Genomic DNA, 60,308 nt, shown 5'->3' on the forward strand with positions numbered 1-60,308 from the left:
TAATGGCGTTATTTATCAAGTAAGATTGAGTGGATAACGGTATCAAATGCTTTCGCCAGGTCCAAAAAAATTCCGATCTTGTTATTTGCACTATTATTCATTATCATTTCCTAAAGCCTAGCTATTGCTAGTTCATTAGAATAACATTAGAATCTCTAAAACCAAACTGGGACAGACTCAAAGCACCTGTTTTTTCAAAAAAAACACTTTGATCTGATTTTACAAAATATTCTCATATATTTTCGCAACTTGCGACAATAAAGAAATAAGCCTATGGATCATATTTTAGACCCTTTGTTATGAAGTGGCACCATCTTCGCTATTTTTATAACCTCGTGGTACACGCTATCATGGAAACTTTGTTTAAAAATTTGAGACAAAATAGGTGTATCATCATTACCAACAGCTTTACGCGCATCCAATTTATCAATTTGTTGTCCAATTTCCGCTGGAGTAGTATCATGAAGGAAGAAAGACTCTTTGGTGCTTTGTATGTGATCTATAGCAACTGAACTTATTCACGAGGCAAGCTTCGGACCAACTTCTAAGAAATGTTGGTTTAGAGCGCCACAAATTGCATTTTACATGCAATATAAATTTACTGTATATATATCTAAAATGGTAAGCATTACACTCCAAATTTTCAATGACCCATTATCAAAGTAACATGAACCAACGAGTTGTCAACCCAGATTGCTACCTTTGTTGATGCACGAACCTGAGACAAATAATACAGGAGATCAATGATCGAATAAACAAGAGAGCTATGCTCAAATATATGGACACGTAGCGCCACCCAGTGGCAATAATTTGATGACGTCATAGCGAAAAAAAAGTAATAGCCTTCTGGAGAAAAATTTTATCTTTAACCACTGAAATTATCAAAGCTATTGGTCCAGTATTCGAAGAGAAAAGCGATTTTTCAAAAATGGAGACGGAGACAAATAACAATAACAACAAAATTTTGAAACGATCGTTATGGCCACCAAACGTGTCCAAAAAACACAAAACTTCCTTATACTAATCACAACACCGAGCAAGACTGTAAGTGTACGACCATTGATAATGAAATTGAATGTAGTTTTTCATCGACTGTGGAGAAAGCGATTCTTATTTCACAGCAAGAAAACAAGAGTAACTACCCAGAAAGAACGACAGCAACAGCTACGACATTCCAGGAAAACGAATGATGGGTTCACATTCTATCGAATAAAAGCATATTTTTAATATATTACATTACTATATGAATAATATCTGATTACGATATCTACACTGAGTGGACTACACTGGGCACGAAATGCAACTATAGATCGTTTTATTATTATGTTGTTTTTGGTATTTTTCTTCTTATCGTTATGGAAAAATCACTTTTATTTTCAACTACTGGAACCATTGCTTTAAAATTTTCAGTGGTTAACGATTGTATTTTTCGCTAGAAAGTGAATACTTTTTGTGTCCATTATTCGAGCATTGCTCTATTTAATACCATAAGTTTGGATGGTGTATTGTGTTAATCCGCGCACGACGAATATTCTTAAATTCTGCTACAGCGCGATAAAGCTTCGCATTCTCAGCAACTACGATCCATGTACCTGTTGTGATGGAAATAACGAACGTCTTATTATGATTCGGTCAAATTGCATAAAAATTCGGTGGCCAAAAAATGAATGATTTTATTGACTACATTCAACTGAAATAAATTTCAAACTTGATGCATGAAATAATACCGCAAACAGAACATTTAAATATTCAAAAACTGGAATGATGTATGATAGTAGCCTTTACACGATCATGTTTCGAGTAAAACGTTGTTGAAAAGTCTGCGATATAAAATGTTGACACAGATACAAAATTTCTTTCTGGTAATAACAATATGTTTTATGGGTAGATGTGTTTTCCCACAAATCCTTATAATTTCGTTTTAATATGCACCCAAAGTCTTCAATAATGAGTGAATAAGTTAACTGTACAAATATCAAAGTCATATCCAATCTTCAAAATGTTTAGAATGTCTGACTGTGTGTTTTTACACACTGAGACGACCGAAACAGAGCTTATGGATCATTCACCTCCTATCGACATGGCCGACTTTATTTCGATCGATGCAAAAATTGGAAATACTAACTATAAACTGGAGGAAATGAAAATATAAAACATTCCTACAATGTGAGATTTTGTTCAAATTTATCACCATATAATAAAAATATTATTAACTAATCCGTTTCTTAGATAAAATCAATTAAATTTTACTGCATAATATTTTGTATCAAACCGGGAGAAAAGTCCATAGCCTTCACTTTAGTGGGAATGCTGATGAGTAGTAGAGAGATTGTATAGTAAGTTTTCGGTTTCACGCTGAGTCTTGTTCTGATATATTTTTAAATTTCGAAAGATTGGTGTTTTCTCTGCCAAGGATGGTATAGCAGGATATCGCCTTACAAAACTGATGTCAGGCTTCAGCTTATACAGGTATAGCGTACATGTCGGGCTGCTGAAGACATCAAAAAACAAACAAAAGGCATCGTATAAAGTGAAATTTGTTAAAGTGAAAGTAAGAAACACACAGCAACTTCTCTGGAAGTACATTTTCCAAATTTGGTGTGGTAACTTTCGGTCTTTCAACATCAACTTATTCGTTCCTTGATTGGTCGGTTCAGATTAAGAGTTGCCTTTAGATGTTGCACTGAATATAATTTTTATCAACTTCTGCGAGGGTAAAACGATTTTTTGAAAAAAATTGAAATAGCTTCGTACCACAAATAACCAGGCCAGCAAGCATAAGACACTTGACATTGCGCTTCGATGAAACATCGTCATATCTGAAGTTAATATTCCTCACCCTTTAAAAACACCCAAACCATCAACACAAAAGCAATATTAAAAAGATGAACAAATTTTATTCTGAAACAAAATTTCTGACCTATCAATTGCTTTTTGGATTGGGGAAATAAATGTTCGGTAAAATTGTCAATATTGAAATTCTTATCGCGTGTATGAGATCAAAACAGAGTTAGTAAGGAGTGTGGCATATATCAATATATTAAGTGCAAGTCAAGTATGATGCAAGAAAAGTTCGCTGCACAGGTTTTCATGTCCTGAAGTCCTGAAGAATATTATGTTTTTTTATAACATGCAATGTCTCAACGGAACGTAGTATGTGTACCAGGTTAGGGCTAGGCCATAATTTTATTCCAATTTTCCTGATTTTTGTTCTATTACGAATAACCAAGTGACTCCCGTAGTATTTATACCTGGAAGTATGGCCCAACCCTAACTTGATACAATACTACGTTTCATTGTCCGCCATCTTGGTTCACATACTTCTGGAGAGTATACCTTAACACAAATGTATTTCTGTAACTATGACAAGAAAAGCGATAGTTGTGAAAAGCTTGTCTGAAGAAGTCATACCTTGGTTGACCACTTTTTGTTGTCCAAACGATATGTTAAATCCGGTATCCTTTCATATAATTTACTCACTGTTCAAATGACTTTTATTCACCTTTTGCGGGCGTTTCCGTGTCATGGCACAACCCAGTGATAAATGTGAAGCGATATTTTAGTTCTATGTAGCCTTTTTTGTAATTTACCACACCGTCGTCATCATCCAAGTGTCTAAATCCAAACCAAAAAGTAGTTCCAGCTGCTAAACTAAGACAGACCAATGAACCCACACTGAATATTGCAATGAAGATCAAACCTACTTTGTTCATTTTCAATTTAAACCGATGACTAAGCATCCCATAAATGTTTGATTATGAATGTGATCGTCGGTATCGCCTGGGCTCTAGTAAGCCCCATGCTATCAACTCCAAGCCATTCAAATGCTAATCGATATCACCTCACCGATGTTATAAGGATAGACTAGTATTACCCGTCAGTCTTTGTCCAACGGGACGAGATTTCATGGTCATGTCAGAGCTACTAAACTAAGGATTCCAGCACAACTCGTGTCGTAGACATACCTTCATCGATTGGAGAAGGTTATTCATTTTAGAAGTATTCAGATCTTTTATACAAAGACCCTGCCACATTATTAAATAAGGGCTATAGAGAGGAATGATATGAATCCCAGCGCAATGTGCATTTCTAAACCGAGCCGGATAATTACTAATTTTCCTATTTTCAGCGTTAGTGGGGGCTTTGTACGAAAGATCCGAATTTCAATGAAATATGGCTCGTTCTTCATATATATACATATTTTCTTTATCATTTTCTGTATATATATATATATATAAACCATAGATTATAGGGTCGTACTGCCTCACCCTAAGTACGATTTTTTTAGTTCATTTTGATTTGTATATACAGTATATATATTTTGTGCGTGTTTTCAGCGTGATAAAAATGAACTCTGATTATATTGAATATATTTGCTAAAAATAATATCAGTGGCGTATCTACGTAAAACGGCACCCATGGCAAAGTTTTGAAGTGTGTACGACTGTACATTATTATTTAGGTAAAAATACGAGTTCCAATTATTTCCAATATGAAATTATTTCATTGAAACATTGTTGCAGGAGCCGTGGCTGTCACACCGTAGATACGCCACTGAATAAAAATATACAGTTACGAATGCATCTAAAAAATTGCTACGGTATCCACATCGATAATTATATGTATTATATTATCTATTTATACTTTATATATACATAATGAAATAACAGTTAGCATGTATGCTTATTTCCAACAATCCTAAAAACACTTGATCTACATAACAATGGCTAGGACCGTTAAGTTTCGTTTTCAGACTGATGACATTTTGGAATCTGTATAACTTCTACTGAAAAATGTGCGCTTTCACAAGATTTATCCTGCGATAAAGTGCAAACCGAGAACATAACGCTGTTATTCACAAGTTCTTTGACTACTGCATGAGCTACCCAGACGTATTGAATGGTATCACGCTCTAATATATCTTGACGAATGCAAAGGAAATCGCCAGCACCAATTGGCTTCGAACATATGAAAGATCCTCCCGAATAAAATTTTGAATCCCAGTGAACTTTAACCTTTTCCAATCGTAAAATGAACGGGTTTCGTCCCGTTGCAATTGAACTTTTCAAGAATTTTATGTTATCCATGATATCCAGAGCATTAATATCTGATCTATCTGACATGAAGGCCAAATCGGGATTTTTTACGTGGGTCAAGCACAAATGACAATTTGACCCGATACTGAGTAATCTCAAACTGAGTTCGTCCATCTTTCCAACGTCATTTTCTGATACTTGAAGTTTAAGTCTGAAGTTAGGTGCCACGGTAAACAACGTATCAGAACCAATCTTCTCGTATGGGTATAAAATAGATTTCGGTTGAGATCTTTGTCCTTCAAAAAATTGTTCAAGTTTCTTCGGGAAATTGTCATGTCCCCAATCCACCAATACGTCATCAATGTTGTCGCGATTCAAGGTTACGTATTTCTGATTGAAGTATTCATCAGGTTCACAGTAAACATTCTTCAGAAGTACAGCGGCAGTACCATTTTTGATTTCCACTTCCCTGTTGTAGTGAAGTTGGTCGTAACGAATTTTTCTAGTTGGTGTAATTACGTTTGGTCGATGTTTTATATTATTAAAAATATATGAGAATAAAAATTTATTTGGACCAACACTTGTTAGCAAAGCGTCAGCCAAGTGTGGATTACTGTAACGAATACAGAGCAGACCAAGCAAATCGTCTCGTGAATATCGTACTGAGCTCGGTAACAGAATAGAATCAAATAGTATTTGCTGGTTGATTTTGCTCTGATTTTTCCGTAGAGGCGAGGTGAAACGTACGATATCATCTTCGCTCAAGTCTGACTTTGATTTGACGTCCCGTTGATATTTACTGATCACTCTACTTGACTTCGATGGTTTTTTGCAAATAAATAAATCTGAAGTGGCCAAGAAAGGAGCAAGATCGGTAACAGAAAATTTTTTCTCAAAAACAAAGCTCCGTGATCTATCGTATATATCTTGAGGAACAATAAGTCTGTTATCGCAATTTTCCCATTTTTCTGCATCAGCTGGTGTACTTTTTGCAATTACGCTGCCAACAACATATTCATTTGCACACTGATTGTAACGATGCATAAGTTTACCTACAAGTAAACGTGCTTTCCAATCTTCAATATTTCTAATCCCAGATGAGATAAAATATCGGTCCCGTTGAAGAGATTTAGTGTCCATGAAATGTTTCCAGAGAATTTCAAACTTCTTTTTTGGAAATTGCATGAATGAATATTCTTCCGAAATTCGTACTAGATTGAATGTTGGCGCGCTTACTTTCTGAGAACAAGTTGTATGAAAATAAAACGATAGAGCCAACAAATTATTTCTTTTTGCAAAACCGTTTGAATACACAGCTGAATGTAAGGGATTTGAATTTGTAAAATCAGCAATGATATGTATTCCTATTTCATTGCAATCGTGATTTCTGCATTTTTGACATTGTTCGATACTAAAAGCGTCATCATGACGTTTCGTTCCTTCAGAATCCAGGGTAAACGCTTGTACTTGATTTGTAACAATTTCAAACTTAGCTGTGACGATTTTATCACCGATAGATTTTGACAATATTGTAACAATCCTACCAATATTGTATTGATCTATTTGAAGTGGTCGTCTCCAATTATTCTCTTCGTCATATGTGCTTTTTACTTTATGTGATTTTTGGAATATCACAATATCTCCATTTTCGGCACCCCTTCGATGCCAGAGAGTATTTTCCAGGAAACAAGTTTCTGAATTCTCAACACCAATTCTTTTAATAATTATACTGCGTTTAACATCACAAACTCGCTTTATAACAGCAGCAAAAATTTCTGTATTAACATGTTCTGGTGAGTGATAGTTCCCACATTCGGATCCATATTTGCATGTTCCAAAAGTATCATAATCGTAACATTTTTTCATTTTCACATTGCCTTAGAATCAAAAGCGCACAATCCAAACGTAATGGATGAATCTATTTCAACTGAATCTATTTCAACATTTAACAATAAAAGTTTTGAACTGTGAGACTCATTCAAATTGTTCGACAGGTATTTGTATTTATTATGTATTTTACCCTTTTACTGGAAAACTATTCAATAGGATATGAACCCTGAGTTGCACGACAAAGTTAATATTTGTAAGAGCAATGAAAATGTCCGTGCTCACCTAGAAAATTTTTCATTTTAGTATCAACCAGTCACGAGACGCTGTAACTGTATATTCAAAGTTTGTGATGACAAATGATCTATAAAGTAATACACCGAATTATAACTCGTAGCAGGGCACCAATAACTTCCATTGTTTGGTAAACAAGATAGTTAAATTGATTATCAAGTAAAATGCTAATACTAATTTTATATGTATATGATGTATCTATTCCCAATATTATATATATAATGAAAAAAATAAGAAGAAAAATGAAAAATTTGAAGAGTCTGGACTTCTTTATAAATATTTTACCTGTGTATGTCAGGTGGAAAATTGATGTATACATCAAAGATTCATGACGTATGAAACCTATACCGTAAATAATGTGTTTTATTAATTAACATGCAATGTTGCAAATTTATTGATATTGATAGGTTGTTGATAGCTCTAATCTGACCATATCCTACCTTCATATGAAACCGTCATGTAATATGATATATAGTAATTAGTAATAATATATACTATATCAGGGTGGTCCAAACCCAGGCCCGCGGGCCACATGTGTCCCGCCGCTTCATTATCTGTGGCCTGCGTCGCATTGACGCGAGAGTGAACAAAAATCGCATTTGGTGTTGTTTCGTCATAAAAATACCTATAGTAAAATCTTTCGAAATATTGTTACATCACTAATGTCAATGAATTGACTAGTGTTATGGTTAGTTGAGGCAATTGGCGAAGTTGAATGATGTGCTCGGCAGTCTAAATTGTTAACTGGCTTTCTATTTTTTGGTCGGGAATATATGCTAACAAAATTGACTTCATAATAAACTAAAAATCGAATGAGAAATCTATTAGCCTAGGTTGGCTATGTCTGATAACAAAATATTAATACAATGATCGAACAATATAATTCCCGGCAACCAGCCTAAACAGTGTTACAAAAACTGCTGCCTATATGTCAGAAAATTTAGTAATTACCCTCCTGGATCTCAAATTTGGTGAAATTCGCTAATCAATTAATCTGCAGTTATTTGTAAGTTAATTTTAAAATGAGTTTGAAAAGAAAGCTGACCAACAGATTTTTGACTGAATATGGGAGGGAAAATATCACAATGCTTGCTTAATATGTCTGCAAGTTGTGTCGGTGACAAGTGCGACAATCTAAAACGGTATTTTTCCTTATGACACTTTCTCCGTTGTGAAGAGTTTGAAATCTTACACTAAATGTAGATACAGTAAGATTTTTGCACGTTTTATTGAGTTTTTGGTGGGTTTTAGCTTGGTAAATGACATATGTTTCAATGTGTTTGAACAATATAAAAGTGTTTGTTTTGTATTGCACAATTTACCAATTCTTGGCAGTATTGTAGCCCGCGATCAATACAAAAATAATAGTGTGGGCCGCGAGGCCAACATCCTTGGACCACGCTGTACTATATAGCACTAGCATGTGTTGTAATAAGTAATGTTTCATTTTGTCAAGCCTATTCTAAAGCATGAAGATAGTTGCTTATACTGTACAAAAGCAGAAGTGCGACTTGTGCATAACACCAGCTAAAAAAAACATTGAATATTGAACAAATAAAGCAGTTTTTTTATACATAGGGGGGAAGAAGAGTTAAAAAATTTGCGATGTGAGAAACTCAAACAATGAGGTTAGAAACTCTGGTCTCAAGAAACTCAGGAAGCTTTGGTCTCATAGTATTATCGTTTAAACGAAAATATGGGGTAAATTAACGCTTAAATTAGGGCCAGATTTTAATCAAATAAATATTTTCACAGTTACGATGCCCTACTTTCTTTAAAATAATAAGAAAGTATCGAGATATGGCCATATTAATTTATCTAGGGTACATCGAATCTAGAGTACATTTATTTTAAAAAGATGATTTATTTATTAATATGTTTTATTTATCAGTAATTAGGTGACTAAACGGGTATTGTGACGTCGATATTTCTGGCGCCATGTCGTTTTATTACAGCCTTGAGTTTCTTGGAAGTTTTTAAATTTTCCTTATTATTAGGGATCAGCCGAGATTCGGATTCAAGTCGAAGCGTCACGGATTCGAAAGATTCGGTCTGAGTCCTTGACCTATTCTTACTATTCTTTATTTTCAAACGAAATTTAAATCGTAAACGCTTATTCAAGAATTTCTCAATTGAAAGCATAAATTTTTGAAGGCTTATTATGGCATCATAATTGTAACCATGTGCTTTTCACTTTTTTTTAGATAGATTTTTATCAAAATTCTTGAGGATTTTCAAAATTCAATAGCAAAACCATAATTCAGAAAACTATGGATCAACAGTATGCTATGAAAAATGCAAAGTAAAGCTGTTGCTGTTGAAACGCATAATATATATATCCAATTTCGCACTGCTATACAATAACCGAAAACCCTATATATATATATATATATATACGAAAGCCGAAACATTGAGCTTTCATACATTACTGTGAATGAAAAGAATTAGACAAGACAATTTACATTCTAACTGAATCCAATATGTACCAGGAGGCAACATCTATACATAAAAACAATAAATATTCATGTATTTTCTGATCTCCGACAATTTTTTGATTGCAATATTTAAAGACAAATTTTATCTTCTATTTAACATTTTCGTTGCAAAATACACATTGTATCAAAATACTAACATTAGCAATGACGAAGGAAGCCGAATTTTAATTCCAGGATTACGTGTTAGTTGGGGTTAATATTCGTGTTTTAGTATTTAGTATTCGTCTGTTTTCGAATACTGGCAGGAACGTTTTGATGTATGAAAATATTTCATAGCATCCAAATAAAATACCAGAATCAGTGATACATGGAATAAAACATAAGTAATAAATATCCCAAAAAATCGTTGCCTTTTTCTATAAAGCGTGATGGTATGCATCCAAGAAAAAAATGGTTTGCATTTTAGCAGTATTTGAATTGAATTCAATATGTGATTACGTGCTTGGGTGGAAATTCCGATAATCGTCAAACTTAAAATTTTGTGAAAAGTTGTTTTCGCGAGACGTATTGTTCAGCCGAGAGAGAAATCTGACACTCGGTATGACGTCAACTGAATCACCGGTCTATGATAACTTTTTTTACGTAAGTACCAAAACATCGAATATATTTGAAGAAGTTACTTGAAAACAGGACAACACTTAACAATAATTCACTGAGCGTGGGTCATTTCATGACGAAATTCCCCGAAGCAATTTCAACGCTTTACAATACTATTAGATTGTTGACAAACAACTTTTTGTTCTTTGCACCGAAAACCGGTATATATTGGTTACTTGAAAAAATATCGCTTAATTTCGAAATATAGATGCGGTCGTACTGGTAGAGTATAAAGTTAATAGTGCTAAATGAAGATTTGATTCGTGTCCGGAAAATTCGCCACAGGAAATTTCGTCGCATAGGAAATTTCGACGCATGAAAAATCGCCGCAAGAGTACCCTGTTTTGCTGTAAAACAAGTATTTGAGATAGCATGAAAAATCGCCGAAAGAGCAATTTGCTGTAAAACAAGAATTGTGAAAAAAAAACAGTTAGACTTGTAGGGTTAGGGTATATGCACTTAAATAACGAATCTTTTTTAAATTATATATATATAAAATACTTGTTTACAGCAAAATGCTCTTGTAGCGATTTTTTCTATGTGGCGAAATTTTCTGCAGCGATATTTCCTACGGCAAAATTTCCTGCGGCGAATTTTCCTAGAACCAATTTGGATAATCTGTTCTGCTATCTTCTGTTTTTTTTTTGCAATCTCAAATATCTCAGAATATTAAATCGTGGTGCATGGTTACCTGGCATAAAGTCGATATTGACTAATAATGCATTTGGTTTTGTCCTGATATCTATTGAAGAGTTTGTTCAGCAGTTTAAAGAAAAAAGTAGTGCACTTCAAAAGTTCAATACATATAAGTATAGCGATACAATCGCCATAATAAGGTGATTTGGGCATACAGCAGTGAGATTAGTGGGAAGTGTATGTTTAGTGTTAGTAAAAAATAAAAATAGAATGTGTTTACAATAAATATCGATACAAATACAAAACAATTTATATTTATTAGCATTGGGTTTTATACTTGTCAAAAATGACTTCAAATAACGACACAAAAATAGAAGTGGATACGAATGAAATACCTAATGGACATCATGTCAACGGCGCGTTTGAAGTAAGCCATTTATCTTTTGAGTTTTTTATGCCTGAAATAAAGCGTAATTTATTGAGAAATTAGCGAAAATATTATTTAGAAATTGAAGTAATGAAAAATACTATGTTAATGACAGAATGACGAACTACCGGCACACTATGGACAAAATGGATTGAGCAATAATCTAAAATCAGAAAAAGAGCAACCAGTTGTAAAAACGTATGGACTTGTTAATACTGACGAGAACGATGCAGAAAGTGAGGATGGCGGAAGCGCGTGTGGAAGGTATGCTTTATCGTACTTTGATATAATGACAAATGTAATATTTTGTTATTTCCTTGACAATCAATTGCAAAAGGTCGAACCGTAATAAGCTAGATAGAAACGGTATGAGAGAATAAATGACAATACAATTTTATAGTATTGAAGTACATCTGATGGTTACATTTAAAGTGCTTCGATAAAAAAAAATTGTTATGAAGTGCATCACCATTTCATACATAAAGTAATTTAACGTTGTCAATGTGTACTTATTTATTTGAATTTTATTTATTATTTTAAATTCCAGACGAATCGCCATGCCAATACGAGCGGCAACGAAATTTATTATAGACCACAAAAAGATTATTCATGACATTATCATTGTCATACTGATTATAGGTAAATTTTTCTCATTCATTTTATGATTTAATCCAAGTTTCGTGTTGCTTTTCTTGTAAAGTGTCTATCAATTCAGTAACCACGAATAATCGTCATCGAGGTACAAATATAGGCGTCTACGAATGCTGATGTTCATCGAACATAATATGAATGTATTCGCATAATTAAAATTTATTTTAATAAAAAAATTGCAACGTCTACCTGGTATTCATTTTGGTAATGGATTAGAATATTTTTCGAGAATAAACAATGGTATTGATAGAGATAAAAATTTATCGAGTTTCCGGTGTGAACGAATAGTTTGAAATTCGGTCGAACTTGAATGCTTGGCGTTTTGTCCGTATCGGCCCTGACTGTCTAATTTTCCACTCGCCTATCTGTTTGCTATACACCAATTCTGAAATGACAAAAATCTAAGATAGCATTGAACATCGTTTCAGATAGATTCACAACCTTAAATCAGTTAGCAAATCACGCGAAACTGTATTTATACATGGTTCAAATACTTTTATTGCATACTATCCTCATATCATATTATTTGACTGGTGTTTAAACCGTTTTCTCAAAAATACGAATCGAATATAATGTGTCATTATAGCCCCGCCCATGCATTTCCGTTTTGAGACCATTATCCAGGCTATATGGAATGTGTAGCCAACATAGTATTTTGTTTATTATGCGTTGTTTTACAGGTTACATTGCCTACATGATTGCAGCTCTCGTTATTAATTTTCAAAGATCTTTCCCACTACTGGTCATATTTTGCATAGTTTTGTCGTTCAAAATATATGGCTTATTTCGATATTATTATGGAGAAGCAATATGGAAAGTTTGGAAACCAATATACAAAGCCATTTGCAGAAATATGTTTTGGATAAAATGGTAAGCTGAGTTTTTTAATGAAAATATAGAATGAATTCTATCAGATTCGATTTAAACTTTAAAAGCTTGTTTATAGATATGAGGTAATTAAAATTCTTTGAGTGAAATCAAATGTGATATCGCTTGACGAACTCTTGAATTTTGTACCATAATATGATTTTTATGTAGTTTTGAGCAAATCCAGTTACACATTTTAAAGTGATATTTATCACCTAAAAATAATTTCGCAGTCGAACAACCAACGCATAGCAATGGGAACATATATATATATATTGTAACTTTCAAATTGATTTTATGATGAGGGATATTCAAAATATCGTTGTATAATTTCTTAAAACTTTTGAAGTTACATTGTTGCAATTTAATGACATGAGTAAGAAGTTTTTTTAAATTCGTGTTATTGTATTTATACCCGGTTTAACCACAATCAGCCTTCTAGCGTAGCTGTGAATGTTTTGTTTTTAAATTAGTAAACCGCAATCAGAGCGTATCCACAGGATTAAGATGATAGGTTATGCGTATGCGTTCAATCGTGTTATACTGTATCGCTTGTCAATATTGTTTAACACGTTTGAAAGCTGGAAAATTTCTATTTTATTCTACACTATTGATATAGCGGTATTTGATGTTTGTCTTGTTATACATATTATCACCTGAAACACAAATGCTAATCACAGTCAAATTGCTTTATATTCGGGAATTAAATGCCAAATACGATAAGAAAAGAATTTCTCAACATTTATTTTACTTTCACATAATCGTTGCTATGCTCTGGAATCATGGCTTTATTGATTTACATTAAACGTTTAATTCAAGCAAAATCATTCTCAATTTTAGTATTTCCAAATGTGAGAAAATTGTAAATTGCAGCAATACGCGTGCCAATATTTGGCAGTATCGCCAATTGAGTTTGTTATTGTTTCGTGCTTTTTTTTGAGCTGCAATGCTGTAAGTTGCTTGATAATCCCTGCATGTGGGCATGTCTTATGTTGTTGAACAAATATTTCATTTCATTGCAGTTGCTGATTTGTAAGCTTCTCCCATTTTTGAAAAAATAAGAACATCTTTTATTTAACTTTTCCAGGGTTTTCATTTCAATATTGATAGCTCTCTTTGCTACTTGGATAGCTCTTGACACTTCGAAGAGACCGAATCAACTAATCTCATTAGCTGGTTACGTCATTTTTGTTTTCTGCTTATTTGTGTCTTCGAAATACCCGCATCGGGTGAGTTGGAATGAACTTATAATACCTACATAGATGAATCGACATTTTAAGAAATGCGAGGAGGGAGAATACTTCCCAATGTGTTGTTTTAAAATTCGATTTTGAGAGTTCTTTTTTTCAACACATTTTGTTTTGAATGCCGATTTATTTACAGCACGAAAAACAGAAAAATTACGATATGTCCAATTGTCCAGATGGTATAGTAACAGCGTGAAAGAATTTTTGTGTGGTTATACTATAGTTGTCGTTTAGATTTTTGACACTTAATGGCTGAATAAAATTGTATTCATTGTGAGAAATATTTCATGACAACTGTTTAGTTTATACCCTGGAGACAATGCGAGTATTCACATTTTTAAGCCTTAAAAGTATCTATATTAAAAGTAACCAATATTTCACTATACAAACTCGTTACCACACCACTATATTAGGAATTTTTTCAGCATATTCGCTATTTCGAACTAATATTTTGTATAATAATATTGTACAGGTGCGATGGAGGCCAGTATTTTGGGGGCTTGGAATTCAAATAGTTCTTGGACTTATAATTCTCAGAACAAAAGCAGGGTTCGAAGCTTTTAATTGGCTTGGAGAAATTGCACAAACTTTCCTGAATTTCGTCAACAAAGGAAGTTCGTTTGTTTTCGGTAAAAATTACACCGACTTCTATTTTGCTTTCAAGGTATGTATGCCAGATTTAACCAGTTTGTTTATAATGTCTATCCATAAAAAATTGCCGAAATCAAAAAATTATTCTACAATGCACAATATTTTTAAATCTCTATAATTGGACCTTTAAAAAATTCCATCCAGATTTTTTAAAGTTCCAATTACAGACATTTAAAAATACAGTTCATTATGGAATGTTTTTTTTTTTATTTTGGCAAATGGATTATGAATTTGTAAGTTCGGTCCAAATATATTTTCAAGATTATGGGGGTTAAAGGTTTGTTGTGTAACAAGTTAATTAGAATTAACTGATGTGATATTGAGACTGTTTTGAAAGCAACGATGATGAAAAAGGAATTTTGCGATAATTCATCATATTTTTGCAAATTGTCAGTATTGCTTTGCTGTAGCAAAATCGTGAAAAAAATCAAAGTTATTGAGGATTAAGTAGCGACCACACAGTCACGTATGTGTCTGCGATTCAAAAACTGCGATGCTGGTGTCAGGTAGTAAATTATAACTGGTTTGTAATTTTATTGTGAATCAAATGTAACTAATACACATGCTGTTGTTGGTAATATAAACAGAAGATATCTTCTGAACAAAGTTCAAGGTAAAATATAATGCAATTATGAACAAAATCAGTCCGGTGAACAAATTTACTAAGCTTACAATCACGTCTTAATACTGTAAGATACATTAACTCATTGTATATTGTTCTATTTTATAAACCAGGTTCTTCTAATCATCATATACTTCAGCGCTTTTATATCAGTTCTGTATTATCTTGGTGCGATGCAATGGTTAATCTGCAAACTTGCGTGGTTGATGCAACTTTCATTGGGGACATCTGCATCCGAATCTATGTGTGCTGCAGGTATAACATAGTCAAGTCGATTTTTTTCCAACCAGTAAATAAAATAAAAAACGAACACAGAAAATACTAGAAAAAAAATGAAAATTACAGTTTTCCTGGGCAAGGGAAGTCACGGGGAACCGAAGCTGGTTATCGAGCAGCGACACCCAAGGTTCAAATATCTAATTTAAAAAAGTGAAATTTTAGTGTTGAGAATCTACTGTTTTTGGCGGTGAGTACCGTACGAATCATTTATGTGACATCGCTTAACTTCCAATATGCGATGGGCACACAACAGACATCTAAGCTTTGAGAAAATTGACGCAGATGTATTCAACATCACTACACTGACCTTTCTTATTCACAACAGCGGTAGCATTGACTCTGACCAATATTTTTCAATGTCGAACAACATAATATGGTTATCGAAATAGAGGTCATTTTTAAAGCCCGAATAGCAATCTTAATAACTTTTTGTGCGGTGAATCCGAAAGGATTTTTGACTTCCTTGGTATGGCTCGTGAGTCGTGACCTCGCCTTGAGCAACAGCTGTGTTGGTATCGAATGTTACACTCGGTAAAACTCTCATGTCCATCACTTCATCCAGGTTGTAAAAAACGGGGTATAGATTAAGCCGTAACGGAAGGATTCTTCCAAAAATAGTAACCCCTCACATATCGTGAGATATCGATGGCCACTTGTATAGCATCTTTTTCAAGCATGAGGCTTGAATAATCGTAATATCGTATACTTCTCTTTTAAATAAAATGAGTTTGATAAGACATCGGATTAACTTTTTACAGGTAATATATTTGTGGGATTAACTGAATCTCCATTGCTGATTCGTCCCTACATTAAAGATATTACAACATCGGAAATGCATGCAGTCATGGTCGCTGGTTTTGGAACTATTGCTGGAAGCGTGCTAGGGGCGTATTTGGAATTTAAGGTAAGAACGGATGGTTTTGTACATTACTTCACTGTCAGTGTTATTATATATACTACTCAAGGTACGGTCCTTACAGTACTTAACTTACTCCACACGGAAATTACGGTATGTGCGGTACTTACGGTGTATTCAGTACTTACGTTACTACTAGTTTATTATTAATACATACGGTCGAGCATACAATAGTCACTATACACATACTTACGGTGAACACGGTAGGCTACTACCAGTCACTTATAATGCATACGGTACTTTTAGTACGCACGGTGTACATGGTAATTACCGACATACATATACTGGGTCGTTTTCGACAAGGACAACTAGTCGGTGTTTTTGTACTCTTTCCTAACTTCTCGAACTGTATATTTTACAGATCAAACCAGTATATGTGATAACAGCCTGTGTGATGGCAGCTCCATGTGCTTTAGGTGTTTCAAAATTGATATATCCAGAAACTAAGAAGTCAAAGTTTATGTCATTATCAGGATTAAAACTCGAAACAACGTAAGTTAGAATCAATATCAAGCTGATTTGGGGAAAATGGTTCAAATTATTTGTTATTGTTAATTCTGAATGTGGAAATAATTATTGTAATATAAATTCAGAAGCCCGGGCCCAAGATCAACAGACATTGAAAGAAAAGCATAACATGTACAATGAATAAATAGTGTTTGAACCGGTACGAACCAAAAGTACCAGATATTAAAAATCGGCAGTAGTCTATTTTTATTTGAATACAATATTTACAATGAATTATTGCTATTTTCGGGACTTGTTTCAGGTTCTTGTGGGTCATCTTCGTTTAAATTAAGTACCCAATACAAGTAAGTTTATTACACAACATCTTGGCAGTTGCTGAGAAATACAACTAAAATAACTGCAGTAGAATGACTTGGTAGGCTTCAATAAACTTTTATGTGTCTCAATGTAATTTTCTTATTACAATAAACCTTTGTGCATTGAATTGCAGTAATTTTCATAAACCGTTTTTGTTTTTATTAGTAAACAGAAGAATGTTATTGAAGCTGCATTTGAAGGTGCAACCCTAGCACTACCACTCGTATTAAATATTGCAGCTAATATTATTGCATTCCTATCTTTGCTCGCTGCATTGAATGCTGGATTAGGTTGGTTTGGAGGAATGCTTGACTACCCTCAATTAAGCTTCGAAGTGAGTTTGCTTCGATCTAGTTTCTGTTTGAATAATTGAAAAAAAAAATCCTGCTTCATTTTTCATTCTTTTTTATTTTTTTGGGGAGAGGTAGAGTAAATGTCCACTGAGGGGATAGAAAGAATAATCTGTACTCTTTGAGGACTGACTATACACATGTAACCGGCATGATCACTGGCTACCAAGCCACAGCTATTTCATTTTCCCTCAAATTAATCGTCCATTTCATTTCTTATGAGTAAAGTTGCAATAAGAACTACAGGAATATCATGCAAATAATTCTTCAATTGACATTGGCTGATCGGCATTGTAACCACATTTTCTCATTGATTCAATATTTCAGTATCGATATCTATGTAGCCTAATTTATACGTTTTTATTTTTTTCATTCACAGCTCATATGCTCCTATGTATTCCTTCCGATTACCTATATGACAGGTATTGAATGGCAAGACTGCTTCAAGGTAAACATTCCTTAATCGTAGGCTCTTTTGAAATGCTTTAATAAACGAAATCACAGTATACAATAGTATTATTTTAATGCACTTCGATTTTCTAGTCTTATTCTAATTGAATTAACCTAAAATAATGTAATAAAATACAGGTTATGGCCCATACTGCGCATGTAGACTTTATATTTCAGTGAAATTCAGGCGAACAGGAAGCAACTGAAAATTTTATATTTTTGAAATTAACACATTTAACATTAACATTTGTGTTTGAACATTGTTACCTGCGCCGAAGTGGTACATAACCAAAGTTTTTGCTCACGCCTCTTGTAACAAACAAACTTATACACCACATCTACAAGTACGAGTAACGTTCAAAAAATTTGTTACTCTCGAACACTGGAGAATACAAAATTTATACAAACACAAGTCGTCATATTTTATTACAGATGAAAAAAGTGGATCAAAAATTTCCCTAATTGCTATATATTTTCACATGTGTTTACAGTGTGCTGAATTACTCGGAACTAAGATATTTTTAAATGAATTCATTGCCTATGAAGAACTCTCACGTATGATACAGAATAAACAAAATGGGACCTTTCCACGTCAGAATATAAACGGAACCGTTAACTGGATCAGTGACAGATCAGAAGCTATTATAACTTATGCTCTATGTGGATTCGCGAATGTTGGATCTTTAGGAATTATGTTAGGTGGACTAGGTATGTTGACATATTATTATTTTGAAGTTTAACTCGAAATGCGAGTGAAGATTATATGTGTTTTTGAGTATACGCGAAATAAATAGAGCTAGTAAGAATTTATGAATAAAAACCAAAAAATGTGTGAAAGATCGAATTCACAATTAGAAAAAAACACTAGACTGAGTTGTTTGGCACGGTGAAAAAGAGACCAATTCCTAATTATATGATGGAAACCAATACGAAGTAGTACCGGTTGTCCACCTTATCAAAAAACTACGGACTTCGCTTACCACGAGATCGCTAAAATGAGATCGCAGGAACCCTAAAAACAACAACAACAATGGAATATCAAGAATACAATAACAACAACAACAATTTAACGAAACAATCCATAGGTGCACTTTTTGTGCAAAAAATTAGCCTTTTATGTTGTAATCTGTGGGCTTACTGGGGTTTTATAAAAACTAAAAGTTTTATATGCTTTTGCAGGATCGTTGTGTCCGAATCGTCAGAGTGAAATGTCAAAAATTATCATCAGAGCTTTGATGGGAGGAATATTTGTCAGTATATTAAATGCTTGTGTAGCTGGTGAGTTCATTTCGATACTTCAGTCGTAGTATTCTAAAATATCAAAACATTTTTATTCACGTAATAGATCGCATTCAAACGTATTACTAAATATAAAAAACAGCAAATCGCTCTCGGTGAAATGAAGTTCTTAAGGTATAGTCAGAATACAGAAACTTCAATATCTTACTAATACTATCAGAAGAAGAAAATTCTTACTTGAAATTACATTTCCCATCTTTTAGTGTTTTATTTCTCAGTGTCTTTCTTGGGTGTCTTTAATTCATACTAGTCAATAGTGCCAGCTCTTACGGCTGCATTATTCCAAACTTTTAATTTATTTCAACTCTTTTGGGTCAAACTTTTCATATCCTTTAGAGTTTAGACAAAAAAAAAAGTTTGTCAAGAATCGTGTTGGTCGAAAAGATCACATTTTCTGCCAAAATTGTAACATAATTAGAATTTTTATTTACAATAACTTTCTTCCTAAAACACCTCTTTCAGTTTCTCCGTTTGCAATTAAGACAGATCAATGTTTTACAGACTGATCAAACGTGAAGCAATATCTTAACTTGAGATTCTCTTTTCAGGTTTTCTGTATCTCCCACCTATCCCAGATTGTGATAGGATTTTCTCCTATGAATTTTGGAATGGGACAGATCTTAATAATGTTTATCAATGTTGCACAACAATGATTATCAGGTAAACTTGCAAAAAAATCAATTTCTAAACCAATTATTTTTTCTATGACAGGAAAGGAAATTTCAAGCCGAATTTGTATGTAAAATTATTCAAAACAAAACTTAAACAAATGTAATCAACCAAATAAATGCATAAATTTGTTGATCTCGAATCGAATTTGTCAAAAAAAATGTGCAGGTGTTTAACTAATGTACTCGTAATTTCATTTCAGTAATTCAACATCCGACGATGCTTGTCGTTGCTGTCAATTTCCATGGACAGATGAATTCACAAATCTGACATCATGTGACCAAGTTCTTTCATGCGAATATTAAGCAACAAACAAAATTATATTAACTTCCACCTGTTACCAGGAAAACATTACACACACTGTGTGTACGGTGACAAGGTATCGGCTGATAAATCACTGTAGTTAAAGACTTTAAAAGTTTCTTTGCTCGATTTTTGGTTACCCGTAAATCTTGTTCGCAACAAGTCACGTGGAGTACGGGAGAATACATGAATTATTTTGTCATATATTAGGTAAAAGAATTTCTCACACTTTGAATATTTGTTTAAATGAGAGACATGCCAAAATATAAACAATGGAAAACTTTTAGAGAAAGGTAGCATGAACTAGCAATGGGGTTACTAATAACACAATGTTATTTTTAAATTAAAACGAATTGGGTGAACTCTGTTAATTCAGTTATACAGTACAGAACTTCGCAAACATATTACATTCATTGCAGACATAGATTTTTTTCTAAGAATTCTAAATATGTTTCCTCTTTCTTCCGTTTTTTTTTTCATCTTATCTTTTCTTATATGTTCATTCGTTTTTCAACAGTTTTATGATATGAATATTATCTCAATTTATGCATAAATGTGATTGTTTTCATTCAACATTTAATGCCTTTTATATATAAAATATTAGACATACGCTCTGAGTTTCATTTATGATGTTTTCAAAATCGTGGTCGTTTACCAAAAACGTAAAAAGAGGATTTTTCTTTTGTGAAATATTTCGCAAAAAAACGCTAGAAACAGGAGCTGCTGTTTTTCTATGTTACGTGAGTATAGTGCTGAGCAAAATTCTGTATTTGTCTATTACGTCAAAATTAGCATTTATAGCGGAAGATGTGCAAACATGTGAATGTTTTTCACAATCCTGGTCGCTTGGTGCATTCCTCATCTTCTCTTAATGTGTCGTTTAGTGTATTATAGGTATACCGTATACCTACACAAAGTCGCTTCTAATTAATAACTATTTTTGGCGCTTTAGTATATATGACATTTGTTTAGAAAAATGATGCCAATAATACTTTTGGTTCGATAACATATATAATACAACATGAATGAAAGGAGTTGATCTATTATAAACCATGCGTCTAAATTGCGAGACTTAATGTAGGCCAGGCATGTACAACACACGTCCCGCTAGATACTTCTGTGCGACCCGAGGGTGATTTGGAAACACGCCACTTCTCGGGTCTAACAATCAAAGCCGGCATTGTTATGCAAGGGCGCCGCTACTCCGATCATACTCGAAATCGCGAGATTCATGTTTTGCACTAGTTTCAATAAATATCAAACTTTGAAATTGATGTGCCTTTCGCGACCCCTAAAAATCGTCGCTCGACCCCTCGCCCCCCAGTTTGGGAAACCCTGATTTAGATATCTCAGTATTCAGACTGAATCACGCTTGAAACAATATCGGTATGCAATCTCACACCCATTAGTGCATATTAGCAACCTATTAATAACCCCATGATTTTTTGCTAGCAGTTTATGGAACTTAAATTTTTTTTTCGATTCAAATTTAGAACTTAAAAAAGAATTCCTTCATTTATGAACGGTGCAGAAATTCTCGCACAAAAGCTTTTGCTATTTACTGTAAAATTTCAAATAAATTGGAGCAGATTTTGTAGAAAAAATGTAATTTAACAGTCAAAAAAGTACAACAGAGGAAGATCTATTGCTACTAAACGGATTGTTTGTCTAGCCTACAATGGAAATATCCAATATATAATGGTAGATATGACTAAATAAATTGTCATACACATATTGGGACGATTTCACAAAACTAAACCTGAGTAAAATATTTTCTTGCAGTCAGTTTATATTGCAACACGCAATACCTAATTCTAATAAAAAAGAAATATTGATAATGAAGGGTGGGTTTTCAAGGTAGATGAACCACTAAATACATATTTTCCATCTCATATGCAAAAATACTGTACCTTGTTTTTACTCAAGAAAATAAGATTCTACATATTTTTAAGCTCCCCAGTAATGAAAGTGTTTCATTAAATTTAACTGTTTCACAATGTTGTTTTGATTTGTAGTTCATCTTGAGAAATATGTATGTGGCAAAGTTTGCGGCCCGCCCGGCCTTCAGATTTATGCTTGCGACCCTCGTGGTAATTTGAGTTGTGCAGGCCTGATGTAGGCTATATGTACACTATAATAACGCTGATAATTCCCTTATACTTTGTCTTCTCTGTTTAAGTAAAAATCTTCCCCCAACCATACTCACACAAACAATTCAGATCGCATTTATACTAAGTACCACTTAGTGGTTATTGATTTTTCTTCAGATTATCCAATTCTATTTCGGTACAGTATAACAAACTAATCCATAATAATTGGGATTGTATTGGTATAATAAGTATTCATTTCATACCCTTAATCAAATCTATTTTTTCGCGCATTCGTTCGAAATAAATACCTAAACAATATTTTCCAGAGATCACTATCAGTGACAGCGTTGCACTAAAAAATACAAATACTGTAGAAGCTCCAATGGCTAACTTATTTGAGACCATATGGGATAATTTCAACTAGATTGCAGACAAAATTATAATATTCTACAAAAGTTTCCTGTCTTTTATCTTGTGATTTCAACTTGATTTATAAGTATATTTCATTGTCTTTGCGGTGCACTTGGAGGTAATACTAAATATTAATTATAGGTGACATATTTGCGCTGTTCAGCGTTACAAACTTTTGTAGTTGATTCCCTACACAAATATTACACAGCAACGAGAGTGTTTACTTTGTGCATAACGCATGGTAAATGTTTACTCTATTGACGATTGCCAGCACAGTTGTCTGAAAATTAATAAACGTGATTGAATCAGATTCGTCAGTCGAGTACGTCGTTCGTGCTTTGTAAGAGTCATTGTTACAAGCTTTGCTCTGAAAAGTTTGCTTTCTCAGGAATGCACTTTTGGAATCTAGTGACGTTTAATAGAAATTCAGCACTTCGTATTTCTCGTAATTGCATTTTCTCTAGCGTGTGAAAGAAATACGCGATACGGAAAATAAGAATATCACATTTTAATTTTCTAATCTTTATGGCTACGGCCACTGTGTATCACCCAGTATGTAACCAGCTAAGTCTCACTGTTATCCATTCAGTTATGTAAGTCTTCTATTGAGAAACGCGATTATATTAAACAGCGTATCGAAATATTAGGAAAATTTAGATTTTCTTTGTTATTGTTTAATCGAGCAGAATAGGAAGACTCTGAATTTAAATGACACCACAGCGTTTGTAATTCATTTACATTCTAATAGTTATTTAAATATGTTCACTCTATTATAATAAATCTATTTGCTATATGAGCGTCAAGGGTTAGGGTTTTGTCACATCGTGGTGGATAAGTCAAATATAATGGGTTGAGTCTAATGGCAAACACATCTCATCTCGGAATTGGAACGTAGCAAACTATTTGAAAATAAAGTATCTGTCACTGAAATCACCATATGTGAATGAAACATCAAAAATATTGAATAAATAATAAGTGAATCATTGTATAGCTGCAAAATGTTTTAAAATATATAAACCACGCAATTGTACGACATTTTTACTCTAATTTTGAATATTTATTTTCATTGTGTAGATTTTTATGTATCTGCAGTTCCATTAGTAATGTTTTAAGTGGTACACGCACCCAATATGACGTCATTTTCGAGTTTCAAAGAACCGGATATCGGAGTTGAAAGCGGAATAGATGGGCATTACAACCCTACTTTTGAAGTAAGTATTTGTGGGGTTCGAGTGTTGAATATAAGTGGGAGTGGATGAGCAAAAGTATATTATCGACATAAGTATTTTAGTCAGAGTTAACTCAGCAGTGTCATATGTTTTGGAATCTATTTGGAAATTTTTCTTCTATAACTATTCACCCATTCTGTTTACCATATTTGTTTGAGAACAATGAAAGTGAGAGTTACTGGCGACTCAAAATTTTGGTAATTCAACGTGAAAATACAAGCACAAACTAAATTCCTATACTTGAAAAATATGTCTAAACTCCATGGCGGACGAATCTTTGCCGTCTTATATATTCATTATTTGTGATCTATCGCATAACATGAGATAGAGTTTTGATCAAAATCTCAATTTTGGGTGCTCCAGAAGTATGCGCACCAAGATGTCGCACAACCTGAATCCTAATCGGTTCACACATACTATGTTCATGTTCATGTTGCCATCTTGGTGCGCATACTTCTGGAGGTCCCGATTTTAAGCCTAAGATCGAACCAGACCAGGCTTACCACTTTGATTGGAATACTTTCAAATGCAATATGTTTTCTGGAATTTTACAATCATGACTTTGATTCAGTTATAAGTTGGTATAAGCTAAGTTGTGGCTTAGACGAACTCAATCGACAGATTTTGATTTGTATTGAAAAGCACGATTTCGTTTTAATTTGATAAATGTAAATCTGACTGTTTGAGACAGGGCTAAAATGAAAGTAAATAACTTGTGGAAAGGGAATATTCATATTCAATGAAAGTCGTGATGCAGTATTATTTATTTTCAAGCAGTGTAGACAATTCGAGATTTTCTCGTTCTGTAACAAAAGGCAGATTTTTAATAACAATGACAAGTGAATATAAGATAGGCCTTCGATAAAATCAGAAGTGGATATCCAATTTATTCCACACCTGCATAATAAATTAAACAAGATCAACCATAAATTTCTGTTACGTTGTGTAAAGTCACAATAATAATTTCAAAAACAACTGCTTCATGTCATATTCTAAAAAAGATTGCTTCCTCGCTATATATTAAGTGTTTATTCCCTTATAATGTTATAGCAAACAAACTGATTATGTAATACTTTGGTGGTAAATAATGCAGGTGATGTTGTAATGATTTAAAACAAGTCGCTACTGTTGTGCAGCACGACACTGTAAATTTAGAATATTCTATTTTTGAAATGAAAAATATTATACATTTTTTTAGACATTATACGATGATTCCATTTGATGTAGGCCTACCGTACCACTAAAAGAATTACAAGCAAGAGTTTTATCGGGCTAACGCTGTGATTTTTTTTTTTAAGTTCAAATGATAGCGCTGGGCCACTTATCTCTAAAAATCTCTGTACAGTTAGTGGAGAGCTAGCTAAGTTAGTATTAAATTTCTGTATTTTGATTTTCGAATTTTGACAAAATACTTGACTTATAAACGCAGGGCGATGAAACTGCAGGAAAACACAAGAAGAAAAACGGATACGGTGGGAACACAAATGAAAAATCTTCACATTATGAAGACGTTGATTCAATAAGCAGCGAGAGACAAGCTGAAGGAGAAAAAGACAGACAGGAACGATGTGATAACGACGGCATTGGCGAGGAACTTGAATATGAAGAAAATAAAGCTGTTAAGTACGCAACCAATGTGCTATTTTTTGATAATATACACTTCGTCGTATATTCAATAACGACTTTAACATTTTAATTCAAAAGACGTTCTTTTTTGTTCATCGCCATTTGCATGTTTCATTAAACACGCCTTTTTGCTGGTTGCTAGCACTCACTTAATTTAAAGAATTTATCATTCCAAGTCCTTGAATCTAAAAGACAATTGTCGTTTTTTTGGTCCCGTGTGGTCGTCGACCTGCCTTTTTAATCATAGACTTTAGTTTGTACCGGCATTTTTGAGGAATATTTAGCTGAATCTCAGAAGCCATTTCTATTCATTGGTTTGTCGACTCTATTCTGATTGGGGTTGCCTTTACGGCACTTAGTATGCTGTTTTATTAAGTTATAATGCATAAATGATATAAAACCGCAGCAAGTGTTATATGCTTTTGTGAACGAAGTGCTTTGATATCAAACATTTAGGATTCCGTAGTACACAATAGCAATGGTTTATCTACATGATTGCTAGCGGTATTATTCAGCAAACATTTCCGTTGTTTGATCAAAAGGCAGCGAGTGCCACTTTACAATACTGTAAAGTTTGTTTGGAAATTTGGAAAGTGAAGAACTGTTAGCAAATGACAAATGTGAAATTGTTCACTACAAGCCATGTATGAATAACGATGAAAATGTTTACATAAAATCGTTCGTCAAATTTTGCGAACACTTGCTGAGAGTCGCTGAGCAATCTAATTGATGACAACAATGCTCTATTGGAAACCAACAGTATCGGTAACATCATTTCTGACAAGCATATAAATCCTAATGTATTCGTTGGTCTAGCAAATGATTACCCAACAACTAACAATACATGAAGCAATGCTGCATGTATACTCGCTGTGCACTGACAAACAGATGACGTACAAAATAATCTGACCACAATTATAATGTTCTGTATCTTTCTTTGAGAACTCCAATATGTACACTCATGTATAGATTGTGATGGAAAATACGGCCCTATTATCATTGCATAGAAATTCCATTTAAATTTAACTATTTAAAGATCATATGTTACAAAAATTGTATTCACTTAATAGCCTTGTTTTGAGTGAATATGACATAAAAATGTCAACAAATATTGCACTTACTTGCCCAATTTATTTATTAGAAGAATATAGAATTAATTGTTTACTTACATTATTTCTGTTTTATTCAGATGCATAGTGACACCTTTACAGCACATTGGAAGATTTTTGACGCAGCATCAAGCGATTGTAGAAAAAATTGTCACCATTGTCTTGGTCTTATGTAAGAAATTTTTACATTATTCCTATACATTACCTTCTTACTTTTAACATTTTGACAAATTGTAACTTTACTACGCATATTTATCGATATTAGAGAACGCACTGTTCTTCGCATTTTCCCGTTGCATATGTAAAAAGATTCTTGATATACCGATATTTGATTACCGTCTACGATGCAAAACTAAATATATACCATGTAGCCTACTCATGTCTCGACAGTAATCAGTTATAGTTCACCTAATCCCAATCTTTACGATTTATGTGACTTCTTATACAGTAGCGATTACATAAAAAACTGTTACTCGTTTTGTTTATATCAGGACTGGAACGTAATGAAATATGTATTTTAATATTGTCCCACTTGATACCCAATATCTTGCGTTACCCAAAACAATGAATCCCTTATAAATGAACCTTTTCTTTTTTCAGTCTATATAGGATACATGATTGCAGCTCTCATCCGTGATTTTGATCGAGCAATTGCTTTACTCGTGATTTTCTGCTTGGTCCTGTTCTTCCAGATTTATGCGTTCATACGAGATAGATGGGGAAGTAATGTATGGGAAGTATGGAAGCCAGTTTACTTCTCCATTACAAACAATATGTATTGGATCAAATGGTGGGTGAAAATAATGTGACTTTTAAATCTTGAATTGAAATTTTTTATGCGAAATAGAACTTTGGGGAAGAAATACATTTTTATGAGGTTATTGTGTTTTGGACTGCAACCAAATAGCCAAAATTGTTCTCGACAAGACAGCCACTGACATGTAAAAAACTGCTATTTTTCAAATGGTCGAATACCAGTTCAGCATTGAGTTCAGTATAGAATAGAAATTAGCCGATGCGCTGTTTATTTTCATAGATAGCTTCTTATAGGTATCCCGGATAAAGTGAAGTCAAGGAAACGACTTTCTCACACGGCGCCTTATAGGTCATAGCCAGTGGTGGGATTCAGCCGGTTCGCACCGGTTCTATAGAACCCTCTCACGGAATTTTATAAAATCAGCAAACCGGTTAGCATTACTGGTTACTGTCAATGTTCTGTTTGTAACTGAACCGGCTGAAAAATATGACTTCTGTGATGGAGCCGGCTGACAAAAAAATTAAATCCCACCACTGGTCATAGCACTATTATCGGTTACGTTACTCATGCTGCAATGACAAGAATTCTATGGATATTCCTATTTCTAATATAATCATTCATAAACAGAGTTATCATGGGCAGCGAACGTAACGCTTTGCACGCACTTGATGATTATTGATTTCATTTAAACATATATATAGCGATTTAATTTTGTTAACAACTTTTTTGTATTCAATCAGGATTTGCATTTTGATATTACTCGGATTGTTGGCAACTTGGATAGCATTAGATACATCAAAACGACCTCAACAACTCATATCGATGGCTGGTTACATCGTATTTGTGTTCTGTCTGTTTTTGGCGTCAAAATACCCAGCACGGGTTCGTATGTTTATCGTGATTCACATCTATCATTTCAAGTGCTTTGAATACTATTAACAAGATACCAATTTATATTGTGATGAATACAAACAAATTTTACGAGTGCTTTTATAACCGCATGAACAGAATACAATCAGGTTTGCACGTATGAGCGAATACTAGCGCTGCTTGAATTTCTACGTGCATTTATGGGTAGTGCGAGGAAAAGTAACTGGAAAATTCGGATCATTCATCAAAAAAATTAGGTTTGTGGGGGGTGGGGGGGTCAGAATGAAAAATTATTAATGATTCAAATCATCTTGGCTAAGATGGGTAGCAATAAAATCATGATGGAGCTACCGATTTTGACCATGAATTCTCCATAGTCCGTCGCTTGCAACCGAAACAGTTTTCAGCGAACTATGTGTAAATTGAGCGCTTTGTAGAAAAATAGATGTTTCCCAGACCTTGGTGCCTCGAAAAATTCCTCCTATACTTTGCCATTGCAATATATATGATATGTTTATTTTAAGAGTGGTTCGGAAATTGGCGCCTTTGAAATTGAGTACATTTCTTCACACCATCATTTTGATTCAAAACATTCAACAAACTGTTATTTAAAAGTACCAGTAGAGTTGTTTAGCCTAGTCTATCACAGCCATTTATAAACTAATTTTTGATAAATGCAATCAAATTAAAACTCCTGAGAAGAAGAAAAAAATCCTTGGGTTATTTGATTCGTAATTAAATTTCCGAATGACAACTAAAAACTAACAAGTATTGTAAAGAACGGGAAAACGAGATAATGTTTACAACCATGCCTGAAAATTTATCTGAGTGATAAAAGTCTCCGATAGGATGCTAAAACGTCTATTGTTACGTCAATGCTTGACGAAACACCAATGGACTCCTAACCGTAAGATTCTACGCCAACCATTTCAAAAAACATTCCAACACGTAACCGAGTCATTTACATCTCCAATTCGAATTCTGTTTTCCAGGTGCGATGGAGGCCGGTGTTCTGGGGTCTTGGAATTCAAATCGTACTGGGCATGTTCATTTTGAGAACACAAGCTGGATTTGATACATTTAATTGGTTGGGATACATTGCTCAGACATTCCTTGATTTTGTAGATGCAGGAAGCATATTTGTCTTTGGAGATTTATATTATCAACATTATTTTGCTTTCAAGGTAATCAATTGACTAATTGTATTGATCAATTCACATTCTGGCAATTAAATAACTAGGCTCTTGTTTCACTATTTTCCAAACTTATTGAATATATATATATATTTATATATATATAAAATAACATCATACATAGAAATAAAACAAAATATTGGGTACAATATAGGTAAAGGATGTGAAACAGAAACATGAATCAATAAACACCACACAGTCGTCATAACATCTTTTTTGCTCTCATATCGTCTTATTTATGATTCGAATATGATGATTCTAGTATATATCTAATAACAAAAAAAAATAATTTTCAAATTAAAATTATATATTATTAGAAAAAAAGAAAAATGCGTAACGTGTTATAAATGTGCACATGAAAAGACATAAACTATGAACATATCTTTATTACATTATTTACATTTTTGTATTTGAAAATATAATTATATTTCAGGTGCTTCCGATTGTGATATATTTCAGCTCATTTATTTCTATTCTGTATTATCTTGGAGCAATGCAGTGGTTAATTTATAAAATTGCATGGTTGATGCAATTTTCATTGGGAACGTCGGCGACAGAATCTATGTGTGCTGCTGGTAAGAAACTACGATACATCTAGTCAAGTGCTGTCATTTAAAAACATTTAAAACAACGAAGCCTTCATTCTCGACCCAATTCCATGTATATGATACCATGACATGGTATTTTTCATGCCCAATTTTGACTGGAAAGTAAGCAACTGGTTTGCCAAATGTTGAATACTTTTCCTGTAACTTCTGACAAAACATGCAATATAAATACCTTATGTTAACGTCTGTTTGTGTAACATTTTTATTTTTATTTTAAGGGAATATATTTGTTGGGCAAACGGAATCTCCTTTGTTGATTCGACCTTATATCAAAGATGTAACAACATCTGAATTGTTTGCGATCATGACTGCTGGATTTGGTACTATTGCCGGTAGCGTATTGGGTGCATACCTTGGTTTTGGGGTAAGTGTTTGTGTTTGAAAGTTCGTTAAAAGTTACCATTGTTGTGACCGATTCTTGTCGTTCAAATCATCGACATCATCAAACCTTGATAGTATACTGGGCATGAATTGATTTTCTTTTTTAATCGGAATAATCTGTAGCGTTCATTGGTGCGGTATTGTATTGTCTGAAATACATCGTTTGACGCAACTTACAAGTTACAAAATGAATTAATACAGTTCTTATTTTACACGAAGTAGACCCATGGAACGTTTTGCAAAATTGTTTTAGTTGTTCTAGATGAGGTTGTTGTTGTACTTGGACGTTTTTTCTCCACAACTGATAGGCCAATCGGTTTCACATTCTCAGTGCTTAAAGGTGGAAGAACTCGCTCACTATATTTTTATTTCGTTTTCTAAATTATTTCTGCAGGCAATGGAGCTTAATATTTTACCACAAATTGTGCTTGTTTTTCAATTAACAGGCACGCATCTACGTGACATTCGGTACAATTTGTTTGGAATTTTACTGGCATAGGGGAAGTCGTATTACTCATTTAAACTTCGGGTCAATGCACGCGAGCATTGCTCTCGTATTATTATTCGAAAGCAAGTTCTAATACATCGCTAGTTTTATTACAAACATGCTGAAAACATCATTCAAATATAAAATCACACAGAATTTTTCACAACCTATAATAAAATTTTACGATAAATTGTGCTGAACAACATTGTCGTGACTATCAATTTAATTTGGTTTCAGATTCAAGCTGTTTATGTCATCACTGCATGTGTTATGGCGGCACCGTGTGCACTGGCAATAGGAAAGTTAATGTATCCCGAAACAAAGAAATCCAAGTTTGCGACCCTAGCTGGTCTTGAACTCGACCCACCGTAAGTATTTTAAAAAGGTACCATTCACTTTATTCATAAAGAAAAGTTGTTCATCAGTAGTCAATCAATTATCATTCATGAATAAATTTGCCAAAATCACGGGGATTCCCAGCAGCTCCTGGAATTAATCCGCAGGCTAAAATCAATATTGGTTAACACGGCAAACAGTTTAGGTTAACGCGATTAAAAACGTACATATTGATATATAATAGGATTTGGTGAATTTCCTCCTTTAATATCTTCTCAACACATTGCTTCTTAGTGTTTGACGGAGTAGTGCAAAACAAATATTTTTGTTCGCGAACGCTATTTCTTTTTCCAATATTTTTAGTAATGCAGTTGATTTTTATTCTGAATAACGAATCGAATCGTAGGAGTGTGGCAATTTTCTAAAAAACAGAGAACATATAATAGCTTTAAAAAAAAACTCAGATTTCCATCGGAATTAAAACCAATGTTAATACTTTTTACACTTTCAACTATCAATTGTTGTATTTCAGAGAACAGAGAAATATTGTTGAAGCAGCATTCGTTGGAGCATCTTCAGCATTACCATTGGTCTTAAATATTGCCGCGAATTTGATCGCATTTATATCTCTTCTGGCTGCCATAAATGGAGGTTTGAGCTGGTACGGTGGCCTCATGGATTATCCACAACTCAGTTTTGAGGTGAGTATGAGCGTGTGTGTGTTATTTAAGTGATCGTACTAGGTGCTTTAAATATTGTTAATATTTTACGATTTTTTAATAAACAGAAGTTTGTTAGCTCTCAAAGTTTGTTTGGTTCTCAGTTTACCTTTGTTTAACTTCGTGTTATCGATCAATTCGATATTGTTCAGTAAAGTCCAAACGGTGGAGCATTTTATCTGAAGCCCAAATTTGACTTAAAACGACGTAGCACAGATAATTATCAAAAATATTAAAGTATTAGTTTTTAGTAGACGAACACAATTAATCTAGTATTTGAACACAAATAAAACGTATCATAGTTACTCTGGCAATATTATTATTGTCATATTATATATTACTGAGAATAAGGGCCGATAAAATCTTTCGTCAACGTTGTCTTTATCTTATAAGTTCAAAGTCTCAAACTTATCCGGTTTACTATTTAATATCACAATATATATAGAACTGGGCAGGTGTACAAACAATATTGGAAGTATTTGTCTGATAGCCTATACATTGAAATACGTCATTCATATATTAGTGATTAGGGCTAGGCCGTCATTCCGTACATGCAGTCATTTGAACAGCGATTTGATCATGCATTTGTGGTATTTCGTTGTAATGGTTATATTATTTGACTGTCAAACCGATGGCGACTGTTTTCCATATGATAAGCGTGACCGTTTTTTCATTTATTATTTAGGATAATATAAAATGGGATTTATTTTTATTTTATTGTACAGCTTATTTGTTCGTATGTGTTTTTACCAATCACCTTCCTGATGGGAATCGAATGGCAAGATTGTTTCAAGGTAATATCAATTGATTAATTTCCTTTCGTTGATAAATGATAGTTTTGAAAAAAACCTCGGACTAAAAATGCTCTTTCGTCAGTATAGGAATTCTAAGCTGAATTTTTGCAAAAACCATTTTTTTTCCTTTTTTCTCGTACCTGTTTTCTAGCAATCTAACTTGTAATGTTTCAAGTCTCCTGATAATCTATTGAAATACCGTACGGGGAAATCTATACATAGATTTTACGTCAGTTATCTTCTTCTAGTTGTGAATCATCTTGAATTTTCCTTGATTTAAGGAAACTTGAGTAAATATTTCAGTTTTCATTTAATTGAATTATTAATACTACTTTTTGTTAATTCACATATTAAATACCAACTTAATTCACATAGATACCAACTATTTATTTATATTTATGTCTAACGTTTATTTATTTCCATTTATTTATTATCGGCGAAATAATAATTCATTCATTAGTTCACAAATGAAGCAATTATTAACTATTTAGAATTACTATCTAACCTTGAATTTAAACTATTTAAGGTAGGTAGTGAGATTTATAGGGGTAAAAGTACAAACATAGGCGTAAATTAGTAAAAACAGAATTGATTATAGACTCGGTAAAAACGACGTGGACTCGAAATTGAATCCGAGTCCAAAAAATGCCCGGATTCGACCCGAATCCGAGTCCGGATCCGAATCCCGACGCTTTATACATCATAGTCATTCTGTATCCTCGACCTCATCACATGTGAGAATGTCAAATCAATAGTAAGATTTTCTAAAACATTAACCTTTAAATTGACTATTGATTCACACCCTTTTTACTTTGATATTCTACTTTTTTATTTAGTGTGCAGAATTACTGGGTACAAAAATCTTCCTCAATGAATTTATTGCTTATGAGGAATTAGCTCGATTGATTGATAATAAAAATAACGGGACATTTCCAAGAGAAAATGATGATGAAACTGTCAACTGGATCAGTGACAGATCTGAAGCCATTATTACTTATGCTTTGTGTGGGTTTGCAAATGTTGGATCTTTGGGAATCATGCTCGGGGGACTAGGTAAGGATGAGATGCTGCATTGGTTTAAAATAACTGGGTTTTAAAAATACTCATACTTGTTCGTACTTTTGCAATATATACAAACTTACTAATTATCTATGTATGGCACTTTATAGGTATTAAATTCAGAAGGTCGATGATTCACAAATCTATCTATCTATTAAACTTAAACTATAAGTGTGCTTTCACGATGCATGAAACATCTAAAACACACATGGCGCACCGCACACATACGCAAATGATAACAGATCGCCAGACTTGTTCGCGAGACATATTTTTCTGTCCCATCCAACGGGAATCCCATTACAATGGACGAGCCTGCACATCACACTTTACAGCTATCAGAAATTGTAATTGTAATTTCATTTTACGTCAGTTTACAAAGTCTATACCGTTTCGATTTCATCAACAGCTGATTTTTACTAAATACCAAACAATTTATTACTATTCATTATTTTATGAATCTATTATTTTAGGTTCGATGTGTCCTGAACGACAAAGTGAAATGGCTAAAATTGTGATCAAAGCATTAATTGCTGGAATATTTGTCAGTATATTGAATGCTTGCGTTGCCGGTAAGTTTATATAATGCTATTTTATGATTTTTCTTCTGTTTGCAGTCTACCAATAATGTTACAACTATATAATAACACACTCATTTTGACAGGTTTTCTGTATCTTCCACCACAACCTAACTGCACAGCGGTATTAAGCTATGATTGCTGGTATTGTACGGAAGAAAAAAACGTTTATCTTTGCTGCGAGGATTCTGTAGGAATGTAAGTTCAATGCAAGTGTTGTTATACATTTTTCCGGTATACGTTTTTATGGAGAACTATCTATTTTTGTATGAATAGGATAGAATAAGATAGGATAGGATTTACATATTTATCCCGGAAAGGGGAAAGTCGATAGGACGGCTTAATCATATAGCGAACCACGGCCTCTCGTCCGGTTACCAGTCCGTGTCGGGTATGGGATTAGTTAGATAGCCAGTTGTTTGTTTTCAGATGCATGGAATTGAATATTAAGCGCTTGGTTTTTTAAATGCATTTTTTAAATTAGATTTTTCAAATTTAGTGAGCGTATATCATCTCGAATCAAATTTTTATTATACGTGGCAACTTTATCATATTATATTCCACAACTCGTTTTCTTTTAATTTGGCAGGGTAAAACTTTTTGGTTACGTAACAAATTAAATTCTCTACAATGTCAATTTTAGAGAAATGAAAGTAAAAACGAAGTTTATAAGTATTATTTTCATTGCAGAGATTTATCAACGACAGATTCGGAACGTTGTTGTGACTATGATTGGTCTAATGGATTCAATGATTTGCAATGTACTAACGAAACTTTATTATTTTAAATATGCATCAAACCATTTTGGAACTAAAGACATTTTGCGAGCGACATCTAGTGATCACTTTTTTTACTCTGCCGTGCCCTCTGGTGGATGTTCATAATTATGATTGTCTTTATTTCTCATTTTTAAACTTACTTTATATCAAACATCAGAGAAATCTGGAAAATTTCAAAACGAATCGGAATTCCCCTTGTTGAAGAAATTATTGTCATAATTACTGCATCACTCGTTAATTACTTATAAGCGTATTCATACAAGGAATTGAAGAAGAATCAGAGTGCAATAGTTTACATTAGGGGGCAAAAATAAAGTTATCAAAAAAAAAACAAGCGATCAATACTCAAATATATGGACACGGAGGCCAAAACGAAGTAGTACCGTACGGGTATGGAATCTTTTACAGTACCGGTAGTCTGACCACCATCTGACCGAGATGTTATCACAAAACCACGGCATGCAAATTTTAATTTTGATGACGTCATCACATAAATCTTCGTAGTGAAAAACGAATCTATAGAGTCACAGCTATTCTTGAAATAAAAGTAATAGCCTTCTAGCGATAACAACAAGCTTTAACCATTGAAATTTTCAAAGCAATTAGTCCAGTAGTTAAGAGTAGAGCGATTTTTTTCACAACAACAACATAATAACAAAACGATCCATTTTGTGTTCAAAAATATTTGATGATCCGTTTGTCAATGAATTTGCTTCTTTTGTAAATAATAAAACCTCCGTACATAGAAGATTTTTCGTTTAGAATGCTCATGTTAAATGCACTGAAAATGATTGTGTCTGTTGACTGATTAGCTGATAATTGTCCAAATATTACTCGTATAGGATACCAGTGAAACAATCCAAAGAAAGGTAATATACCATGCTGTGTTGAATAGAAAAATTGGTAACAAAAACTGAGACCTGAGTTGTACGTTATGTCGATATTTTTGAATGGGTATTGGGTTTATCTAAAATGGAGCGCCCCTGCACATTCCAGATGTTAGACTATGGCGTATTCAGCCACTTTATTGTATAATATGTGCTTGCTACGTAAGTGTCAATCGGAATGAAAGGAAATTGGAAAGATTAAATATCGCAAAAATAAGTTTTTACAATCACTTAGACTTGTGAAAAATATTTTAACTTTGCAATCTAAAAATCATTTTGCCCACATGGAATAGAATACGCAATCAAAACAATATATGTATTCGATATAACGTCAATCAACAGATAAAAATGAAATCCAATGCACATCCGTTAGTTGAATTTGCTCTGCGACTTTACCACCCACGTTCAAAACCAATGTGGTTTTATGTCTCAACATCTGATTCACTGTGTCCTCTTTTCCTCTCAGACTTGCTTCGAATATAATAAAATCGCAAAATAAAAGACATTTTCCTTGAGAGTTTATATGCTATGTCAGGTGTGAATACTGACTGAGTATTTACAATTAAATATTGCCCAATTCAATGATATTTTTATTAGTGTTTGACATTTTCTTAAATAATCAAATGCGCTCCCCCGAGTTTTGTTTGTTGATTTATCGAAAATCACAAAAGTTCTGCTAAACAAACTATTTCTGAGTGAATGTATACTTACCACAAAGCGGATTCGCCTAAACTACTTCAAATACCTAATTCTAAGTCGGTTCTTAATGGCTAGACTGGAATAACAACCAACTTTCTAGAACGTCGGCCATTTCTTTCATCACCGAACTCTAAAATAAAAGTAGGAATGAAAATGAAATTTTACGATAACCATGATGAAATAAACGGTTTTCAACACGTTAGGTTAAAGCCAACTTTATACTCAGTTTTCTAGAAAAATTAGGCGTTCCGGTTAACTTCAAATCACAATAATTTTACCACTTTTTATTACTGCATCCGTGACTTTTCGCGTCTGCTGTGTCATAAACTCGACGATAGATTTGAAATTTAACAGAGAACTGAGTCAATTTGACTGCAATAGACGTCTGTCGACGCACCCAAATTGCTACCCGCAGATATGATCAAGTTCAAGTGTATAGATATTTCAGTCGAATATGTACATCAAGAAATAGAACTTAACGGAACTGACGCTTAAAATACCAGGATATGTAGAAATTATCGTCTGTCAGAGAAAACCATGAGAGAATTTGTCAGTCTGCAGATAATGGTTTTTACCTAATTGCTGTGCAATATATTAGCTAAGTCTGAAGTTGAGAAAAAGATACTCCATTTAAAATATCAACAACAATTCCACTGTTGATACAATTTGATATAACCGACCGACAAATAAATGGGTTCACTTATAAAGCGCAATCCCGAACGCGACAGTATCCGAGTAGTACCCGACACTAGTTAACTCGACTTCGACACCTCACTTGGCGAACTGACACTAGTCCAAATTTATTTTTTATTTTTTATTTTTATTTTTTTGGGGGGGGGGGAATAGTATACAGTATTGAACTAGCCCAATCGCTGAAGACATAGGCTATCTCTTCACCCAACGTGCGTAGGTAAAGTAGTATATTGGTCTAGTCGGATCGCTGAAGACATGAGGCTATCTCTTCATTGAACGTGGGGGGTAACGTAGTATATTAAATAAGCCCGATCACTGAAAACGTGCGGCTGCCTCTTCATCAAAGGCAGATGGGTGAATGGGGGGAAATACTCCTTCAAAGGCTCAATTCTAATTATATCACAAATCTGCTCAATATGTAACAGCGGTGAAGCAGACCATGCATAATTTGTTTTTAGGATTTATATTCCTGAGTGGCGTGTTTTTTTAAATAAAACGTGGATAATAATTTTGGTTGAAACCTTTTTAAACATGCGTAGTATTATAAAATAAATTTTCATATTCCAAAAATAAAAATTGCATGAAGGTACTATAATCATGTGACAATTTATGGGCTCATATGCCTAAATTGAGTTCTTGATTAACACATTCGTAAGCTCTAAACATAATCTTACATTTCGCCATATTGTTTGTTTAATTTCGCTATAGTGACGTAAAACAATCAAATATATGTATGTATTTACTAGCATCAACGGTATGGCGTATGTACAAACCATGCATATATGCTTTTGTTCAAAACACGATCCTAAAAATGTACCAATAGGAGTAAATCACACGCAATCACTGGAAATCGATATCAGATAAGACAAATATTGACACCTGATGCAATACTAAATGAATCGGGACAAAGTCTTTGCAAATGTAAAAGCAGAATTTGTTTCGAGTTTACTTAGGCCGATTACCGGAAGAACTGACTGACTAATGAAACTAATAAACCGTTATATTGAGAAACTTTGACAAAATATTGACAAAATAAATAAGTTGACATTATAGGTGATCCCCTAGTTTTTATATTTTATAAGTTTATGTCAATTCAAACATTGTAATTCCTGTTATGATCTCGTTTGTCACATATATTTGTCATGCGATAAAAATATCAAATTTACAGCTGACAAATACTCTTATTCAAATTATAAAGTTAATAGTCAATAAAGTTGTTTTCGACTTTGAGCGGCAGTAAAAATATATTTAGTCTGTTATGTATTAATATAAATTTAGAAAATGCTAATTTGAGATAGCTTTTCCAGCTCGTATTCGTTCAGCAAAATTTAAATGTATTTCTTTTTACCGAAATTCGGAAATTTAAAAAAAAAATATATGGATGAAATATTGAAATGGGAATTGAAAAAAAATGTAAATGAGAATATTTTATCAGATAAGCGAGAAATAAACTATAGAATTGTTATAAATTATTAAATAAAGGACATTCTGAGTTTATAGACATTCAGCACAGGCACAGGGCTGAAGTATTGGTAAGGTACCATTTTTAAGCCTTCAAATTTGAATATTTGAAAGCCAGCCACTCGTGATAAATGCCATAAATCTTTAGGAATGACTCACCGAAACTAAGTCGATAACTTGATACTTTTCGAATAATAAAATAAAAATTGAAGTATGCAGAATTGCATCTTTATAAATGAATTTAAAAATATATAAATGTGAAAATATTAGTATTTTAAAAAATGAGCTACTTTATCGCATTCTGGATAAAGTGCTTGATTCAGACTAAAAAATTCAAAATGCTTTAGTAATACTAGGTAATACTATATATACTACATTTTATTATTGGTGACGAAGATTGCCTACGATACAAAATTATTAATTCTTTTTTCATATATGAGACACGATATTTCACATAAATTTTTCTGTTTTGCTTTCTTATATGACCTTTGACTTTTGAGATCGTATTTTTTTATTTTTTTCCATTATATTCTTCATTAAAATCTTCATTTTCATATAAAAATCATTCAACATATTTTTCACTTTCCAGACCTCATGTTTCAACATAAAACACCGTGAGTTATGCATTTTAAGGTACATCGTGTATAGTAAATAAATGGGGATGCCTCCGTGAAATTAAATAACGCCAATTTGAAATTTATTGCATTAATATTAATGAGGCCGATTCGTTTAAGATATGCATGAAAAATTAGCTGGTCCTAATTTTTTATGCCCCTACAAATACAAGTAAAATTATTCGACAAGATCTTGCAGATGCATTGATAACAGTGATAAATTCGGAATTGTTAACAGAGCAGTTAGTCGGACCAATCTCATTGCCTACATGTCTTTAAATGAAAGAAGGGGCGAATTCCGACTCTTACAATTTCGGACGAATATAAGTTCGCTGAAAATTGCATTAGGGACGTGACTATGTGAGAGTTCGGTCAAATTTGAAATTGAATTTACAATGCAAAGATAAGCATTTCATTAATCGTAGTTTAATTTATATCAATATTCAGTCGTTAATATAAGAAAAAGAGATTAGCATAGCTTGCTCTATTACCACTCCCGGAATAAGTGCGAGGTTTCGTAAATTTTTATGTCCATGAAGGAATCCAAGAAAATTAATCAGAAATTTGAAAAGTACACGTCATATATAATACAGGTTAGCTATAGTTAGTTATTCACTTGAAATTTGTTCCTAATTTTTGTTTTAAGTGGCGAGGCAGTATACAAGTTATGTCTATGAAGTATTCGATATTTTGTATTATTTTGAATAAATTCGCTATTAGCACAAAGTTCTATACAAGTAATGATTTGTGAGCACGCAATCAATGGTACAGAGAAATGATCTTATTGCACTTTAATACCATATACCCCCCTTTGCCTTTGAGCTAAAGGTCGAATCGTAGCCTTATTTGGACATCAATTTCAAATTTTTATTATGGTTCAAAATTGCCTTACCGCAATCGTATAATATGCTACGCTAACTTTATGATGTGATAACAAACGAGGCGTATCCTACGTCTTGTCGGAATAGATTTAATTCATTTTCAATGAAGCAAATATGATGCTTTTCTCTTGAGTTTTTCATTGAAAAACTGCGTGCGCCTGTGCGTAAATCGTAACAATTTTTTCAGCCAGTTTAATTGGACGTAAATGGGTTGACGTAAAACGACGTAATGCAAATATAAAAAAGTTATAAATCCTAAGGTTTTATATTAAAATTAAGTGCCATTACACTGTATATAGATTAGTGGCATGGACTCAAAGTGCCAAAGCCAAAATAACCAAAGCCATTCCTTATTCAAAGTATATACGAATCGAAAATTTAGAATATTGCGCAATATTTTGTCGTTTTAAAATACTTGAAAAATACTGGTTTTGATAGCAAAGGTTACTTCTAAATAATATTTCAACACTTCAGTCAAATGCATTATCAATTCAAAGCTTTTCATTGAAGAGAATTTATGTACCTCTAGACATTTGTCACAATCAAGAAATAAAACAAGCTATTGTGAAACAAACAAAGAAAAATTTGCGAGGGTAACAATTGAATAAGCACGCGAAATACAATCAAAATATTAAGCATACAATATTTAGAAAAATTGCAACATTTTTTTTTAATTTTTTATGTGAAATATTTTTATTTTTAGAAAATTATAGTTTTGCTTTTTCGTTGAGTACTTGTGATTTCAATACATTGAAAAATATTCAATTCACTGATCATATCTTATATTTGAGGTTATATTGAAATTTTATTAGTTCCAGTTGAACAGACAATAAACAAACAGAGAATAACATACAAGACGGGAATAGCCATGGAGCTGTCGGTATTCATAGAATTTTTGAAGTATGATTAGTTGCCAGATTTTACACTCTTACTATGTCTCCTATTAATGTATTCAAACGCGAGCGTGCAAATTAATTACATTTTTAGTGTTTGCTTCAATTAAAATAGAATTAAAAGGTGGTAATAATATACACGTTATAGCATGCCTAATTCGACGTATATGAGCGTGCTTAATTTTAATTTCGACGTTTGGAAATCAACAATAAATCATAGTGTTTAAATGGAAAATTAACCGCTTTGTTTTCTAATAATATCCACCGTTTCGTTTTACACGCAACGGACGTTTCCTCCTATAGTTATGCCATTTATTATCACACTATGGCAAACATATGAATAAAGGGAAATGTATAGTAAAAAGATATATTTGGGCCAACTGTGAACGCGCCCACCGATGTGCCATCTACGAATAGCCCCCGAAAATGCTTTTGTGACTTGCACGACTACCGGGTACGCCAGGGCACTATCGCATTTAAAAAAATTCTAAAGAGTGATGGAGAATTCGTGTGCATTCAATCTCATTCAGGTCTGACATACCAACGCCCTATTTTGTTTGTGCGAAGTCCAAGGTAAACCTAGTTAATCGTGTTACGCCTTGGTTGTGAAGTAAAGGCTTTGTTTGTGTAGATTGTAGAACTTGTTTCAAAGGCAGTCTATATCAAGAAAAATATACAATGTTGCATTACTATAGTGTACCTAAAGTTATAGTTATGCTTCATTTAATCTTTTTATTAAGTGTTTTTAAAGCAGTTATAAGATGGTGATATCTAAGTAAACTTTTGAAATTAAGTCGGATGATATTAACACTATTTGTGTTTACTTATAGTTTTGCTATAATTACTAGTTATTAGTTGAAAACCTCGTAGAATTTATACAACTAATGGAAAATGAGTAGACATTTACGTACAACGGCAAACGTTCCGAGCTGGAAAATGAAAACTTGAGGAACAATTGAGTCGAGTTGGATCTATGAAATCATTTAACCATTTTTTTTTTGAAGATTTGAAGCATTTTCTTGACATTGCATAGCAAATTATTATGTAATGAAGTATATCAGATAAGCTTAGAATAGTTCGAATAGTAGACTAGTTGTTTTCTAGTTTTTTCAGAATACCATTGAGAGCATTCACATCTTATGAGGACACAGATGCGGCAGTACACTAAAATTAGAGATGATTTTATCAAAATAAAAACATCATTAAAATTGGAAAGGAAATGTTGAAATTTGTGTTTTAAAATATTTGGCAGACGGTAAACCTAATTAGCGTCTCTGCTCCAGGGAATCTGAACAGAAATTGTCAATTAAACCGTGTTATTAAAACACTCCCGTATGAAAATGTCTTAATTTAGCCTGGCTTTTTAATAAATACCAAACGCATATGCCAAATGACGCACACCGTTTGAAAACAACTCATTTCAGTCGACTTTACTGTGCAGAGAAGAACACACAATAAAATGATATTTCATCCGATATTTTACGTTTTTTCTTGAATTCCTGACAGATAAATACATAAGATTTTATCTGGGTCTTGGAATGGAACGTTTTTGGAATTGCCCGCCAGGTCCCGAATTCAGGCTAAAGTTTTTTTTGCTCGATCTAACACTGACATGGGCAAACTACGGCCCGCGGGCCAAATCCGGTCTATTGGGAAATTTAATTGGGCCCGCCTGATGCTGCCACAAACAAACCAAAACCAAATTCTGATGTTTTAGCTAAAAATAGTTCAAGAATTCGTTGAGATTGCAATTAAATTTAGTTTTCACACGAGGCTTACTGTTTTTCGCTTTTTTTGTAACACGGTGAATATTGTTCATAAAAAGTAACTTTGTACGTCACACTTACATGGCCCGACATTGAAGGTGGGCAAAATTTTTGGCCCCTCTTCCAAAACCTTGCACAGCCCTGATCTAACAGTTAAACTGATACATATGCGTGCGGAAAAAGCCAGATACCCAAAACATATAATAGATAAAACATAATGTGTGTTATTTTTAATATAATAATTACTATCGACTCCGATACCTTAGTTGGTTCGTTGGATATTTGTTACAGTGGCATCGTGATAAGGTTGGTGTCACTTTATTTCTACAATAGTGCCAAAATCGAAGGCTACACAATCGAAAATATTTATTCATTGAATTTTGCGGTTCCAACCTTCAGCTATAGATAGCTGTAATAAAACGTCAACATCATATTAAATTTCAGATTAATATTATTAATACTTTATGATATCAAACAGAAAGTAGATAAAGAACAAAAAAATTGCCAACGTGATCTTTGTGTTTGCATAAAGTTTCAGTGTAAATTTGCACATGTATGAGTGTTTTTCAGTTCCTACTGGACTAAAATACCCTTGTAGTTCGAAAACTTTTAAATGTAGTTGATTACAGTGACTCGCGTCGAAGTATTTGCGATAGCAAATCATTAAATAAACTCGCCTACGCAAAAGCTCCTAATTGTTTCCACAAAGTCGTTAATTTAACTTTTTTTAATTCAGAACAGTTGCTGCCAATTTGAAGTAAGATTTAAATATTGAACCATTCTCTGTCGTTTATTGCCAGAAGATAGACAAAATTCGATTTGTCAGATACTAGAAATGAAGCAAAGGGATTGCTACATTTTCTGTGCTCCTCGCCTTTAGGATCTTGTCCGCATCTCTAACGATTGTAGTAGATTACCTACGCTAGAAATCGAACGAGAAACCGTAGTTCGAAGTGTAATTGAGTCATCTTTTCACATGTCTCTTACCTCGCAATACAGACAGTGTTTTCGAATGAGACGATCTTGTTAATGACAGGATAATTAGTATTCTACTCAAGAGCACTCTACTCTACTCGCCCAAGATTACTGACTCTTTCATTCGATACCAGTTTGATAAGATAATCAATTAAGTGGACAAAAATAGTTCTCAAATTTTGAAACATAATCGCTGATCAATTCGAACACATCACTGCTCATTCAATCGGCTATTTAGCAAAATAGTGTTATTCCGATACTATGTTCTCAAGCTCGGCGGACGAAATTGCTAGCAACTGTGTTTATCTATAACTTCTATAGACAATAGAGTGTCATAGATGAAGCCTGGAGAAAATGGCGAGGCGTGATTGACAAATTTAATAATAGAATCGAATCGTTTACAAAATGACGACACAAAACGAACACATTACAATGCGGTAAAGTTATCACCTATACAGAGAAGTGTGTGACATTTAGCAGATTTGTGCAGAGGTTATTTTATACTTTTTTGAATTGAATCTAATTTAAGTGGCTCTTGGGTAACTTGGTATCGCTTTTAGGAAACTTTTTTCCGAGTCCGGCATGGTTGTGTAATATATCTGCTTTGAGTTGCGACCTACCTTTCAAGCGTGGTCAAGTAGAAAAGTAATTTAAATTGTGGTTTCAGTCGCAAATATATAATCCGCCATCCAGGATACGGATGGTAGTTAGTTCCGCCTGGCAATTCAATGAAATTGAAATTGCTAGGTACTAGGTGGTAGTACTATGTAAGATATGTGAAGGTATGTTTTTAAATCACAGCGAAGGAGAAGAGAGGCTTATTTTTTCTATCAGATAATACGTTATTATAGTCTACAGATCGGGCATACTGTAATTCAAAATGACATTCGTTTGAGTGCAAATTATATCAAGAAAGAGCATTGTTAATATAATATCTGGCAACGCCTTGTTGAGTCACCAGACCGTGTCAAATTAACTGTACAGTACTTTAATATGATTTGTTGTTTTTGATGTCGTTTGCTTGCTTTACAAATAATGTAATTTCATACGTTTTATTGATGGTTTGATATTTTTGATAGTTTTTCTGTTTCACGTGAATTATTTATTGAATGAAAATACAAATGTTAATTCTTTTTTAATATTACTAAAATCAATGATTTGTCACAGTCGAAACATTTTCTGGTCGGTCTAACTCTAATTGTTTCATTGTTTGCCCCAGTAGAAGAAGAAGTAGTTTTTTGTACGTTCAGTGTATGGGAATATGGTTTCGGCCGCCAGTCGAACAGCCTCCTCCGCAGACAACTTATTTGGATGCCTTTTTGACAGCAGGTTTGACAAAATGTCTATTGCCAATGAAGTACAATGTTCATGTCAAGACTTGTACTTTCAATGTGTTCGAATGCTAAATGAAAACTGTCGAAAATTGAGCACAAAAGTAATTTTTGTTTGAAATTGTCTGCACCGCTGTACGTATCATATCTATAACCACTTGGTCAAAACAATAATTCGTACTTCGCGATTAAAAATGCGTCGCACAAGATAGTCGATTTACCAGATACTGATTCAGCATTCTGAAATCTAAACTGTCAACTGGTATAGATATGCAAATTGAAAAAAAAGGTTGAAATAGTCAAAGTATGAGTCTATGTGAGTATTTGTGATAGCATCACCGCTCATCCCCGTCATCAAATTGAAGTTTTCCCCTGAGATCTCTCGATAGTTGTTCTTAACATGACCTACACCTTTATTATCTTTAAAGTCAATGAGTAATGATCAGTCAACACCACAGATGCCGATATACATTTATATCTTAAAAGTAGAAACAGGATAAACATAATCCCAATTGTCTTGGATTGTCGGTTCCATCCGCACTGGTCCCATGTGCATTGTGAAAAACTGATCTAAATTAACCATCTTTTCGTAGTTATTGCATTTTGTTTCTTGAAATCAAATTAAAAACTGTAATAAAGGGTTTTCCGTATGCAGAATTGGTATGGCGAAATAATTTATAAAATACCTAAACTAATGACTTTTATATTTCAGTATAATGGATATTTTTTTTATTTGTAATAGACATACGATTATTTCATTTTACCGGTTGTACCATCGTGAAAATGGCAAATTCCATAGAGATGGTGTCAAGTCAATATAACAGGTTAAGAGTTGAAATTGCGCATAAAATTTTGAATTAGATAATAGATATCAGAACACCTCGAAATTTTATTGTTCTAATCGGGATGTATTGAATGAGTCAGTGTAGCTTACGTCGGCCCATTTTATGTAGTATGAGCGACCCGCAACCACCACCATCTATAAAATCAGTGAAGCCAAATAATAATTCTCGCTGCTTGTTCAGAACAGTCAAAAGAATTCAGGCAAGTCCTAAAATTTCTGGCATATTTTATTATGGTTCACATTTTTTAGATCTGCCCTATGAAAGTGGTATTTTTTCTCACAATAAAAATTAACCAACCTAATACAAACGATTAAAAATGAAGACTAAGATCTCAGTGTAAGTGGTGCGCAATATATTTGTAATCGTGTGCTGAGGCATACTTATCGCCTGCATAATTCATTTTTTTTTTCGCGCGAAAGTAAATTAATATTTCATTTGACCCTTTTGCAAGATGCTAGAAGTGGGCGATATGATTCGATCGGTCATTTATTTGAAATGAAATATTTTTATCATACTATATAGCGCTTTGAAAATTTGAGAATTTTTATAATTAATTTTGCCACGGTAAATAAAGTCGCCAATTTGCTATTGTCCTACTCGTACCCGACCTAGTGTGGAATATATGCTCCTGTTATTTGACAATAATGTGGTTAGCCTTTGAATTCAATTGATTTTCCATGCGTGCTCATGGTATGTGTTATGTATTTGTAATGCGATCAAGCAAAATCTTACGTTATTACGTTTAAATCCTGACTGAATTAAGTAATTTCTTTTGAATCAACATTACATATTTTTTCTCAAAATTCGCTCTGAAAATGGCATCCCACAAGCAACCATTTAAACCTGGACTGCGGTAAGATAATAATACCATCTGCATATGAAACGTGTGTACATGTCACACTTTTACTTTGACGCATATCACGATAAAAATAGACAGTATAGTGAAACACTGGAGCAATAATAGCTTATGTCAAAGTATTACACTTATAAATAGATGAGAAGTGAATTATTTTCGTTACGTCGTCTCGCGAGTGGTTAGCAATATAACGCCACGAAAATTCATTTTCCGAGTGTTGACAACTTGTCTATTGATACTGTATTACATGCATTTAACAACAATGTTGTGATGCGCCATCGTGACTATGTCTCCGAAGTCAATGTCAAAAATGTTACGAAAATTTCGTAATTATTTTTTTGGATAGTTTGGTTCATCCAACATGAATTCAAAATTTGTAAGCTCAGTTTGTACTTAAAATGGAAATGGGTATTAAAATGTAATCCAACGTTTGTTTGAGAATTGCGAGCTAAATAAATATTTTAGTATTTGGAATAAGACGAATAATTTTAAATCCCCTCTATAAGGTGCAGCTAGGTGCTATGAAAAATATAGTATGAAATCTTCAATACCTATTTTATATATATACGAACCTAAGTTCACACTTATTGCCTCTTAAAAGCTATTCGAAAAGGCCTAATGCTATGCTTGCATGAACATGGGTGCCGTAAAAAGTAGTAACTCGTCTTGAATTTTCTTTGGCGGGGTGGACGCGATAAACTATCCAACAGCTAAATATTCACAACAAGAATTCGAACCTGAAACCTCTTCGCTGGGTAGTGAACGTTTAATCATTTTCAACCTAGCTTTCCGATATAATATTTTTCGTAAAATCTTTTGCAATTGCAATATTGTTCGTTTTTTTTTTCTTGTTGGCGGCAGAGTTTGTATTTATATCATGATATCATGAACAATTTAAATTAGTTAATCCTAATCGTGAATATTTTTACAAATACCGGTACATTCCTGTGAAATTACTGATTTTTACGTTTCCAAAATGTTAAAGTTATAACTTGCAGTCAAATTTTATTAAATTCTATTTCTCTCCAATTACAGTTTCCGCCATTAAAATTTGGAGGATGTCGAGAAAACAACAAGCTTAATTTATTGTGAGTTTTTCGCACTTAATAAAATAATTGTCACCAACTCTTGCGTCATCGTGCTTGACTTTGAAATTTTATATATATATATAAAAGGGGGGGTGGTATATTTAATAGTTAAAAGGAGTGTTTTAAAAATCCTTCACTTTTAACTTCAATTTCCAATTTGAACATTTGTTTATATGTGCCTAAAAATTAATCTAAAAACGGTGTTTTTTGTTAAATTTGCTGCTCAATTTTTTTCTCAAATGTTTAAAACATGACTCCACACTAGATATGAAATAAATCATTAAACCACGTTGAAAAGTTGAACTTTCAACAGAAAAAAACCTCAAATCGTTTTATCAAAACACTTTTGATTCTCGAATTGTGCTGAAACGACCATGAAGATCTTATCATATGCGATGGGATCAATCAACAGATACCACAATAATAGGAACAAGCAAATTTTGTTGGTATAAGTCAGTATCAAACATTTGTTTAACCCCCCTGTTAGCTCATGGTCTCTTCACATAAAAAGTTTCTGTATGATCTACGAGATTAGAGACTTGTTAATATACTCACCATAGAAGTTATCATAAAATACGCAAAAAACAGCTTTGTAAAATTTGCCTCCGTCTCCCTGGCAACGCAGATTTTTTGAAATTCAAGTTCAAAACTAGCTGATAATAATTAATAAATCCTCACTTTTAATATTGGTTTCATTTTTACGTGTAATTTCGCAAATTAAATTTAAAAAAGAAGTTTCAATGACTATGAAATAGAAATTTGTTTGAATGGCTTAAAAATAGTAACAGAATTTAAAAACCCTAAAAGCGTTGCAAATAATGTCTGGTTATTGAGTTACAGTTCTTTTTTAAACTCGGTATATTGTCCCAATGTTTTTATGCGATATAAAGTTAATTTCAATGAATACTTTTAGCAGTGTTTTCTTAGTCGGTCGAAATAAATTCCCACATAATTTGAGAGCGAACATAATAATTACGAAAATTATAGTCATTACATCTGCTTTCTGAAATACACATATTAATATTCATAAAAATGAGGGATAATATCAAATTTGCATAACTTAGCCTTGGATTAACAATTTTATTATCTGTATAAAACAACCTATGAACAATGGATTTGACAGATTTATATGACAAATTAAAGAGTTTGTGAGAAAGTAAAGTCGATTTTTTTTATTTAAAAAGAAAAAGAACGTTTCCATATAAATTGAGCCGACAGGGTATAAAATATACATTTTGTCGTTTTTAGCTCAGCTGAAACTTTACTCGTAAATCAAGTACACGTTGTTGGTAAAATTTAAACTTCTCTGATCTTTGATGAAAATAGATAGAGGAAAGGAGTATTTATTCATAAATTTTAAGTTTTGTAGTGCTCTTTCAGTTTTATGCTATTTTAGGTATCAGTTCAACTGCAGCGAAATTTTAAAGCCTAATTCATCTTTAGAGCTACCTGTGATAATCCCCAACTAATGAAAATAGAGAAGCACTTTGTGTTTGAAATTTTGAAATGTAAACGAATTTTTGCCGTGAAAGCATCTAAAAGGCAATGAAAATGTGCTATTATCTTATTAGATAATTAGGCACTTTTAACATGCCTAAACTTTGCCTCAAAAAATACATTAGCAAATTGGCTCAAATTATAAATATTTTTAGAACTATGATTGCAAATAGACTTTGTTTACGTGGCCAACGTATGTTATTTTAACGAACTAAATTTTAAAGTAATATTCAAATCTCACATATGTGGCAACTTCTATATGCAAAAATATCAATTTAACTTATTCTCGGCCAAAAAAAAATTTGTCATAATTCAAACATGAAAATTTATTTACAGATGAATCAAGTTATCGTTTAATATTAAAGACGCGTTAAATAAATAAAAATTAAGGTTAAAAATGATTTAAATATTAAATGATACTCATTAAGATATTATTTTCAATTAGCAGTCTTTGTAGTCCGGTCATAGGGGTATAAGGGCTCGAATAATTGATAAAAAATGACCAATATTTACTTGTGACGTTATAGAATACTTGTTTATTTTTAAACGGTTTGGTGTAAATCATACAGATGACACCACATCGAAACTGGTTGAAGTATATTCATTTTGAATTCTTCAGGACAACAAATAGCATTGTTAAATGAAGATTTTAAATGGTTTGCAGTCCCTGCTCAATCTTATTATAATCAATACATTTTCTCGTATATCAAGTTACAAAGGCAACAACAAAGGCTAAAAAAAAGTGGTCGTATCGCTTATGCAACTGTGGAATTTGTTATCGTTAAAAATAAAATAGATCCTCACACGGAAGCGTTTGTTTGGCCAAGATTTATCACTTGGCAATAATATGACGGATAGTTTTCTGTTCATCAACTAACGCTTCGATGGCGATAGTGAGGGGTAATTTGGGTCAATTCTCATGAAACGTAGGCGGTAGTTAGGTACAGCAAAATAATTTTATTTTATGAGGGGAAACCATAGATAATTGGGGGCTGAGTAAAAGTATAGTATTCATTGAACGCCGAATATTGGTTTGTAAAGGTTTGATGTAGGACTTAATACACTTATGAAACTAAGAACTTGGCAAGCCATTTACTTGGCTTTTTTATTGCAGTGAATGAGTTGAAATAAAACCAGTAAATAAGATTCTTTTATTTTTCGGTCAATTCAGTAGAGATTTCATAAGATGTATTATTACTTTAATTCGGGGTATATTACATTTCCTTCTTAAAAAATTAAAATATTGAGACAACTAGAATTTTGCTAGTTCATGATTCAATTTATTACACGGTATTATACATTGCTGTTCAAGGTTAAATTCGACCTGAAAATAAATCAAAATTTTTTTTATAAGGTAACCTATAATATTAAGAGGGTTATTATATATATGCATATGTACAAATGAACAATTTGACAATATCCCAGTAATATAGTCGTTGGGGAATCGTTAAAATTAAAATCATAGCTCTTCAAATGAGATGTTTATAAACGGTTATATGCAGAAATGTCACAAGAAAACATTTCAAGAATATTTCCAATCTCATTTTATACCTTCCATTCATAACTATATGCAAAAAATCAGAGTCTCTCTATAATCGAAGCCACCCGTATGGAAAGCACGGAATCGTTCTGCAGACTACGAACATATGTCTCAACTCATAACTGTGAGATTACAAGCATATATATTTTTGGACACTAATTATGCTTATAGATAATTTTGTTGTTGTTGTTGTTAGTATTCTTTTTTTACTCGTTGTTGTTCCTGTAAAAATAAATCGCTTTTCTGCTTCTATTGGATCAATTGCTTTGAGATTTTCAATGGTTAAATATTGTTGTTGCCGATAGAAGGATATTACTGTTATTTATTTCTCTGGGAACTGTGGGTTCCTTTTTTGTGTGTGCGATGAAGTCAACAAAATTAAAAATTGTGCACTATGTGGCGGTTCCGCGTTCGATTTCGCGATCGTTGCCATCAGGTGGTCAGGCGGGGTCCGAAAGACTACGGTACTGGAATTCTACTGTAAAAGATTACACACCGGTACTACTACTTCATTTTGACTTTTGTGCCCATATAATTAAGCATTGCTATCTTGTTTTTATTGTTTTCCAGTTTATAAAAGTTGATTAGAGAAATATATTCGAAATAACTTCACACGAAGCAAGCAAAGATTCGAGTATGTATAATTTGTATTCGCTTCCGCTCCTGCAATACTTCCCATGACAAAATATTACATAATAAAAAATTTAATAATAACTCCCAGTTGCATTGTATATGAGGCATCTACACTACATTTCAAGGCAATATCTTTATCTGTTAAATATTAATTTAACAGATTATTTATTATATTAGTCCTGTACCAAAGAATTGTATCTTTATTTCACGTAGGCTTTATTTGTATGATTACTAGTTCCTCATTTCTGAACAGTGTGATATACAAACATATTAGTAGGTAGTAAGAGAATATTTTCTTATTATGTGTATGAAACGTACCGGTTCTGATATGCATGTGTATTATTACGCTCTCCTTAGCGTTGAGCCATTCAAAACTAGGCGATAAGGATTTTCAAAAATAGGTAAGTAACGAAAGATGGTGAACTCTTTTTGATATAGAATATTTTACCTGAACTCATTTTTAACTCATGTACTGATATCAAATGAATATTTATATTGTGAAGCCATATACGCGAAAAACCATTCCTTCTTTTATGACGTTTCATGTCCTGACTTAAATAATCGGATATAACTTTCGCATCAAGGGTACCTGACTCTTTTAATCGTATTTTTTCATCGATTCAAAAAAAAATTCTACGAAACGGCTAAATGTCTTTCAATAAGAGAACGGCTAAAGTTCATATGTAAACTAATTAGACAACATCAAAGCAAACGCTATGGCTATTCAAATTGTGACGTCACAGCAGTTGTTGAAGCAAATCAATTGTCAGTTTTATGTCGTCGACCATTAACACCAACTGTCGGTGGAAGGTTGACCTCGCACTTACAGACCAGTTAAGTTTTAGATCAAATAATTGAATTTTGACAAGATTTTGTAGATTCGTTCACCAAATCAAGATATATTAAAATTAAAGCAATTTTAGGCCAAGGAACACAATACCGAAGAATTTGACCTTCCTTCTTTCCTCACGTCGATTTCATTTGATTCGATATTACATTGTTATGTTCTTCGATGAAATTAAATTATTTTCAAAGCACAAAGCGATATGGGAGGCGATGAAAGACAAGACAATTAACGACTTGAGAAACAAACATATTGTTTTCCAAAATAGGCCTGTAGTGCTTTGCGATACATTGTCAATGCGAGACGTGTAGGAGGATATTTATCAAAGATAAGGTTGTGAAGTAGATTCTTTAGGTAACCAGGAACAAAAATGATTTCAGTGTGGGTGGGTGATCTTATTTCAGGAATCAACAATCTCAGATATGTCATATATTGTGAAATATATATTTAACTACGGTATGTTGAACTGATTAAATTCCCTCATAAATATGTATATATATATATATATACCATGTTTACCAGAGGTGGTCGGGATCTAAAAATGAGTTTTAAATTGTTAGCGTGATGCGTTAGTCAGGAGAAATAGATAGATAGAAAGAATGAGGATTTTTGTAAGCCTTGTGGAATATCAACAAGGTAGAATAGGTAACCTGAAAAATGTGACTATTTTCACTTCAAACTTGACAAAATAAGTCTTGTTGATCTAGATTCTAGATATTGTGAAACAAAAAAGAATTTATGTCGCAATGCTTAGCATTCTATGAACAAAATGAAATCTTGCTCATTTTGATGTTTGACATAGGAAATCTATTGTTAAATAACGTATCTTAGTAGTTGCGTGAACCTGTGAATATAATTCCAAGCATACATTTGACGTCGCTATTATCATGTTAAATATTCGTGATTAGCTAATACACAATAGTGAAAATGCCACAGATGTTGTGCAACGATAACATAAAGGTAGTTTTATGTGTTTATTATATTGAAAGAATTCCAGTTGAGATCCAAACTTGATTGACTTTCAGTCAGATTATAAAGAATATTGAAAGGATAAAGATCACAGAAACATCATTTTTTTTAAATTAAAACCTCATAAAAATTATATCAAATGTAGAAATCTGTCAAGAACATGAAATGATTTATTGTCAAAATTTAAATTTTAAATATGATTCATTTACTTTAAATATGTAAGATAATCAGATGAATGAGCTTACCAACTTCATTAGAAATACATCAGATATCTAACTTGAACTATAGGTTGAATTATGGGTTTTCTTATATTGACATGAGCTTACACATGAATATAGCTAATTTTTACGATTTTTTTTTATTATAGAGTAACTGTACACGTTTTTGAATAAGCTTCACCGGATTAGATGTACAGGTCCTTGTAACAGGACAAAAGAACAACGTAGCATCATTGTTTCGTTTCAAACCAATTCAATGAGATTTCTCGATGTTTTATGAATTTCTTTCCTAGAATATAAAGTTGCCGATACACCAAGTAAACACTATTGTCTTGATGCCTTTTAATTGCGACCCCGTCAGAGTCCTGAAAAAGATGTCAGATAATTTTCTTGTAAAGTTACAGCATGTTTTTCTTAACTTGAAGGTTGCTAAAGAGAGCTTAACTCTTAGTTCCCATCATCACGAGATAATGAGGAAATTTAATCCTTTGACTGTTATAAATTTGGTTTCAAGTTTTCATGTCAGTACAAGACTGGGCCTGGGTTGGCTTCGAGATCGATGCAGCATCATTGGATTGGATTTTGTAGGAAAGATATTCTTATTTCTTAGTAGTACAGAATTTAAGCAATATATTTCAAAGCATAATATAATATTTCAATTTAAAGTTACATTTTAAATTCGCATTTAAAAATTTGTCCTCTTGAAATTTCTTGATATTATCTTATGAGAAATGATGCACTCGAACTATTAATGAATTTACTAGAATGAATTTTAGTTACTTGGACAAAAATAGAAGCCAATTCTCTTTGAAACAATCTTCATTGCCAGTTAGAAGTAAAAGAAAAGAACGGCAATTTTATTGAGGAACAGATAGTCAATAAATAATTGCAATTTTTGTTAGACAGGCCAATCTGATATTTAGTCAGTCTTATGAAATACTTCGAGCTAAAATTATACGTCAAGTGATAGACATAATTTCTGGACAAATCGTGTAATATTTAAAAATTGACAGCAACATTATTAATTAGAATTGGATCATGTGCGATCGCCTCCTAATTGCACCCCTCACGTGGCGCGAACCATGTGTACGTTTTATGCATTCTGTAATTAGAAATAAATGCTAATTAAAAATAGATTACCTAAATAGAAGGGTCAGTGGTGTGGACATCTCGCCTTAACACAAAATATCCATTACCATATTCGAATTCCATTCCCAATGGAACACATGTCAACATATCACACGAAATGGGGAAATACAATATGTATATTTATATATTTTTAGTTAAAACATTAAATGCTTTTAATATTATTTGAAAAATTAACGGTATTTCACTGTATTTTATTCATTAATTCGATACATGAAATGGAAAGATTGAACGCATTAGTATTCCAAAGCTAAACGTGTTTGAGTATTCGATAATGCTGCGCCATTAAAGATTAATTTGACTTCTTGCTATTGATTAATTAGTGATGTATCCTGAATTTTAACGTTATTTGCCATGTGTTCTAGTATATAAATGCTGATCCATTCCAAAATAACGCGAGGAATTTCGATGGATTACTTTCCAATGGTCATTCGTCAAAAAGGTGACAATATTAGCATACTTGCATTCTGTGAAATAGTGGATAAACTGTTTTTCTGAATCGTTAATTATTTGTAATCCAAATGCTTACTACCTGAAACCGGTTCATGCTTATATAGGCAATTGATAGATTTTATCTTCAATAATACTGGTAGTGAATACACAAAGCGCATTATATTTTCATTAGTTCAGTTCATTTTGTACGGTTAAGGTCGGCAAATCGGATTTATCTGAAATTAACAATATTTTGATAGTTAGTCAGATCTCTTAATCAAAAAAGTTTGTAATTTAGCTCTAAAATCATCGTAGGCGGATCGAGGAATAAGTTTGGCATCAGATGATTAAACTGCCACCGTGTGCGCACCCGTTTTAGAGGCCGCATGTTATCATAATCATGTTATCATAATCATGTTATCATAAAATGGGCTTTTTAAACAATAAAAATCTCGAACTAGAAAAGTTATGCATGTAATTTCAGTCTCTGTATAGATTAGAGACTGCCTATTGGTGATCAGAAATCACCTGAACGTAAAATCTGTTAATTGTCTTTTTTTTATACAATTATCTACTATATTCCTACTAATTCTGTGTTTATTAAATCTCCATCAAACAACTTATTCAAACATGAATTCACAATCTCGAACCGATAAAATTGTAGTAGAAGTATGCCCAAAACGCTTCCACTAAAGTTAAAAACATTTATCTTTCGACACGATTCTAATTTGCAAAACTGACAACTTTAAAACCTGGTTCAAGTCTCACTGGTTTTAAATATCAAACCCGAACTAAACGGCTTTTAGAATCCAAGCTGATCTGCAAAGTGCGGCTGTCTGTCAAAATCAGATTTATGAAACTGAAAATAAATGACTCTTTGTCACATAAACCTAGTGACAAAAATCAAATTTTTAACATAATCCTTATCATAACTATAACACCTATATTGTGATCTTTTCCTATTTGCTAATCCAAGGATTACGACACTTTAACGAAGGAAATAGAATAGCAATAACTTTCCCACATTCGTAAACTTTACGTAACCCGTCAACAAACGAATTATTATCATCAGCTGCCTATTGATATACAAAATGTGATAACGACGTCATCAACAGAGAGGTTTATATATAATTCAGAGAACGTCCAGGGATATTTGCATTGAATAGATAGATGTTAGCTATTATATAAACAGTAATTCCGATTTTATAGTGAATGCAGAGGGAAGGGGACTCATTCTGCGTGAAGGAAGCATTTGTTGGAAATAGTATTTTGGGACTATAGTACATTCCATGTATAACCCAATGTTTATAGTCATAGCATAATAAGGTTTCCAGGATGAAAAGAAAGAAGAAGATAGGTTAAGTCAAACTGCAATTAAATTGCTATATGCTTACATTATTGTAAATTTTAAATTAAATTTTTTTTTTTCTATTTCTAGCCAAAAGAATTTTTTATGTTGGAATCGAATATTAAAATGACTGTTTTTAGAAAACAGTTACTTTAACAAAATTTCTCAATCTACTATAAAAATTATTTTTGAGAAATTTGAATTCTGTTACTAAGACCGATCGAATGTCTCAAGTGCTCATTATCTCACAAAATTAAGTAGCATCGATCGACACATTATGTGTTTTAACCTTGTGTCCCTTAGAATCGCGAGGTCAAGGTTTATTTATCAGACAAATGCTATGTTAGTACGAGAATGCAAAGGTCAGCTAATATACCATCCAGTTTAGATATTCAGAAACGTTACCGTAGATAGAGATACAATCCAATTCGTGGAGGCGTGCTCAAGTTCATTAATTAGAATTGTATTTGACAACATGGGAGAATTCGCTTCATTTCAACTGCTGTCGAATAATAATATCATAACCAAATACAATACAATAAGATTTGAGTAGCGTTCACAGTTTAAATTTGTTCATTTACATTTACCAAGGGTTACTCTTCATGAATGACTTAAGAGCTCGTATGCTATACTTTGCGTCCGCTGTATTTAAGTAATAAATAGTTTCATTACTTTTGGTCACTACTGTTCACAATTTTTGCCAAGACTTTAGAGCCCATATACCTAACATGGACATGCAATGTTATGTCTTCAGTTCAGTTATAATATATATAAAACATACAAATTTAATAAATATATATATCTCCTATTTCATATTTCACAGTGTCCATGAACACTTACATTTAATTAATAAGTACGAACTACCTTCATCATGGCGTGGCATATTTTGCACGGTTTATTGGAGCAGGTCAGAGTTCAATCCACATTTCCCGGGAAGCTTTGGATCGTCATCATGTTCATATTTCGGATAGTTGTCGTTGCAAGAATAGGTGACATGGTATATCACGATGAACAGGTATGTTGTATTCAAATATATTTTCTTGCATTGCGTGTTCCACATGTCTCTTCTGAACAAGACACTGCTCAAACATTGATCGATTACAAATACTATTTACAATGAAATATACCTAGTTCACATCAGCGTTTCTCACTGAAAAGTTGGAGGGTGTATAAATACTTATTTTTTGTTTGTTTTTTATTTTTACAGTCCAGTTTTGTATGCAACACATTGACGCCTGGTTGTGAGAACGTTTGTTTCAACAGATTCAGTCCAATATCACAGCTAAGATATTGGTCATTGATGGTTTTGGTAGTTTCAACACCATGTAAGTAAATTTTACAACTAGAGTGAATATTTTTAAAGCCAATTATAAAACACATTTTTAAAAAACAATTCGAGACAATTGAAAACTGTCAGACATTTTCTGAAACACTGACATGGATGCATATATTTATACACCCCCAAACCTATCTATTAAATATCACTCTTATCCTATGTTTCAACACTAAACATTGGCAGTATAGTGTACCTCACTTGCTCAATCAGTTCCAGCGCAATTTGAGAAATCGAATTCTAAACTATTGACTCGAAAACGCTATAACAACATATGCCAAATTAGCAAATTTGCTCGTACAACTCCAACGTATATGTGTATTTTTCAACTTCCGCAAATATTTTTTAAAACGACAAATAATTCGTATTATTGGCTGATACACGCGTGAATGCATGTGCTAATTGTAGAGATAAAGAACTATCTTCCGTGTTTCTCAACTGTGCATTTTCATTTCAGCCATTTTGTTCTATCTTTATGCCATGCATATAATCTATCATGCTGACGTCAAATACCCCGCTGATGGCGAAGATAATAAGATCGCACCATCACGTATGAGTTCTGAAGCTTCATACATTCATCCACCAAGCTTAAAGAGACGAAGGGACTCTGGTAATATGCCGAACGGAGGTGTTACTGCTCCGCTTTACGAAGTCAAAAAAATTAATACAGATGGGAGGTATAAAACGTCAAGATTATCGAAAGATGTTAGGCACCGACATAGGCGACGTAACAATCGAGATGACGCAAGTGACGTGAAAGGTCCAGAAGGACAAAGAAAGCCGTTATCTGTTACCGACAACAACGAATACGTAAATGAAGATGTTATCGTTGATTACAGGTATAATATATAATTATGAAATCAGCTTGTTAAATATTTGCCTCTACTACTTTTATTAACTTCTATACTTTTACATTTAACTGATCTAACGAAATAACAAAACGGTACCAAGAAGTCGGTATACTTCTAAATTCATTTTGAAGTTTTATATCACCATTCTGGATCTTCATGACAAAAAAATGTTGTCAAAAATAGGAAAACTTGTCAAGATATAAAAAAAGACTATACTTCTTGAATAAATCGACTGGAATGACAAAAATTACATTGTATTTATCAAGGGGAAAATATCCAATCTACGTTGATACTCGAGGTCGTCGGATAGAATATATGAAAGATTCTCGTCTGCCGGGACCAGAGAAAGCCGCAATTGATGAAAGAAAAATGAAGAGGAAGATGTTAGAACATCCAGAATTATACAGAGCTTATTGGTGGCATGTATTCTTGCGCACATTGTTAGAGGTATATTTGTTAGTCCAATATTCTCAATTTATTGAAGACATAGAATTTTTGGGGGTTGGAATGGCAGTTTCACCACTCCACCACTCACGTGAATTCAGATTGAAATCATTTTCAACATGTTACTTTTGCCCAACATTGCTGTCAATAATAATGACAGCTGTACTATATAGCTAATCGTTAAACAATTTTTGCATTACAGAATGATGCCTACTCAACTTTCACTAGTCGTTACTTCATTTTTAATACTGCTATTTCTTTTGTATTTTTTAAGTAAAATAAATAATATAAAAAACTCTCTCGTCGCCTAAATTAGAAAATGTTTTCAGGCCGCGTCAATTGTCGGTCAGTACTATTTATATGGACTTACAGTACATGAGTTGTATGAATGTCCCACCTGGCCTTGTCCAAAGACTGTTGACTGCTTCGTCTCAAGGCCACAGGAGAAAACATGCCTGCTATGGCTTATGTATGTATTAGGTAAGAACGCTACTAATTCTTTCAAGAACTATTTAACAAAATAGAAGATGTTAACTTAATCGCATAAAACTGAGTATAGATCATCGGCATTCAAAACACAATTCATTCTGTGTGGGTCCT

General features: G+C 33.0%; 3 protein-coding genes across 3 annotated transcripts in view; all 3 read left to right on the forward strand.

Moving 5' to 3' along the window:
- Positions 1 to 11,152: 11,152 nt before the first annotated feature.
- On the forward strand, positions 11,153 to 21,322 carry LOC120344186 (sodium/nucleoside cotransporter 2-like). The gene is made up of 15 exons (XM_039413296.2): positions 11,153 to 11,312; positions 11,428 to 11,576; positions 11,860 to 11,951; positions 12,644 to 12,833; positions 13,918 to 14,059; positions 14,550 to 14,741; positions 15,464 to 15,605; positions 16,388 to 16,533; positions 16,907 to 17,037; positions 17,536 to 17,704; positions 18,100 to 18,168; positions 18,662 to 18,878; positions 19,350 to 19,448; positions 20,018 to 20,129; positions 20,341 to 21,322. Exons 1-15 carry the CDS (start codon positions 11,232 to 11,234, stop codon positions 20,441 to 20,443), a joined length of 2,034 nt encoding a protein of 677 aa, XP_039269230.2. The 5' UTR covers positions 11,153 to 11,231; the 3' UTR covers positions 20,444 to 21,322.
- A 2,692-nt stretch (positions 21,323 to 24,014) lies between these two features.
- On the forward strand, positions 24,015 to 37,825 carry LOC120344185 (sodium/nucleoside cotransporter 1-like). The gene is made up of 15 exons (XM_039413295.2): positions 24,015 to 24,153; positions 25,601 to 25,794; positions 26,987 to 27,078; positions 27,507 to 27,696; positions 28,404 to 28,545; positions 29,526 to 29,717; positions 30,160 to 30,301; positions 30,553 to 30,698; positions 31,440 to 31,570; positions 32,071 to 32,239; positions 32,983 to 33,051; positions 33,888 to 34,104; positions 34,581 to 34,679; positions 34,772 to 34,883; positions 35,376 to 37,825. The coding sequence occupies exons 1-15, from the start codon at positions 24,073 to 24,075 to the stop codon at positions 35,470 to 35,472; spliced, it is 2,073 nt and encodes a 690-aa protein (XP_039269229.2). The 5' UTR covers positions 24,015 to 24,072; the 3' UTR covers positions 35,473 to 37,825.
- Positions 37,826 to 52,083: 14,258 nt separating this feature from the next.
- The window catches only part of LOC120344207 (gap junction Cx32.7 protein-like), a 10,052-nt gene continuing 1,827 nt past the window's right edge, over positions 52,084 to 60,308 (forward strand). The window contains exons 1-6 of the mRNA XM_039413323.2: positions 52,084 to 52,124; positions 57,904 to 58,095; positions 58,288 to 58,405; positions 58,871 to 59,252; positions 59,531 to 59,711; positions 60,038 to 60,188. Of these exons, the coding sequence (XP_039269257.2) occupies positions 57,952 to 58,095; positions 58,288 to 58,405; positions 58,871 to 59,252; positions 59,531 to 59,711; positions 60,038 to 60,188 (976 nt within the window). The 5' untranslated portion in view covers positions 52,084 to 52,124; positions 57,904 to 57,951. The remainder of the gene's footprint in view (positions 52,125 to 57,903; positions 58,096 to 58,287; positions 58,406 to 58,870; positions 59,253 to 59,530; positions 59,712 to 60,037; positions 60,189 to 60,308) is intronic.

The sequence above is a fragment of the Styela clava genome, chromosome 5, assembly GCF_964204865.1.
Source record: "Styela clava chromosome 5, kaStyClav1.hap1.2, whole genome shotgun sequence".
Classification (NCBI taxonomy): Eukaryota; Metazoa; Chordata; class Ascidiacea; order Stolidobranchia; family Styelidae; genus Styela; species Styela clava.

What these genes read in the sequence shown, in the direction of transcription:
- LOC120344185 (XM_039413295.2), top strand. Translation starts at nt 24,073, where the DNA reads ATGACGTCATTTTCGAGTTTCAAAGAACCGGATATCGGAGTTGAAAGC. An exon ending in AATGGCAAGATTGTTTCAAG is followed by an intron (nt 33,052 to 33,887) that starts GTAATATCAATT and finishes TTTTTTATTTAG; the next exon opens with TGTGCAGAATTACTGGGTAC. An exon ending in TGCGAGGATTCTGTAGGAAT is followed by an intron (nt 34,884 to 35,375) that starts GTAAGTTCAATG and finishes TTTTCATTGCAG; the next exon opens with AGATTTATCAACGACAGATT.
- LOC120344186 (XM_039413296.2), top strand. Translation starts at nt 11,232, where the DNA reads ATGACTTCAAATAACGACACAAAAATAGAAGTGGATACGAATGAAATA. An exon ending in AATATGTTTTGGATAAAATG is followed by an intron (nt 12,834 to 13,917) that starts GTAAGCTGAGTT and finishes TAACTTTTCCAG; the next exon opens with GGTTTTCATTTCAATATTGA. An exon ending in ACTTCTATTTTGCTTTCAAG is followed by an intron (nt 14,742 to 15,463) that starts GTATGTATGCCA and finishes TTTATAAACCAG; the next exon opens with GTTCTTCTAATCATCATATA.